The sequence below is a fragment of the Homarus americanus genome, unplaced genomic scaffold (assembly GCF_018991925.1).
Source record: "Homarus americanus isolate GMGI-L3 unplaced genomic scaffold, GMGI_Hamer_2.0 scaffold7626, whole genome shotgun sequence".
Taxonomy (NCBI): domain Eukaryota; kingdom Metazoa; phylum Arthropoda; class Malacostraca; order Decapoda; family Nephropidae; genus Homarus; species Homarus americanus.
Genome location: NW_024718273.1, coordinates 6140904 through 6212992, shown reverse-complemented (window position 1 = coordinate 6212992; position 72089 = coordinate 6140904). Strand labels below are relative to the sequence as shown.

The 72089-nt window shown below is 40.5% G+C and overlaps 1 protein-coding gene across 3 annotated transcripts; it reads right to left on the bottom strand.

The window, feature by feature from the left end:
• Nucleotides 1–20947: 20947 nt before the first annotated feature.
• Nucleotides 20948–44568, bottom strand: LOC121859399 (myosin heavy chain, muscle-like). Of its 3 annotated transcripts, none has more exons than XM_042356179.1 (22): nt 44476–44568; nt 40061–40629; nt 39278–39305; nt 37399–37501; nt 37122–37211; nt 36812–36974; nt 36503–36606; nt 35788–35925; nt 35364–35633; nt 35050–35220; nt 32010–32340; nt 31147–31199; nt 30577–30664; nt 30205–30322; nt 29676–29793; nt 26876–27349; nt 25278–26164; nt 25005–25083; nt 23733–23978; nt 22798–23585; nt 21998–22451; nt 20948–21866 (listed from the first exon to the last, which is right to left on the bottom strand). In XM_042356179.1, exons 2-22 carry the CDS (start codon nt 40566–40568, stop codon nt 21348–21350), a joined length of 5730 nt encoding a protein of 1909 aa, XP_042212113.1. In that variant the 5' UTR covers nt 40569–40629; nt 44476–44568; the 3' UTR covers nt 20948–21347. The 3 variants fall into 3 exon arrangements, with proteins under 3 accessions (XP_042212113.1, XP_042212114.1, XP_042212115.1); XM_042356180.1 differs by lacking the exon at nt 29676–29793 and adding an exon at nt 29114–29231; XM_042356181.1 differs by having other exon boundaries at nt 44472–44522.
• Nucleotides 44569–72089: the final 27521 nt, after the last annotated feature.

The following is a 72089-nucleotide window of genomic DNA, read 5'->3' as shown; positions in this document are numbered from 1 at the left end:
GAAATGGGCCCTCTTCATCTAAAACCACCTCCAATATCTTACTACCCACAGAAGATCTGTACAATAAGACCATTAGTAAGGATGAGCTCATTACAGCCCAACAATCTGATCCATCTTTGTTCAAACAGGTGATGAAAGACCCCAGTGTGGACCATTGTACATCTTCGGCTTACCACCCACCGTCCCAAGGTTGCTTGGAACAGTTCCATCAAAACTTTCAAGTCGATGCTAATAAACTATCTCCTCTCAACTATATAGTCCATACTCCTGATCGCAGAAAAGATTCACAACTTGTTCACATTAATCTCATGAAACTTTACCATTCCAGGCAGTCAGAGGAAGACATCCCAGAGGCTATAAGCCTACCTGTATTGCATACGGTTTTGTCAGGGCCGGAGCCGGAGACAGATGACATGGACCTATTGGAGAATTTAGACTTCCCTCTACCTAAAGAGAACCCTGCTAACAGTCACATACTCAACAACTTGGATGAGTATTTTTCTGTTCTGAATCCATCTCAAGCAAAAGATCTCACTAAGTTATTATTAACATTTCCTAAAGTCACGTCAGACCTCCCAGGGTTTTGCAATATACTTAAACATGATATTAAGCTAATCTCAGATGATGTACAACCCATTAGGCAATCAGCATATCGACTAAATCCACAAAAAAAGAGATTATGAAAAAGGAGGTAGATTTTTTGTTAAAACATAACTTAGCTGAGCCTAGTACCTCCCCTAGGCTTCACCTTGCCTTCTCATTCCAAAACCCGATGGCACTTTTCGTTTCTGTACCGATTATCGTAAAGTGAACCAGGTCACTGTCTCAGACTCCTACCCTTTACCTTTGATTGAAGATATAATAGACAGCATAGGCTGTGCCAATTTATCAGTACGGTGGACTTATTGAAGGATATTATCAAGTGGGACTCACGGATAGGGCAAAAATAATCTCGGCATTTATAACTCCATTTGGTCTTTTTCAATATTTGGTTATGGCGTTTGGCTTTTCTAATGCTCCGGCCACATTCCAGAGGGCCATCAACTACCTAATTCAAGACCTAGGTGGGACGTTCGCCTACCTGGATGACCTGGTGGTGGTGTCGGACAGCTGGGACGAACATCTGGTGCGTTTGGAGATACTGTTTGCACGACTGCAAGAGACTGGATTCACCATAAACCTGGCTAAATCTGCTTTTGGCCGGGCCTCAGTGACTTACCTGGGACATATCGTTGGGCATGGTATGGTGAGACCCAAGGACGCAAACGTTAGAGCCATCTTGTCCTTCCCTACTCCAAGGACGAGGAAGGAACTCATGCGCTTCCTGGGGATGTGCGGCTACTACCGTCGGTTCTGCAGTAACTTCTCCAGCGTGGCCAGACCCCTCACAGACCTTACCAGTTCTGCGATCCCTTACATCTGGAACCAGAAGTGCGACCAGTCTTTCCACCGCCTCAAAGCCTTCCTTGCCTCCAAGCCTGTAGTCCACCCCCCTGACTACACCTTGCCCTTCCATCTGCAAATCGACGCTAGCGGTGTCGGAGTGGGGGCTGTGCTCCTACAACCCGACCCAACCACTGATGTCCTTCACCCTGTGGCATACTACTCCGCCAAGTTGAAAAAACATCAGACCAACTACTCGACCATAGAGAAGGAGGCCCTGGCTCTGGTGTTGGCAATAAAAAAGTTTGAATGTTACCTCCAGTCTTGCCCACAAACAACCCTAGTCTTCACCGACCATAACCCACTCACGTTCATCCAAACCAACAAGACCTCCAACCAGCAATCCTCCGCTGGGCTCTCCTCACCCAGCCCTATAATCTACAAGTCCGGCACATAAAGGGGGTGGACACCTGATTGCAGACTCCTTGTCCCGAGCTCCAGTGGAAATGCAGCAGCTACTCTCCAGACGCACCAGGTGATCACCTCCTTCGCGCCCGCGCTACGGAGGTCTTTGGAGGGGGGGTGTGTTACGAACCCCTCCACCCAGCACTACGAACGACGCCATCTATTGTCTTGATCTACCTACCCAGCACCACGAGCAACGCCATCTAGGGACGAGACACGAGTATGACTCGTCTTAGTTACCACTCCGGGGTTTCTCTTCTCCATATCCTGGTTGTTGCGTCACCTCCTCAAAGTCTTCTTTGTCAGCTCCAATTCGAGGAGAGAGCACTTGGCTCTGGGAAGTGACCACAGGATCATCTATCCTCTAAACCTGCGGCGCAGTGACTACCTACCGTCTTCTACAATACTCAGCCTTACTCGTCAGCCATCTCAGCTCCTCACTTAAGTATTTGTAATCTTGTATTGCCTCCCCCACGTCCACTTGCTTCAAAATTGTTTATGTTGTATTAATATGTATATACTGTTAATGTTTAGGTTAAGTTTGGTTAAGGGTAATTTATAAGCTGAATATTTTGTTAAGGGATTTATGGTACTTTATTATACACAACGAAAACTCGCATCCTTTGTCTACCCTTTTATAGTCCGATTGTCTTTGTTTTTTTATTGTTGTTACCTGTTGGGATCTGGGTAGACGTATAACTATATTCTAAATCCCCAACTCGTAACACTGATGATGTTTGGTAACTTGTTTCACTCATCCACTACTCTATTTCCAAACCAATGTTTACCTATCTCGCGCCTAAATCTAAATTTTTCTAATTTAAAACCATTGCTCTAAGTTCCCTCCTGGTTGGATAGCTTAAGTACCTTTGTTATATTACCTTTGTTTAACCCTGACTGAGTTTTCTGTATGGTACATTCTACCTTTGCTCATTAATTAACTTATTATTTAAATTGCTATGGAAGTTGTCAACCTCATATCTCGTGGTCAGGTCAACCTCAACGGTCATATTTTGTGAGGTTATCGTTGCCAGGTCACCCGGTAAAGTGAGGTCACCCTCTGTGGGTACATTATGTGAGGTTACGTTATCTACCACCTCACGTGAGGTCATGTAGTTCACCCCCAAACGTAATACCCCGTCTCTCAGCTGCCTTTTCAACCTGTCAAAGTTTGTCCGTCTGAAACCTGGGACTTTAATGGAATTTTCCTTGCGATTGATATTAAGTTCTACTTTGAATCTCATTTCTTTCTGATCGCTGTTAACCAGTTCGCTCCCTATATCGACATTACCAATAAGGTTTTCTCTGTTTGATAGAACTAAATTTAGTGTATTATTTCCCTGGGTGGGTTCGGCTATATGTTGATTTAGCAACTCTGCTTCAGTGATCACCTGAGCTATATACTTCTTACCTAGCTAGAGGAAATGTCGCTTCCGATTTAGCTCCCGTGAATTAAATGTCAGGAATGGCTTGTTCAATTCTGGTCACCGTATTATAGAATTGATATAGAATCCCTGGAAAGAATTCAGAGGAGAATAACAAGACTAATCAGAGCAAGGTTAGGAAGGTCAATACTGACTGAGCTTAGCATCAGCCTTACCGGCGTCCAACTCTTTCACACAGAGGTGGGAGATGACAAGACTGTCACTAAGAGTGCAATGTCCATTACGCCACCTTGGACATGTGCTCACAACTACAGCTATGTCCATGGATTTTTATGTATCATAATATAGCTACAAGAAATAAATTAAAAACACAAAGCTCTATTTAAGACGATCCCTTCTACTTGCAACAACTAATAACAATTATATACATATCTATCCTCACAACCAAATGGATATTTAACTAAAAACATTAAAATTAAGAAAAATAATGAATAGAGACCATAGAGACGTCTGATCCACGATGTTCATTTGTTAATATGGTGTTTGTCCGGATGTTAAGTTATCTAGATCCCAACAAATTTCCCATATATTTTATTGTATTAACATGTTTAGTCTCTTTGTGGACTTATGCATTACGTGAAGGTTAATAACGAGCACAGCATTGACTGTAGTATGTTTGTTGGATTATATCTCGCTTACGGTGTATTGTATCACTCATTACCTACTTGAATGGAAGAGATGTTTAATATAATTCTTTGTGATATGTTACATATTGAACTGATTCAATGATCGTAATGTTATATATTCCACCGTGTTTTGCCCATTCTGATTAAAACGTTTGATATTTTTGCAAACTTGGAATGACTGGAGACAGGGTGAGTTGAATTATCTACCTTCTACACAGAAGATATTCTTAAGACCTTTAGATCGGGTTACTTCATGTTTACTAATATCTTAGGTTAGAGTTTTCGTCACCCTCTACATTTCTTCTGATCCGTCTAAATTCCTACTGCTTCCTATAAGAACAAAATAACGTATGAATGGAGGAAGCTGCAGCGGGTCTATTAGCCCATACTGGACAGTCCCATTTACACCCAACCCCTATCGCTCATATATCCATCCAGCCTATGTTCGAAGCTCTCCAGCGTATTCGAGTTAATGATGATGTTTGGTAACTTGTTCCACTCATCCACTATACTATTTCTAAACCAATGTTTACCTATTTCGCGCCTAAAACTAAATTTGTTTAATTTAAAACCATTGTTACGAGTTCGCTCCTGTTTGGGTGCAAATTAAGATGCTTTAACCTGTCTCAGTACTCGAGGTTCCTAATGTCCGGGATTAATCTTTTTATTCTCCTATGAATTCTTTCTTGGGATTCTATATCCATTATGTAGTACGTTGACCAGAATTGACCTGCGTAATCCAAGTGAGGTCTCCCAAGTACAAGATATAGTTTTAGGATGAACTCGCCAGTCTTGTAACTATAACACTCGTTTGTATGAACCCAAGTACTTTGTAAGCTCGGACCTTCTGCCTAGAAAACGCAAATGTTCGATATAATGGCAGAGTTTTAGGTTTTATGTTTTGAAGTGTAAGTAATAAGAGTGCGGAGGTCATATTGCAATTATACCTTGCTCTAGTCAGGCCGCACCTCGATTATGCTGTTCAGTTCTGGTGCTCTTATTATAGAATTGATATCAACTCACTGGAGTCAGTGCAGCGAAGAATGACGAAATTGATTCCGGGACTTAGAAACCTTCCCTATCAAGATAGATTAAAGAAACTAAACTTGCATTCCTTAGAAAGACGAAGAGTGCGGGGAGATATGATAGAAGTATTTCAGTGGGTGAAAGGAACAAATAAAGAAGATATAGATAAAGTTCTTATAATATCCGAACAGGATAGGACTCGTAGCAACGGATTTAAGTTGTATAAGTTTAGGAGGGAGATAGGAAGAAACTAGTTCACAAATAGGGTGGTAGATGAGTGGAACAAGCTTAGCAACTTTGTAGTAAGTGCTGGGACACTGGAAAGTTATAAAAGGAGGCTAGATAGATTCATGGACGATACCAAGTCCCAGCATAGACATAAACGCTCTGGACGATCTTTCCACACTGATCAAACCAATCACCGCAGAGGATATTCAGAAAACAATAATCAGTTTCAAGAACAAGGCCCCGGGCATCAGTAAAATAAACAAACCCATACTCCAGCATCTACCAATCAACATGATACTCCAACTCAGAAACATTTTTAATGCAGCACTTGCCTCTGGCTACTTCCCAAGGAAATTTAAAACAGCAAGCATCAGACTTATACCAAAACCAGGTAAATCCCCAATCCAAGTATCAAATTACAGACCAATCTCTCTTCTAGAAACACCGGGAAAAGTCCTAGAAAAAATAATTAACCACCGACTGAGAACACACCTCGAATTTGAAGAGAAGTACAACCCCAGACAGCACGGATTTAGAAAACATAGAGGAACCCATACAGCCTTAGTCCTAATTTACGAAAACATAGCAAACGCGATGCACAACAAGGAGCAATGTAACGTAGTATTAAGGGACGTAGCAAAAGCATTCGACAAGGTCTGGCACCTAGGGCTCAAATACAAAATTACCACCCAAGAACTTCCCAACAACTTTACTTCCTTTCTTTGCAACTTCCTCGACAATAGAGAGGCCAAAATTATCATAGGTAACCACATAGGCCCAAGCTTCAAATTATACAGCGGAGTACCACAGGGAAGTAACCTCTCGCCCACACTCTACACAATATATACGGCGGACATGCCACCTCCTATACACGGAGAATACGTAGCTTATGCTGATGACGTCACCCAAATCATCCGACATCCAGGCAAGGGCAAACAGATGATGGCACGGAAAACAGCCCACGCCATCGAGCAAATCAACGAATATGAAAAAAAAGTGGAAAATTCAAACCAATACACAGAAACTAATGATAATACACATTGCCAAAATAAACCCTGCACCAATCACAGTCAACAACGTACCTATACAATACTCCAACGAAGGCAAAATTCTGGGACTCATAATAACAAGAACAGGCATAGCAAAACACGTAAAACAACGCAAACAGACTGCCCAATCACAACTCACGAAACTACGACGATTCAGCAAAATGGACACCAAAATTCAACTACATCTATACAAAGCACTTGTCCGCCCTCACCTAGAATATCCACCAATACCACTCAACACGATCAGCAAATCCAGCCAACTTAAACTTCAAGCAGTACAAAACAAAGCTATCCGTAGAGCATCAAAGCAACTCCCGCCATACACCACCAAAATACAAGAACTTCACGAATTATACAATATCGAACCACTGAACATACGTACACACAGCCAAGCACAGAGAATATGGATCAAACTTGAAGAGATGGAGGACCCATTATTCTCCAAGTTAAAAGAAGAAGGAACTACTAAAACACACAGCTGGTGGCCCAAGAGCCTCCATGCTGACATAGCAGAACAAGACCCACTTTACACATATATGTGAACAAATAACACCACCATCGGACAAACAAAAATTAACACCCATTACAATAATGAATACCTAGCTAGCTTAGCTTCCCTCCCCCCTCCCCCCTCATCCTCCCTCCCAGAGCGGGCGGGCGTGTGCTGCGTGCGGCCACAACCCCATCATTTCAACTCGTCTCCGCTAGGTGGACAGCCCACCTGCTATCTACCCCTCCCACTTTTCTTCCCGTTTCCATGCTTTACTTCTCTCTCTCTCTCCTCTCCTTTCCCAGTGCAAAGTCATTTGCCACTTTACTTCATTATCATCATCATCATGAACGATAGAGTGTGGTTGTAACTCCCGACACGAGCTGCCATGCATAGGCCAACCAGCCTATTCCAGACTCGTTATTTTCTTATGTTCTTATGTTAGTCTTGTTTCGAGCAAATGCACATTATTTACTTGGTTTAAGATTCATACTTATCATTACTCCTAAATCTCCTATATTCACAATGACCCTTAGATCAATACACTCAGTTCCTTATACAGTTTCAATGATTTCCAACTTTTACATTTTCTCCCTCTTCTCAGTGCTACAGTTTTACGGCAACCTCTTACATTTTTTTTGTGCCACCCAACAAGTATAGAGTCTCCGTAGATTTTCAGTAGCTCCCCCTTCATTTTCAATAGTCCTCCCTCTATTTTCAGTGACCACCTAAGTTTCACCTGTCCCTTACGCTTACATTTACCCATCATTTTCAGTGTCCTTCGTACAATTTCAGCGGTTTCCTAGATATTCATTTTCCTTCCCATGTTTTCAGCCCCCCCCCCCCCACTACATATTCAATAACCGTAAAATTATTAATACTTCCTTATATTTACAGTCTCTCTACATTTTCACTGATCTCTACAGATTCATTATTCTCTCTACATTTTCATCTCCCTTGATTGCTTTTTACCTGTTCCCGGGAATTCTAATTTATGCTCACCGACAGAACGCAGAGGGTCAGCGTAGATGGTGTTAAATCTGAGTGGGGCCGTGTAACCAGTGGGGTTCCCCAGGGGTTAGTACTAGGCCCACTCTTGTTCATAATCTACATAAACGATCTAGATACTGGGATCAGCAGTGACAAAAGCAAGTTTGCGGATGACACCAAAATAGGGCGGCAAATTAATTCAGGGCAGGATGCAAATGCATTACAGGAGGATCTAAATAAACTGCAGGGGTGGTCTGAAAAATGGCAAATGAAATTCAACACCAGCAAGTGCAGCGTACTTAATATTGGAAGAACAAATACTTATAATGTATAAAGCCTTAACAACATCAACCTAGAGAAGTCGACTTGTGAGGGGGTACTTGTAAGTCCGGACCTACGGCCTAGAAAACAGTGCGTTAATGTTCGAAATAAGGCAAACAGAGTATTGGGTTTTATATCTAGAAGTGTAAGTAACAAGAGTGCAGAGGTCTTATTGCAACTATATCTTGCGCTAGTCAGGCCACACCTCGATTATGCGGTTCAGTTCTGGTGCCCCTATTATAGAATGGATATAAATTCACTAGAGTCGGTGCAGCGAAGAATGACAAAAATGATTCCGGGACTTAGAAACCTTCCATATCAGGATAGGTAAAGAAACTTAACTTGCATTCCCTAGAAAGACGAAGAGTGCGGGGAGATATGATAGAAGTATTTAAGTGGGTGAAAGGAATCAATAAAGGGGATATAGATAAAGTTCTTATAATATCCGAGCAGGATAGGACTCGGAGCAACGGATTCAAGTTGGATAAGTTTAGGTTTAGGAGGGAGATAGGAAGAAACTGGTTCACAAATAGGGTGGTGGACGAGTGGAACAAGCTTAGCAACTTTGTAGTAAGTGCGGGAACTCTGGAAAGTTTCAAAAGGAGGCTAGATAGATTCATGGATGATAGAGAGTGGTAGTAACTCTCGACAGGAGCTGCCATGCACAGGCCAACCGGCCTATTGCGGACTCCTTATTTTCTTATGTTCTTATGTTCAATTTCTACGTCCTTAGTTTTCAGCTCCCTTCCAAAACCCATTAGATCAATGTGGATTTTGTTTACTCTCCAATAAATATTCTTATGGACAGCTGGCATATCACAACCCAGTTATCAACATCAGGCACAAGAACCTTATATTACACTCCAGTAATCAGCACAGGGAGCATCTTTAGAATGTTTCCCGAAATCATTCTAATGGAAGAGTAAAAGTCATTAAGTCTGAAAAATATTGGATATTCGAATCTCTTTATCACCTTTTCTTAATAGGATTAAAAATTGATGGCGCCAAGGGTAAAGGAGACTATTATTTCTTGGTGAGTTAGACACAATGTAATGGAAATTACTACTGACCGACGAGATAGAGGTTTCCTGCTCTCGTCTTTTAGCTTCACGATACAGTGAGAGATGGCTAATTGCCATATCTCACAACCATATCAAGCGGCTAATTCAACTTTAAAACATTAATGTTATTTTTCTTTGCCGCATAAGGATTCTGTAAATTTTATTTCTATTAATTGATGGAAAGCAATCCTCGTATGGTAAAATTGCCTTTGTTTAATTCAAGATGTCGTTTACTATCATAACATGACCAAACGGTACCTATATTCGGCTAAGTAAGATTAAGTTAAGTAAGTATATTTAGGGTTTGGTTACGTTACATGAACTATATTCCCATCACTTTGTACCAAGAATAAAAAGTACCATTATTTGGCAAAAACGTCAGGAATGCAATGGACTAAACTCCACCACCGGGAACAAGGTCTATGTCACTGAACCAACCTGTACCGAATCCTTCTATCTTAATGGATTATGTATCCATTAAAAATTCATCCTATTTGGCATCGTAAGAATCTCTCGGGGCCAGGTCTCACGCCAAGTAACCCAACCCTATAGCTACTCTTTACTAACCCCACTGCTGCCACTGGTAAGCACGGAGTACAGTGCATACCTTTCAGGAACTATGCGGATGAACAATTGCGAATCTGTATATCCTTAGTGCAGCACTTTTTAAACCGACGATCAAGATCTGCCATGAACCTTTCGTGGCACTTACGTAAAGTTTAACAATGCTGCCATAAAGTTTGGTGGCTGTGGTAGAAAGCCTGATGGCACTATCAAAACGATTGGTGGCAGTACCATAAAGCTTGGGGGCATAAACATAAACCTTGCTGGCATTAGCATAAAGCTGGGTGACACTAACAAAGCTTGGTAGTGCTAATTTTTAAAGCTTGGTTGTACAAGCACAAATCTTTGTAGTACTAGCACACGCTTGGTAGTGATAGCATAAAGCTTGGCAGTGATAGCATAAAGCTTGGTAATACTAGCATAGAGCTTGGTAGTACTAGCATAAAGCTTGGTAGTACTAATATAAAGCTTGGTAGTCTTAATTTAAAGCTTGGTTGTGTTAGCATATAGCTTGGTAGCACTAGCACACACTTGGCAATACTAGCCTGATAGTAATAGCGTACAACTTGGAAGTGCTAACTCAAATTTTGGTAGTACTAGCATAAAGCTTGGTAATACTAACATAAAGTTGGACAACATTACTGTAGCATCCAAGAGACTTTTGGCTATATGACAATAATCTGAGACAGATTCCGACGAAACAGAGGAATCTTGCAGAATGTCTCTTGAGAGCCTCACCTTAATAAACATATCACAAAAAAGCAATATAGAGGCAGAGTATTAGTTCTACCTGTGATAAAGGCCATAGGCGATCTACCACCCGGAACCCTAATATATCTATAACAATAAGTCGAAAGGTGTTCACTGAAGTCAATGTAAAATTTATATATATATATATATATATATATATATATATATATATATATATATATATATATATATATATATATACATAAAATGGAAGAAAAAAATAAATTCAGTCTCTAAGGAAAATGCTTAAATCATACTTTTGATTGTGTGGTGGAAAGGCTCAATTACCCCCCTAACTTTGAGGGTGAAAAGCCGTCGAAAGACACCGATAGACTCCCCAAATTGTCACTACTTTGCCCGAATAACCCACAAGTCAAATCTCACCCCTGATCCGACTGCACAATTGCAGGCAGACCAACATGTGTGAAAAATTTTGTCAGGGTCCTAACAACACTCTTCGTGGTAATATTACGGAGGGGCATGGCCTCGGGATACCTGGTGGCAACATCAATGATGGTTAGCAGGAATTGTTGACCTCATCTAGTCTTGGGTAGCGATCCATCACAATCTATGACAACTGCACTGAAAGGTTCTTTTCCGACGGGGATCGGATGAAGAGGAGCGGGTTCGGTGCCAGCCCTAGATTTACGTTTAACCTGGAAAATGTAACAGGTCCTACAGTATCAACTAACATCTTGTTTAAACTTTGGGCAGAAGAAATTAAAAGAAATCTTAGTGTATGTCTTACGTACATCAAGGTGACCGCCTACACCGTCATGGGCGATAATGAAGATCTCTTTTCATAGGGCTTCAGAATGACTAGCTGATGGACGGTCTCCAAGGGATGATCTGCCTGGGCCGTTAAGGGTCTAATTTTATGCATGAGCACTAGTAGGGTGTGTCAATTTTGTCAACATGTTAAAAATCAAATTTGGTAGTCAAAATATTGTGCCTCTTTATGTCTAAACTTGAGATTAGCAAACAAAAATGAATTGAAATAACCCTCACCTACATCAATTATACCTTCAAGTTTCAAATATCAGTATTTCAACAAATTAATGAGACTTGATTAGAATTATTCACTTGATATTAACTAATCTCATGTAAGCATATGGATTATGGAGTATTTTATGGTTCTATAGCTTGTGTACAATATGCATGTCAGAACATGAACATGAACAGGCTCTCCGTGTGGGACAGTTTAATTCTTGTTTTGACTTACGGAGATGCCCTCCTCCTTCTAGATAGACGGTGGTTTGTCTCATGCACTTCCTCTCTACCAGACGTTCTATTTATTATTGTTGGGCATATTGATTGTCGTTCTATATCATTACAATGTTCTAATATTATGTTTGTTAGCTTTTGATAAACATTGATATTTTGACAACAATTGAATTGAAACATTGAAATTTGTCTATTTGTCAGATAGTGTGAAGATTCAATGAAGACAAGTCGTTGTCCCCGGCTGCTAGTTGGTAGGGAAGCTTCCTGTATCAGAACTTAACTGAGAACATGCTAGATTAGTTACTCGAAAAAAATGGGGTGTGTTGTTTTTTGGTTGTTTTGTGTTTGTGTGTTTGGTTTGGTTGTTGTGTTGGGGTTTTTTTGTTTGTTTGTTTTGTTTTTTTTTGGTGTTTTGTTGTGGTTGTTTGGTTGTTTGTTTTGGGGGGTTTGGGTTTGTTTTGGTTGTTGGGTGGGGGTGGGTGGGGGTGTGTTTTTTTTTTTGTGTTTTGTGGTGTGTGTTGTGTGTTTTTGGTGTTTTTGGTTGGTTGTGGTGGTTGTTTTTTTTGTGGGTGTGGTTTGTGTGGGGGTTTGTTTGTTTGTTTTTGGTTGGTGTTTTGTTTTTGGTGGGGTGGGTTTGTTTTTTTGTGTGGGTTGGGTTGGTGTTGTGGTTTGGTGGGTCAGGGGTGTGCTTTAGAAAAACGGAAAATTGATGATTCTGGGAGCTCCTTGTATCTCATCCGAACTTGATGGCTACAAAAACAACAACAGTGGTCAGGTCCTTGGCATCATGCTGATGGCACACCTAGAAATAAATAACCTTTCAAAGGTCGAAGTTGGCCCTCCTTGGCGTTGTTGAAGGAGTCATCAAAGATCTCAGCACAGTCATTGCTTATCGTATTGCCCAAGCAATAAGATCAGAGAAGTGCCTCAGTCATTGGCTCTCTTGGAGATTGGACCTGTGTCGTTGGTTAACTAGCTCTTCGTTTTGCAGGTTGGTTTAAACACAATTGAAGGGCAAAGTGTGAAGATTTGAGGTTAATTGTTGAATTTATTATTGGGTTTATCTTAGTGGTTTAGTGTGAAACTTAATCTATGGGGTGGATGGGCCAATCACCTTTTGTTTCTTGCAGCTAGTAAGAACAAGAGGAAGGTAGTGAGGGACATTTACCTGTGGCAGGGTCCGCTGGTATGCTCGATCAGAAGTTTTGCAAGCAATGCTTTGCAGTCAATACCAATCTCACCGAGGCTGTGAAGTCATTCTAAAGATTAAGGAACGTAATAGATGACGACCAGTTGGGAGACTGTTCGTTCATTCAAGAAAAGTTCCCAATAAACGTCAATGCCACAAATTGTCAGAATTGGTTGACTTGAGCTTGGAGTCTTGAGCACCTTGACAAGTCTAACTAGCAGAATTGAGAAACCTTAAAGACTCAATGCGGTGCAGTGGCCTTCCCACACTCAAAGTGTGGAGATGTGAAAATGGTCACAGAGCAGGGCTATGTTTACAGCCCGAGAGGCGAAGGTTACATCAAAGCACAAATAGCAAGCAGACTACTGATGACAAAACCAAAGCAAAGAGGTATGAAGGCTGGTTACTTTCAAATGAACTAGGATAATAAAATATAATAATTGAAACTAAACAGTACATGTGTGCAAACGCTGGTTATGTTATAAATCAAAATATTCATATAAAATCCATTTGATGAGGTAGGACTTATTATAAAAAAATTTATGCTAGAATATTGTTTTGCATGCTTAAAGACTGCAATAAATTGCTACCAAATTACTCGATTTTCAATTTAGCCAGTTCACCCCCTAAATGACACACCTAATGAGCAGGCCAGACTTGAGGTAAAAACAATAAGGGAAATTATCCAAAAGATTCACCAATAAGGTGATCGTAGTGCCGTTTCAAAGCTGAAGGACGAGACTGCTCTTGGATGAATTTAGCTCCAGTTATGGGAGAATCCCCAAAGATGATGACTAGGACTGGAAGTATTGTCTAGACCTAGTAGCGTAGAAATGAACTCGTGAGGAATCTCATAAAAGAAATTACTGGGAGATAATCTTCCGAGGGGACAACTTGACTATCATAAGGCTCATCGACTCCAGTGCAGTGTTCTCACCTGTAGCTGACGAGGCAGATCTTGAAGAGAACCCTGAGGCTTCCGGCAATGCAGTCCTTGTAGCTTGCTCCTTATGTGAACTTGAACCATATGAGACATTGACAGACTTGGGTTCAGAGGACTGGAATAACGACACCGGCGCTCTGTGAAATACATCATTATTAGTAAGAGAGAAATGGTCTGCAACAGGACCAGCTGCTGCCAACGTGCATAACCCACACTCATATATATGAGCTCACACCCTAGCAGGAATACAATTTTTGACATCTTCGAGTATATACAATTCTAACAATTCTTCATTCCGACTTTCGACACAGAAGCTGCTTCTGTCGAAAGAACTCGACAACTGTTTGTTTGTCGGTTTTTCGGCAGTTGCGATACTGTTGCCGATTACTTTCGGGAACTACTGATATGCATTAAGCTTTGACCTTATCGTAGTCCTCAGGCTGAGCTGCGTCTAATGCAACAAATATCTCCTGCGCTCTCTCCACAAAAGAACTGTATGCCAACAATACCCATTTATCCACATGCCAATCATGAAGCTTGGCTGTTTTCTATAAACGAGGGGAAAACCCTTCAGGTTCCTCCTCGTTAAATTTTGGTACAAAGCGCGCTTCGTCCACTAACCTAAAATGCCGCAGTCCCTCACCCTGTGCTGGGTGTGAAGCATGGTCAAGGAGTAATCTCTCATTCTCAGCACGTAACTTCTGAACCTCAAGCTTACGGCTCTCCAGTGCCAACCGTCTAAGTGTAACTACATCACTAGGTCGACCACGAAGTTGTAACTCCTCACTGATAATGGCCTCTTTTGACAAATGTTTAGACACTACAGTACGTATCTCATCTTTCTTCTGTGTGGACTGGACCTTGGAGCCACAGTGAGTGCCTAACTGTCCCCGTTGGGCTTTAGTTAAATCAGCAAGAGCCTCCATTGAGGGGTTAGCCTAAAAGATCTCATGAACATTATTGCAGTGAGAAGGTTGAAATTCAGACCGAAAATAAGCTATGCTAGCTAGATTGCAATAAATATGTGGATATTAAGCAGTAAATACCATACACCCAAGTAACCAGAGTACTGTGGTCATGGTAATCTCGCCAATTCGTGGTATCTATAAAACAACTTAAAAGTTTTGAAAGAGAAATTACATGTGCAGAAAATATACAAAACTTTACAAACTGGGTGCAATGAGCCTGGGAGAACATATGTCTACATTAATAAATTAAAAATAAAATAGTACGTGTTGCATAAGGATTGAAAGAAACTGCACAAATAGCTTAGTTTTTATAAAAATAACATGTAAATATGATTCAATCCCAGATAGCCCTCAATTCATCATACCACCGGTCACGTCCCAAACTTACCCAAAAAGACACAGTGATGGATAATAGTTAATATTCCTATGCTTATCTTTTTAAATGTGGTAGATTTCAGTTAGAACTGCATTAGATTCTCTGTAAGTGTTCCCAGATACTCAGTCATGACTAAAGTATAGAATCCTGGAGGAAAGGACATTTAGTCCCTATAGTCCATATACAAGTAGACTTCCATATACAGACTTTGAGTGAAATAAAACAAAGCCTAGGATAGCATTTGTTGTCTTTGTGGTGGCGTGGTAGCGCACACTAGTTAACACGCAGAGGTCCAGGGTTCGATCTCCGACTATGGAAACTGTTGATATATATATATATATATATATATATATATATATATATATATATATATATATATATATATATCACGTTCCCGTGTCATTTATGATTATAACATTATGAAGAATGAACTCAAGGATAGTAGCAGTAACACATTCCCAACAGGTTTAGCTGGGGTTTACACCGGCTAAAAACCCCAGCACTTAAAAGAGAAGGGCACCCCGGTGCTTGGAAAGGGTTCTAGGATGCTTCTGGCTAGGTTAGGTTAGGTTCTTCAATAAGTATCTTAATGGCCCATTCCCGCCTCGTTGCTAACACCGTATACCCAACGCCACTAAAAAATTTTGGTAAAAGAAAAGTTTAAGTGCAACTTCAATCAGACCAAAGTAAGTCAGATCAAAGCCATCTGTCTGCCCTATTTATCAGCTAGCTTCAGTAAGGTTTCAATCCTGTTGTTTTGGTGAGCATGATATTATTTCAGAGTAAGGTGTTCAGCAAGGGAAAACCCTCGCTCTACTGCTAACCTAACCTAACAACAAAGACGCTAATGGAGAGGTATCCAGCGAACTCTATTTGCCTGGTAGGAACTAGTATCCGGAGAGCCTCACAAATTGCTTTATTGGCTTTCTTATATTCCTGCTTAGTGTCTAACACCTTGGGATGCTTACCAGAGTCAACAACCCAAGTTTTATAGAAGCAGCTTCCCACAGTGGAGGATCGTTACCTTCCAAGCGCTCAAACCAATGCCCATGAAGCTTATTAGTTTAATAGTAAATGTAAATAGAAATTATGAAAATAAATAGACAAGGGAGACGGAGAAATCAATGTTAATTTTTATCTTTTTTTTTTTTACGGGGATTAACCCACCTGGGTACAGGTTACTGGCCCATATTAGAGCCAGGGGAGCGAAATAATAATAATAATAATAATAGAAGAAGAAGAAGAAGAAGAAGAAGAAGAAGAAGAAGAAGAAGAAGTTATCAAGAGTGAGAAACGATATACTGTACAGTATGTATGTTGTGTTGTCAAAGTAAAAGACCCTGCAATTGTGTGTAAATGAGGCAGAATGTCAGATCAGCAACCTAGGACTTAGTCACAATTTTTATGATGCCATATGGCAGAAGGGTCTACCATTAGACACCACATTATGCTTCCAATATCTTCCCAGGTGGTAGTACCTCCCTGTTTGATAGCTGCCTACTAAATGGAGACAGTGTTTGAAGAGAGGTGGTACAGTTGTGTTAAGTATGTGGAACATTGATTGTCAATTAACTCAAATAGTAGTGGATGAAAATTTAATCAGCACATTAAGAAATTTGTAGAGGAAGAAAAAAATCACAAGAGGCAAAAATAGCACTTCATGTAAAAAAAGGAAGAAACAGTTAGAATTAATAGAAATGTCGTGCTTGAAATCAATGTGTGGACTGACTAGTATACACAGAATAAGAATGTGAATGTAACAAGAATTATGGGTAAAGACCGTTTCAGAGAGTGTGAATATTTTGAAAGAATGGGAAGCGAAGGAATGGTAAAGATGGTGTGTATGTAATTCAAAGGTGGAAAGCAGTGGAGAAAGGAGAAAAACAAAAAAAGTTGGAATGACAGAATGAAGGACACATTAAAAGTATGAAGGACAAACATACAGAAAGCAGATGGGCCTGTTTAGTTGTGTAAGGTGACACCTGTCAACCAGAGATAACGTGAATCCTTATTGTGAGAGTGGAACATGAAGGTGGTGTACTCATTAAAGCAACAAGCTTGATTGACTGACGGAAAGTAAGTGAAGAGAGAGAGAGAGAGATAACGTGAATAAAACTTCAGTCTATATTTAAGCTTACTTCATTATTTATGTATACAATGCATTATAGCATAGTTTGAGAAAAAGAATACAGGTGTGCTAAGGTTAACAGGACGTGAGCGTATGGATTTGAGGTGTGTCTCCTCTGGTACTTGGCAAAGAAAACGACTAGTACCCCACACAGCCTCGTGTTCTGCCAAGTTCTCATTTAGTGTTGTTTGTATTTTGTCAAATTTCTTAAGACAATGCAAGTATGATTCTTAATTAAATCACTTTTTTATTCAAATATGTTTGTTATATATTCCAAGAAACAAAATTAATATCCAAAATCACCTAAAACACCTATCTTATTATCTATAATTTAAAGTAAATTATTTACCTGCCCACTGAAGACTTCTCCTGACCCTCTCAATCCCATGTTTGGCGAAGCTCACATGACACCATGTGTGTTAGCTGAGCTAGGAGATGAAGATTTCTAATTTATGGGGATCTTGGGTCGTTTTTGTAAGCGGTAGAATCTTGAAACCACTAGAAGAAGGTATGGTCTTCCTTTGCTCAACACATCACCAGTTTTTAGAAATAAAACCTGTTTAGAACAGAGTATACAAAATCTCTTGGAAATAAAAGCCAACTCAAAAATAAAAATAAATAACAGCCACGTTCCTGACACACACTGAAAATACAAAATAAGGGATAAATTTGCGATAAAGGACATTACCTTAGGTTGGTACTGAATGATTCAAATTTACTACATATTCTGGATATGTTAACACTAACCGTTTCCACCGTTGAGTCTGAAGGAAACGGAAATTGTGTATTTCATAATATGTGGATACAAAATCAGAGAATGGCTCTTATTAAGCTATATTAAAATCCTTCACAAAACCAAGAGATCAGGTGATGCGAATGTCAACAACCAGATGAGTAATAAATAATGTCGGCTAAGAAAGAAGATATAAGTAAATGTATATTCAACAAATGTTATCACGAATACAGAAGAGTAATGATAATAATAATTATAATACTAAAAAAATTAATGTTATATAATTAAATTAAAAAACTGAAGGCCATGTTCTCGCCAGACAAACTAACATATATACAAGCACAGTCATGTATTCCAAGAATTTGGGGGCAAAAAATAACTCACTAATGGTAGGCAAGAAGTATGGTTTCTCGGCATTATTTCCGCATCCTGCACTAGACTTATTATCCAACTTAGAGTGATTTATGTTGTATTATTACTATACTGTACAGTTAGTCTCTATCCTAGGTTCATGTTTAAGGAGTCTCATTATAGTATGCGCCAAGCAAAACATGCACACAGCATCATGGATAAACAGTGAGTACTGTATTTCTAGTGAAATCTACAGATTACTAGAATGTGTATTCTATATTTCATGCATCAGGACAACCAATATTGAAAAATTATGCTGGGGAATAATTTTTCGTCACGAGATATATGCAGATGTTAGTATTTTAACTTTTTGTTGTGTTTTTTCTATTTCAGAATGTTCTTTGATGGCACAGTGAGGAGGTCTACTTACCAGCCGTCTCCAGTCTCTCCTGGAGAATATATGAGAAAAGGAAGAAATCCCCCAAGCTCTTATAGACGCCAACATCGCAAATATTTATAAGAACAAGGGAGACCGGTCAGACTGAGGCAACTACCGCGGGATCTCTCTGCTGTCCATAGCTGGCAAGATTACCGCCCGAGTCCTCCTAAACAGACTTCTTCCTGAGGCGGAAAACTTCCTCCCAGAATCTCAAAGAGGCTTTAGACCATCACGTGGCACCACTGACATGATCTTTGCTGCTCGCCAGATACAGGAAAAGTGCAGAGAACAGCGTCGTGACCTGTACATGGTTTTCATCGACCTAATTAACGCCTTTGATTCGGTCAACAGGGAAACCCTCTGGTTGACCCTCAGCCATTTTGACTGCCCACCAAAATTCATCACCATTGTGAGGCAACTCCACGATGGCATGAACGGCAGTGTCCTGCACAATGGCACCCAGTCTGAGTTTTTCCCCATCAAAAAGGGGGTTAAACAAGGACGTGTACTGGCACCAACTCTCTTTTCCATTATCTTGGCTGCCTTCCTCACGTGTGCCAGTGCCAATTTAGCCGGCGGGGTGGACATCGAGTGCTGGAAGAAGGGTCTTTTCAACATAAGACGACTCCAGGCAGGAACAAAGGTGTTGGTAGTTACTATTACTGAACTTCAGTATGCAGACGACCTTACCCTTGTCGCTCACACTGAACGTGACCTATGCAGAAGCGTATGCACACTCCGACCTTGAGGTGAATGTACATAAAACTCAGATTCTCTTTCAGCCTGCCCCTGGTTCGGCCACACCTCCACCATCCATCCAGCTTAACAGTACTACACTCTCTATTTTTTTTTTTGAAGGACACCCCCTGGCTTTCTAATGTAAGGTGAAGAGCAGAAGCGTTTACAGCGCCCAACAGGGAAGCATGCTAAGTTCATGCTTGCCTTTATGTCTCATGAGTTAAGGGCGTAGAAACCTGAAGAGTCACGGGCGTAGTAGCCTGAAGAGTCAATGGTTTATGTCATAAGTTATTGGAAGCTCCAACAACTTTCCCTGAATACGAATTCGCAACTTTCGATTTACAACAGGTACCTACATTACTGCTAGATGAACAGGGACCAATGAGGGCTAGGAAGTACGTCCAAACAACTTTTCCACCGGCCCGTGAATGGAACCCGTGACATGTAGCTTGCGAGACAAGAGCGGTACCGTTCTACCACCTGCGCCCCGAACCTCTATAATGTTACCCACTTCCGGTATCTCGGCTCCCACCTGTCCACCACCGCGGAAATCGATGGAGAGATTCAACATCGGATCAGATGTGCATCTCAAGCCTTTGGCAGACTCCAGAACCATGTCTTCAGCTGTAGGGAGCTGAAATTATCTACAAAGTTACACGTATATCGAGCAGTGGTCCGCCCCACCCTGCTATATGACAGCGAGACATGGTACACATACAGGAGGCACCTCAAGGCACTTGAAAACTTTCACCAACGTAGTCTATGTTCCATCCTCCAAGTTCGCTGGGAAGACAAGAAAACAAATGCCAGTATTCTTGCGGACACCAACTGTAGGATAATCGAGGCTACCATTATCCATGAATAACTTAGCTGGAATGGCCAAAGCAGCTACTTTACAGTCACCAAACAAATAGAAAACGTAACGCTGGCGGTCAACTGAAAAAATATAAGGATAGTCCTAAGACAAACCTGAAAAAGTGCCAAATCGACCCCCTCACCTGGGAGACGATTACTCCACAACTTAATGCTTGGAGGAGCACCACACAAGAAGGTGTCACTACTTTCGAGTTAGCGCGAATCCATACCGAGCGCCAACGCTGGAAAGACGCTGCCGCCATCCCTCCCGCACTAGATGTAGCCCTCCACATGTGCAACATCTGTGAACGACCCTGTCGGTCCCGTATCGCCTCTTAAGTCACCTAAGAGCTCACCAACGTAGGTGACATCCTCAATAACCCATATCATTGTGGAATTGTGGAACGCATTGGTAATAATTTGCCTTATATATATATATATATATATATATATATATATATATATATATATATATATATATATATATATATATATATATATATATAACATATATTTATATATATTTGAGTGTGTGTGTGTGTGTGTGCGTTTCAAAAGTGATAAAACATACATTTTTTAATGTTTATTTAAAGGGAAAGTACGAAGCTTCTTTATACTTTATTGAATTGTAAGTATACTGTAATACACCGGAAGTGCATCATAATGTTGTCTAAACTTATATGAATTTTAAAATCATCGAAAATTTGATGTTTTATATCCCAGTTGGCAGTACATAATGGTTGTATAATCATATACGTTTCAATAACAAAACAATGTTAAAGGAATATCTGACAAAGTTTGATGGTACATTGTGAGTTTGTACTTTTGTAATTTAATAATGGACTACCCTTTAATTATGAATCATACTGAATAAAAAATTGCGTGCTCCTTTTGTATTAACCCTCTAGTTAGCCGAATAAAATCATCTGGCGTTAACCAGAATAAAATACCTAAGGGATAATTTATCCTCTAACGGGTTAAAGATCATAAACATTGTTAACTGTATTATGCGCGCCCTTCTACTTCCTCCAGCTCCTGCTGGGCCTTACGGAACTTGGCCAAGTTCAAGGCGGCGATCTCTTCGGCCTCCTCGATCTGGCGCTTATAGGTCTTAATCTTCTGTTGCAGCTTGTCAACAAGATCCTGCATCCTCTCATGGTTCTTCTTGTCTTCATCAGCCTGGAAGGTAAGTTCCTTGATGCGTCTTTCGCATTTCCTAAGGTTCTTTTGAGCATCTGAGTGGCGGCGAGTTTCATCGTCCAGATGGCTCTCAAGTTCACGAACGCGACTTTCTAGTTTTCCAAGTGCTTTTTTGCCAGTTTTCAAAGTGTTGCTTTCGACTTCCTCAAGGCGAACTTGGAGTTCCTTAACAGACACTTCCAGACCCTTGCGCATCTTCTCCTGGGTCTGGGCGTGTTCCTGCTCAGCGCGAAGTTCATCAGCCAGGCGGGCGGCGTCAACCATTGCCTTCTTAGCCTTGTCCTCAGAGTTCTTGGCTTCGTTCAGCATCTCCTCCAAGTCAGCCTATGGAAAATGGAAAAGAAATGGTGCATAGTTATTAATTGAGCGTTTTCTCACTGACTAAACACAATGAACCTAACTAAAAATGTACAATTAATAGTCACTGCCAACACCGTTTAAAGTAAGAAACTTACATGAAGAGTTTGCATCTCGCCTTCAAGCTTCCTCTTGGCTACGGTAAGAGAACCATTTTGGGCTGTGAGGTCGTTGATCTGTTCATTTGCTTCAGCGAGCTCGGCTTCAGCTTGGCGGCGACCGCGATCAGACTGTTCAAGAAGAGTTCGCGACTCCTCCAGCTCTCCGTTGAGGGCATTCGCACGACGTTCAGAAATTCCATATTGTTCACGGTATTCTGAAGCAAGACGTTGTTCTTCTTCAGTGCGGGCTTGCATTTCCTTCATTTCCCCTTGCATTTTCTTGATATGCTTTTGGAGATCAGCATTGGCCTTATTAGTATGATCAAGAGCAATTTCGAGTTCATTGATGTCAGACTCAAGTTTTTTCTTCATACGAAGAGCCTCTGCCTTGCTCTTTGCCTCTGCCTCGAGTGAAGCTTGCATCGAGTCAATTGCACGCTGGTGGCATTTGCTGTAAATAAAAATAATATTTGATTCTAAGAGTAGAAACAGGATATACACCTGTATATATATATATATATATATATATATATATATATATATATATATATATATAAAGATTAGTTAGGAACCTAATAAGAAAAGACCACCCCAAAAGTATCAGCTTGATAGATGAGCCAATTTCACATATGTGTAATTGCTTACATAGTGACAGCATTATAAGCAACAAATTATTCCAACTCCCCACAATATAGTGCTATACAGTAAGTTTTAATTAGATGATTATCCTTAAAACAAATGTCATATTATAACGCTCAACGTTATAGCTACTATGTGTAGCCATTTAAACAACTTACCGAGTATTATCAAATTCTTCTTCCTTCTCCTGGATGCGTCTATCGATTTCCTGTCTAACTTGGCTGAGCTCCAGCTGGGCACGGAGCACCTTATTCTCTTCTTGTTCCAGAGCGGCCTCAGCCTCCTCCAGTGCAGCCTGCAGTTCTTCCTTCTCAATTTCAAGACGCTTAGCGGTCTTCTGGAACTCGTGGAGGGATCGTCCGCCTTCTCCAATCTGATCCATCAAGTCTTTTATCTCATCTGCTAGGTTCTTGTTCTCACGTCGTACGGTGTCAAGCTGGTCAAGATTCTCTTCATAGGCAGCCTTCACTCGGAAAAGCTCTGTTGAGTAGTTACGACATTCCTTTTGTGAAGCATCAAGTTCTGCAGCTAGGTCATCAACCTTCATCTTCCATTCTGATATAATCCTATCAAAGTTCTTCTGTTTCTTTTCTGCAGCATTTGCCAAAGTCTGTGCACGTTCGACCTGAATTTGCATGTCCTCTAGCTCGGTGGAGATGCGTTGCTTGGTCTTTTCTAAATGCATATTCTTAACATTCAGCTGTTCTATTTGCTGTTCAGCTTCTTCAAGGCGTGCAGAAAGTTTCAAGCGAGCAGCTTCAAGCTCCTCCGCACGAGCAACTCCCTCAGATTCGTATTTTGCACGCCACATTTGAGCTTCAGCATTAGCTTTGGAAAGCTGGCGCTGCACATCGGCCTTACCTTCACTCTCTTCATCAAGTTGCTCTCGAAGACCATCGATATCATGTTCCAAGTTTCGGAACTTTCCAAGAAGTGTAGCTCGCTCCTGTTGGTATTGTTATTGTTAGATATAAATGTACAACGTAAAGGTATATTTAATCCTATTAAGATCACATGAATTTTAGACTGCTAGTATATTAGCAAATAATAATTTTCACAACCAAAAACCTTCTAAACAAAGCTCATGACTCACCCTGCATTCATCATCTGCAAGTTTCCTGGTATCGTCCAGCTGATTTGTCAGAGAAAGCTTCAATTTTGAAAGTTGGCTAATATGGCTCTCTGCTTCTTCAACTTGGCGTAAAAGATCTGAATTCTCAACAGCCAGCTTCTTTTTGGCAGCATCAAAATCGTTAAGAGTGCGGTTGGCTTCATCCAATTTAGCCTGGAGTTCAGTCATCTGGTGCTGAATTTGCTTATTGGTTTTCTCAGCTACAGCCTGAAGTTCAAGAAAAAACGTTACGTTTGTCTGTCAAGAGTTGTTTGGCTATTAAGAGAGACTTCGGATCTGGGAGCAATATTACTATTTGGCCTTAAATTTCGTTTTATTTCGTCCCTATTAATCTTACTCTAAATATTTTCGGGGTTGTCTTAAAAAGGTTATAAAAAGGTATAAATATGGTTCACCTCAGTCTCCTTAATAACCTACTAAATTTAGTTTTGGATAAACAGGCACACACACACACACACACGCACACACACACACATACACACACACGCACACACACACACACACACACACACACACACACACACACACATATATATATATATATATATATATATATATATATATATATATATATATATATATATATATATATATATATATATTTATTTATTTATATATATATATATATATATATACATAATCCGCACACGGATTAGTGAATGTCATGTTAATGACCTGACCTCATGTTTAGTAAGGTCACCCTATGTACTTAAGCCTCTCTCGGTCCTTGTAATTCATTTGCCTCTGAAGATGTCTTGAATAAAGACGAAAGCTTAGGTGCTCCATTGTTTCCTTTTTTCCTGTGTGATTTTATCAATATATATATATATATATATATATATATATATATATATATATATATATATATATATATATATATATATATATATATATATATATATATATATATATATATATATATATATATATATATATATATATATATATATATATATATATATATATATATATATATATACAAAATTCACTAAGCATATAAAGTGAATATCAGGACTATACCATTAATTATTAGTAATTCAGGTGTTAATAAGACTCTTATTGCTACCCGTGTCTTTCAAGAATATCTGACAAGTAAGGTGATACACAATCATTCTAAGTGTATTACTGTGAATTAAAGTGTTTTGCACTTTTTCCCAACTACGTATTAGTATCTATTACTTTGATGAATATTAGTGTCCGTGTTCTGTTATAATGGAGTGAAGAGCAACACACCTTATCGCGAGTGAGACCGTCCATGGCCGACTTCGCATCATCTGCATCACGTTTAAGAGAATCCTTATCTTTTTCCATCCTGTAGAAAAATTTAATGTTAATTCAGTAAGTGTATAACTTTTATCTACGTTTTGACAAAGAAAACTATGTCAAATTAGAATGTAACATCAATTTTTAGTCCAGACATATAACAAGAAAATAGATTTATCTGAAAAATACATATAATTAATAAGTAAAAAATTTGGGATTTTATGATCCAATAAGACTGCTTACCTGGCCTTCATTTTGTTAAGGTGGTCAATCTGTTCAGACATTTCAGCGACGGCATCGTTGTGTTTCTTACGAAGGCTGGCCAATGCAGTTTCGTGCTGGATGTTAGACTCTTCGAGGTCGCGACGAAGTTTAACCAGCTCAGCCTCACGTTTCTTATTGAGTTCAATTTGTGCAGCAGTGGCACCACCCGCTTCATCTAAACGTTCCCCGAGCTCCTCGAGCTCACGACCAAGGTGAGTCTTGTTTTTCTCTGCTTTAGCACGAGCCTGGCGTTCGTGTTCAACCTCCTCTTCAAGTTCTTCAATTCTTGATTGCAATTCTTTCACCTGTCTCTGAACCTTCATAACACAGCCTTGTTCATCTTCTAATTTACTGGCAAGTGATGAAATTTCCTTATCTTTACGCTGTATTGTCTGTTCCAGCTCTTTGTGATTACGTTCCAAGTCTGCAACAGATTCTTGAGTTAGTTTAAGATCACCTTCGACCTTCCGTTTAGCCTTTTCAATTTCAGAACGAAGTTTCTTCTCGCGCTCAAGTGAGTCCTCGAGCTCGTCAAGTGTCTGCTCGAGCTTGGTCTTTACCTTGCTCAGGTGGTTACATTTATCTTCAATACCTTGAAGGTCTTCGGCGGTCTTTTGATTACATTCCTGAAGATGTTTTTTCTCCTTGTTAATTTTATTGATAAGTTCATCTTGGTGAGCAATCTCATCGTTTAAGTTACGTATTTGGTGATCCTTCGTAGCTTTATCCTGCTCACCTTTCTGTATGGTGAGCTCGAGGTCTTCAAGATCCTTTTTCAAGCCAGTAACTTCTTGCTCTACTTTTCTCTTACCCTGGAATAGTTGGTTTCTGGCTTCCTCTTCTTGGTGCAGACGTTCAGAAGTTTCCTGAAGGAGGGTTAATTTTGATAAATCACGGCATAAAATTGCAATAAAAAAACCTGCTGATTTTTATGTAGTTCGACTGACTTTCCTGCTCTTCCCCGGCTTTCCATTCCTCTGCTATTTGTACCTCCATAAATGTGAGGCTCTCACCTATCTGTTTTAAATAAAATTTAATTATTTATTTTCATGTTTCCAAACCCAGCGTGTACTAGTCACACTCAGCTCGAGTAAAGGTTAATCTGTCGGTGTTATCGCTCCTTCCTTTATCCATTACGGTAAAATTAGTAATGATAATAAACTTGAATTAAATATCTTCCCTATGCAATGGATTAATTTATCATCGATACCATTAAAAATAAAACTACACAAGATATCCATCATCAAAATAAGTAATGTCTTAAACATACAAGACAAGGATCCTCAACAAAAACATTTACGCATTATACTTGAGATCCCTGATTAATGTTACGTATGACATACCATTTTTACGCGAAACATTGATTTTGTTTCTTATAGTTTGCGTATGTCTTTTTTTGTACGTATTTTGTTTGTATTTATTTACGTGGTTACATTTGTGTGAAAAGATTATGGCGTGTGTAAATCTTATGTTAGTTTGTGTATATTATTATGTGCGTAAATGTGTTTTAGTGGAACTATTCGCCGTAAGTGGCGGTAGATTTAGTCTATAACTGATATTCCCTCCCAAATACTTACATTGAGTTGACCTTCAAGATCTGCTTTTTGGCTCTGCAGCTTGGATTGTTTGTCCAGAAATTCGGACACGTTACCCTTGGTCGATTCAAGAGCAACCAAGAGATTATTCTTTTCTTCGAGAAGAGCGACGTTGGCAGCCTCAAGCTCTTTACGGAGTTTGGACTCACGCTCAAAGTCTTCCTGGGCCTTGGCAGCCTTCTCCTCCAGGGCACGAATTTCATCCTCAACGCGGGAGACATTAAGAAGAGGCTTAACCTTTTGCCACATACGATACCAAGCCCAGTTACGGAGTTGCATGAATTTTCTAATGTTACGCTGAACAACGATGAGAGCGACGCGCTGCTCCTGAAGCTTTTTGAAGTTTCTGCGGCTGTTGAAGCCACGGATCCATGCCTGAAGCCAGGAAATAACCTTGGCCAACCTGTCATCACGGATCTCCTCCAACTGACCCAGGACTCCTGCACGGAAGAACACCTGTAGCCCAGAAATTAGAAACAAAAGATTATGAATTGGATTTAGTAATCTTCAGACCCTGACTCACTTCTCTGACATTTAATTATAATGCCGTATATATATATATATATATATATATATATATATATATATATATATATATATATATATATATATATATATATATATATATATATATATATACACGGCATGTGTAGGTGGGTCTGAAGATTTATGGATGTAGTCACATAAACTTATGAAGTTGAAAAATTATGTCAAAAGTTATTTCCTTTATTGCTGCATGTGTATAGATAATACAGTCAGTTGATGTTAAGTGGTACAACCATGGGTAAAGTTTGTTGACACTAAGGAGAAGCACTATAAAATAAGTCTGACGTTTATACAGTATTGGTAAATTTGCTCTCTCTTAATTTAAATTCAAACATACATACCTTCTGATCAACTGTAAGTAACATATGGATAAATTGCTTACGAATAACATGCTACAGGAACAGATGCAACATCAAACACAACATCACAAAAGAGAAAGAAGGTAGGAATCGTTGAAATAATTTGATAACGAAGGGACAAAGGCAACTTAGTGTTACAAATAAATGTTGCAGGCCGTGAAAAATAGGCTTGGGGTCTTGTATTAGACGCAGGGGTGGGCAATTATTTTTGATGGAGGGGTCACTTCATGAATGGTGGCACACTTCGCGGGCCACACACTTAATGTAGATGCAAATGTATTATATTAACACAAAGTAAAGCCTTGTATTTGTAAATACAAATGCAGTGGCGAGCCACAGAAATAATTTGGCGGGCCAAATGTGGCCCGCGGGCCATACTTTGCCCACCCCTGTGAGGATCAGTCAAATATACCTGGAAATAGATTATGTACTGTATTGTTACTGTAGAGGATAAACACCGCAAAACGAACAGAAAAAGAACCAAACGAAAAGACTGTAATGAAATGACTGATGAGAGGATTCAGAGGTAAAGGAAAATCCAATTGCGACGATTGGTAAAAGGGTCAAATTAGAAAGGTCAATTGTAAAGAAATAAAAACTTTGTGGGGATTTTGTTTTCATTCAATGGTAGTAGCAGTGAGTTGTGGCATTTCAATTTGGTAACCATTAATAATCGGAGAAATAATAATAATTGATAATGGGTTATCGTCGAGAAGCAAAAAATCCAGGAGAGTTGAGGGATAACGAAAAGTGACTCTAAAGACCTGTTCGTTCTACTATACAGTACAGCTGCCCATCCTTATTAGCGGCCAGAACGTTGTCGCACTGACATCTCATTGAAGACCAGATCTTGTAGCTACAGGAGGGGGAATTTTGATGAAAGAATAATGAATAGCTGCCACACAGAAGCCATGGCCAAAGTATAGCATTAAGACATCTAAATATCTTCACTAAAACAGAAGAAAATTAATACTATGGTACTGACAATCGGTGAAAGCGTAAATTATACAAAAATATAAGCAAGACTATGACAGCAAGGTGCTAAACAATGAGGCGACAGTAAAAAATTAAAACTTTGAAGTTTAAACCTAGAGAACAACTAATTGCATTAGAATTCGTCTCAGAAATGAATGATCTTTCAATTTACTCACACCCATTTGGAATCACCTCTCTTTCTTTCTTTCATTCGTGTTTCTAATTAATTACTATGTTGACGGGAAACATCGAGCTAAAAATGCTTAAAGCTACTAATAAGCCAATGCGTTTCTGAAGAATAGTGCCATTAGCTTAGAATGCAACGCACACCGTCACATGCCTTTGTGTGGCCCAGGCGATACTTGTCTTTTTCCATCTCGGCAACTTCCAGACAGATCCCACAGGCTTCCTTTCCGTTGCTAGCCTCACCCATAAGTTTAGAAGCCAGAATCATGTAACTGTAGAGAGCATGCAAGAATCAGTAGACTAAAGAAAATATCACTGTAATGGTCAATTGGGGCGTGATAATTATCTGTAATGGATAACCTTAGGAACTAATACATTGTTCTGTAAATGTTGGGAGGGAAATCTAATAAGGGGAAAATGTGCGGTAATACTGCAGTTGGGGGAGGGAGGGGATTTACAGGTTACAACGAGTCTTACAGGGAACCAGAGTTTTCAGAGGTAGTACCATGCTTGTTTTTGTCTACTTGTTTTACATTTACTTACGTAACTTCGGTCACATCATATCTTAACTTATAACTAACTACGTGTTCATTAATATCTAAAATTCCGTTACACTCTGGTGAACGGAATCTACTAAACTTCTCAGTACAATAATAAACTATTGGTCTACTTTTATTCAGAAGATACTACGTGCAACTCTGTTGGGTAAGACGTGCCTTGGTATGACCAACACGGTATGATTCCTTGTTCAGCTCAACTGACTCTAAACAAATTCTGGCTGCTTCCTTTTCACCTGAGGCCTCAGCCATAGCTCTAGAGGCTAAAATGCAGTATCTTTTTGGGGAAATAATACAAAATTTTTGTTAACATTCACATTTTGGTGGGGGAAGTAGAAATCCATAATATACTTTGTAGAGGCTGAAAAATAATTGTTTTCGTTAAGTTGGAGAATTACTCTCATCAATAAGAAACATATTTGAATAAAAATTATACAGATGTTACAGCACATTCATTATAAGTGAAGGCAAACCTCTAAACTTGGGCTTCAGTAATAAGATAAGAGATTATTTTTTTTACGGTTTTGAATATACTATTCTCATCTGGATAAAATGTAATCGTTTTTTTTTCAAGATATAATTGCAATGACTCTTTTGGATTATATACTCATATCTTAAGTTGCATTTCATATTATTAATGCAATCTGAATTCTGAATAAGGATACAGCAAGAATAATTGTCTCCTCACCGGTGCTTGAAGTCAGGGTACAGCATCCTGTTGGGGAAGCCCTTACGACAGATACGGATACCCTCAAGTACACCGTTACAAGTCAGCTGGTGCATGATCAAGGCAGCGTCAGTTACACCTGACAGGGAAAGATAATGTACCTTTACTCAGAACGTTATTATAGGTTTAAGAATCCTGGATGTCTAGCAACTACTTTACTTGCTAGGAAAGTACTAATGTGATTAAAATTCAGAATGTAAATTACTCTATATGACTTCAGTGCCTTTAACATTATACTCAGAGAGGAAAGTAAATACGAATTACCAAGAATTTTATGCTATGGATGTTCTCCGGTTTGCTTTTAAAATATATACTTTAAGCAGGTTTACTTACCAGGGGACTTGGTCTCGTTGGGGACGATGCAACGAATGAAGTGAGGCGAGGTGGCGTTCAGGGTCCTCATCAAGTTGCCCAACTGCTCCTGTCAGTGTAAGAACGTTGTGCGTGAGCTGGCATTCTATGAAGACATGAGCGTCCCCTTTAGGAACTTTAATTCTAACCGCCTAACATAATTCCTCTGCTTGTATCTAACACACACCTTAGCCCCGATTTTACCCATCTAACCAGCAATAACCAAGAAATGTTACAAGAGCCAATTCTAAAAGAAATCTGAGCAACAGATGAGCATTAACCTATAAATTTCTGAATGCCAAGTTGTCCCCGAGTTATAATGAAAGCAACCCTTGTTACATTAGAAGTGGCTAATGACATTGCTGCTAAAAATTTATTCGAAATTCTCACTGGCACCAAGAAAAACACAAAAAGGTGTTAAGAGATAACTTGACCCATCATAAAGCATATAATTAGCTTAAATTGGGTAAAATTCCCGAGTTAAATGAACATTCGAAAATAAGTATCCGCTTCTGCTGCTGACCAAATAATAACTACAGATACTGTACTTACCCTGTATGCAGAAGATACAGTAGAGAAACCACCAGACTTCTTACCACGGCCGCCTGAAAGGAACAAATAAGAACACAGTGAAATTGTAACACTGCAGGAACAAAAGAAACGAAGGCTGATATATTTTTGTGAATAAGAAGATAAAGATTCATCAAATGTGATGAACTATCAGGTAATTTTTACGCTGCTCTTCAAATATTGACAGTAATTAATATTCGTTTCACTAGATTATCGAAATAAAATTGTTGATGCAATATATGACACCTCACATTATCTTGTAAATAGCAATTTAATCATGAGTGAGCTATATATGACAAAACATGATGTTTTACGTGCGAAATTCACAATTCATTATGAATCATTCTTTCTTGAACATAAATGTAAATGGTAAATAAGTTATACTGTGTTTTACACAGATTACTAATATCACATGTAAATATTTAGGAATTTAGATTTGTAATGAATGATTACAAACACTTCTACATAACGCCTATGCAAGTAAGTATTACGATTACACGAACTTATCTAGTGACTCTAACAGATGACGTAATCGAGACGAAAGAAATATATGTTATTCTTTTAATTTAGATTTTATTTTCCAAGAAAAAAAAATCAGAATGGAAGAGTAAGAATCATTCTAGGTTCTCCTGATATGTCTGATTGGCAGGAGCCTCTGCTGGGGGACAGCATCAGCACGGACTCTGTGGAGGGAACAGGCACATATCAGTAGTGTAGCACAGGTTATCCATACACGGTGCCAAGAAAAATATTGCAAGTTGCACGTTACAGAGCTTAGTAAATATCAACATTGACTAGAAAAGCAATTTGTCAGACAACTGTACATCCGTGCACATACTTACCACCTTTGCCACCGTCAGGGCTACCAGACTGACCAGGGTGATCTGAGAAGACCTCGACAGCGAGAGCATTGGAAGACTTCTTGAGCTGGTCAACAACAGTGTCGTTGAGGGGATCCTTGTTCTTCTCGAGCCAGCCAGCCAGATTGTACGGTACAGTGCCGGCGTAGTGAACAATGGCGAAGTGAGCCTCAGCCTGGCCGGGCTTTGGAGGTTTAGGCTTGATGAAGTTGGGTGATTTGCCAAGGTGGTTGGCCTTCAACTTCTCCTCAAAGGACTTGTCGGTAGCCTTGGGGAACATGGACTCTTCTTCGAGGATTGAAAGAAGACCCAGTGGCTGTTTATCGGCAAAATATATCGGTCAGTTTAGAGGATAAAGACAAACACATTGTGGCATAAAGCTATTTTTCGTAGCAAATCACTAACATGTATTTAAACTATATTACTAAAACTGATCAAGTGAGGAACTTATTTTTATTTTTCAACCACTAAAGCAATTTTTTTTATTCATTCAGCGAATTCTGTTTAACAAACTTATTTGAAAAAGGGTCCTAATGAATAAACTTTTGAAAACAACAACTTAATAAATTTACTTGATTTTTCGTTTTATCTTGAGTAAAGTGAAATACATCAGTTACAAAGGGAGGTTCTGCACTGACCCTGACATCAGACGAAAGGAATCTACCAAACTTGACTTAATTGAACCTAATTAAAAAAATATATATTTCCAAATCATTCAGGTGGAAACAATGTTGTACTGTCTGCTCTCCTTATATGGTAACCGTAAACAGACTTGGTGTCCATCACCGCCCAGCCCATATTTAAATGTTCAAGTTCATCTAAGCTAATGAAAAACATTACTTTATACATCAGTAGTTATTTTTATCAAATAATTTAGTGAAACAGGATGCGTTACACTCAGCAGATACCAATAATTTTAATCTTACTAATTGATATTCAATATATTTAGCAAAATTACTTACCGAAAATGTTGAGGAAACATGCAGTGACGATGTCATTTATTTCCTAACATTATTTTAGAACATCAGGAAACGTGCAAATAGGTGTAAGTTATGAGAAGTCTAAAAGGTGCATGATTAGGTACAGAGGTTACTTGTCGCAGAAGTAAGACAAGAACAGTGTGCCAGATCTTGCTTCAATACCTTAAGTATGGCATATTTATTTCTTGAAGTTTTAAGGATAGCAAAGAGCTCCGAGGTTAGATATATATTATGCATAGGATCTTGACACGAGGCTGTAGATATCTCGGTGACATAGAGCAATAGCATACTGTGTTTTACCTTTTTAAATGGTTCAGTGAAGAACTGGGATTCAGGTCACAATCAAAGATAGTGCCTCGCTTATGTTCTTCCTCCAGGACTAATATGTAGGTGAAGAACTTCTCGCAATTTCTCTTTGGTGAAATAGGTGCAAGCTTGTCATTGCCAGTGTTACTGCCGGGGAACGATTAAGACAGATGAGCACTGAGTTAAAACACACATTTAACAACACAGATTAGATCTGCTCGTAGGGGTGGGGTGGGTAGCTGTTGGAGGCATACCGAGTTATTATGCTCTTTTGGTGAGTTTTATTAAAATGCATTTTGGTGACTTAAACAGTATTGTCATATAAGGAATGTTTATATAGGAGTACTTGAAATTTGTGGGTCAGGTATTACGTCAGTGAGGACATTCTTGGAAAAACGTGAAAACTTAAAAAAAAATGATCTCAGGAAATATGGAGATGGTGGAGGGAGAGACAAGGTGTAGAGAGCAACACACACCGCTGCTTCTTGTTGGCGAGTCACGCGCATCTGTCCACGAACAGTTAGGATCTACTAAGTAAGGGGTAAGAGTGTCTCTTTATGGACACTGAAAAACACATTTTGTTCCTACACAGAAGCCTGAAGGACAGATAATTTTTATGTAGTTACGAGAATAGCGGAAGTTTCTTGATAATAACTCTGAAGGTCAAATTTTACCGGACCACTGAGCCTGAGGGAAACATTTTCCAGATAAACTTCAGACCTTCAGACCTATTCTTCAAAATTTGTAAGCCATTTTAATTAGAAAATCCTTTTGGGGGGGGTAAGTGGGTAGGGGGATTTGTTATCATGAAAATCTTCTCTGCCTGATTTCATTTTCAAGAAAACTTATGTCCTACTTTTTTATTTGTTCAGTTATGAATAAATTGTCCTCCCAGACGATGTTAGTATAAAATACCTGGATTAAACATGCAATCTCCGTCGGGGAGATGGGAAGAGAACACTCACTTTGAAAGGAAGGATTGAAGCTATTTATTTGTAATATTTGTAAATATTTCTTGATAAACATCATAATTCTTTTTAGCAGTCATGCATAAAGGATGGGAATGGGGGAAAACACTACAGAATATACAAAGTTCATTTAAGTGAAATGTGCATCGTGTTTTAAGAGTTGGTAAGGTGGAAGAGGATTAGTTCCATGTTTAATATCATCTCGTATGAAATAACTGATGTCACATAACTATTACGGTCCTCTGATCAGCAAGTATTGTAGAAATTCCTTTTTCACATTACCAAATATATGTAGAAAAGCTTAAATCTGTTCAGCTGTTATTGATATATACTATGAGGCAGGGAAGAAGATAAATTCTCAGTTGTGTCTTGGCCAAATCGAAAACCAATAGGGGAAATAACTAGGGGTGGTGGGATACATGTGTGCATACAGGAAATTTAAAACACAAGGGAGACCCTCGGACCTGTAAGAGAAGGGCAGGTTTGGTGAACCAGGATTCTGACGCAGAACTTTGAGGTCATTGCCTGGGACAGTAAATCAAATCTTTTTACAAACTACAATATCAGAAAAAGATAATATAGTTGCAGCAACTGCAGTGATGGGGAGATCAACCCTGATAGTTACTGCAATATTGAAAGACAACAGGGATACATATAAAACATAAATTGCATTCCTGAAGAAGAGTTTTCAACTGTTGCAAAACTTCAGCATTGGAGGGTCGCATACAATCGTCAGTCATGATGAAAGACTCTCCGCTTACAATGATTTACCTTCTCGAATAGCTCGATGCAGGCCTGCAGATCCATACCGAAGTCCACAAAAGTCCAATCGATGCCTTCCCTCTTGTATTCCTCCTGCTCCAGCACAAACATGTGATGGTTGAAGAACTGCTGCAGCTTCTCGTTACAGAAGTTGATGCAGATCTGCTCAAAGCCGTTGAACTGTTGAAGTTGAAATTTAAATATTATGAGTAAGTGATTACAGCAGGATGCATATTAGAACACAAAATATGATGACATATTTAGTAAATTCATTAGTATACAATATATGAAAGGAATACAAAATTAAAGACTCCATAACTTACGTCAAAAATCTCGAAACCAGCGATATCGAGTACACCAATGAATGAATGACGTTTGAGTCCTGTTTCAAGAGTGATGTTACACTTTTTCACCAGCCATTTGAACACACGATCGAACAAGGCCTTGGAGAGCGCACCGACGGAATAAGACACTTGGTTCACATTCCTGCCCTGAGTTACGAATTCAGCACCTACTTTGATCTTGGGCTTACACAAGCCCTTGTACAGATCGAGACCGTCAACACCGAGCAGCTTTCCAACCCTTTCACCAACCTTAAGAGAAAGGAAATAAACATCTTGCATTACCTATCTAATGCCTTGCTAAATAACTTTGTAGTTTTGCAATAATTACGATAAGCAAATGCTCAGTTAAACATCTGATCAACACGGAAGAAAATATGTAGTTGAGACTGCTAAGAGAACGTACCTCAGTACCCTCGGGTTCAGCCTGCTCCTCGCGACCCCTCTGCTTAAACTTCATTTCGCCAAAGTGCATAACAGATGCGGTGATCTTGTAAACATTTTCTTTATCTTCCTTTGAGAAACCAAGAATATCAAAGGCTTCCTATATGGGATATACAGAAAAGAATACAGCTTGAAATTAATAATTTACGAAAAAACAAAAATATTTTTAGTTAAATCAGCAACTCTCTCAGTAGTTTCATCACTCATTCACTGACAGAAAAGTTTATTTGTTACTGATAAACAAAAATTTAAGCTTACGCTGGCTAAGTTTACTAGTAAACCCTACTTGATTGTATGTACTTAAGTTATAACATAATTAATCAAAATATATCAAATTTTATTAAGTACGGTTTATATGTTTTGTTACTATTATACAAACTGTAAATATTTAAACCGAATCTGAACGCTTAAGGGCTTCTGTGAGAAGCTAGATAAATTTTGTATTTATTGAACAGAAGATAAAGTGTCTCCCGAACAGCCTCATGATTTAACGTGAAAATTTTTTTTAAGATATTTAATCGTTTTAAAGAGAAAATATGAGTCTAATAAGTCTTATGAATATAAAATATTAAAAAATACCAGCTATCTTGTTTATATAAAGGCTAATGTTAATAAAATAAGTGTTATCATACGACCTTATATTAACAAAATCCCTGCGACACAAACACTGAACTTACATCCGTGAACTGCATCTCTTCCTTGTCGTCAATAGAAGCAACGGTGATCTTGCCCTGAGACACGTAGTGGTAGTCGTAGATGTCGTTGCTAAGGAGACAAACTTCTGGAAACAGGAAAACAGGTCTTATGAGTTTAGAAAAATGTTGTATACTTAACAATTGTTTAATTTCTTTATATGCACAGCTGAGTTCTGAAGCAATAATTATGGCGGGTGTCCAGCAGTAAGTAATCTATAGATAAACTGTACTGCTATTCTAAATGTATATAAAGTGGTTTGATGTCAAAACGTCAAAAAGAAAACAACTTACCTTTAATTGATGTAACCTGATTCGACATCATTTGATAGAAGATATGGTAGGAACGCTCGGCGGGCTGCTGGGAGATGACACGAGCCTTCTCCAGCAGGTAGACCTCAATATCACCACCGGACAGCTTGCCGGAAGGCATGAAGTGGATACGGATGAACTTACCCTGTGTGGGCATAAGCCATCAGGATAAGCACTAATAATATGGTTATTGAGATATGCTTAACTTTTGTTGTAATTGTTATTATTTCTTTTTTTACTAATTTAGGACTGGGAATATCAAAAGGAAAAGGCGACCGAGAATGAGACTCACGAAGCGGGAAGAGTTGTCGTTACGGGTGGTCTTGGCGTTACCGAAGGCCTCTAGGATGGGGTTGGTCTGGATGATCTGATCCTCGAGGTTCTGAGGGCCAACACCAGAGACGGATTAGTAGCGGTACTTGTTGGTTATATCTTCCAGGCAATATTAGACTTCTGCTTAAAACTTACTACAAATTATGTGAAAGGATATGTTGAAAATTTAATATATTAAAAAAATATATAGTTTTACATTGGAAAAATCCCTTCTGCCTCGGCCCATTGTGTCTTACCTGTTTCTTCTCATCGCTCTTCTTCTTGGTGGTGGCGCCGACGTTGGCGAAGTAGGAGAGTACCTTCTTGGTGTTCTCTGTCTTACCAGCACCAGACTCACCGCTGTGGTAGGAAATATGTAAATGAATAACTGGAGCATCCTCAAAGACAAGAGCAGGTGTACGTAGAATGAATTCTGCAACAAGGTAGTTCGTGTCTACAAATGATGAGTAAGCAACCCTAACTGATTAAGTGCAATAGAAAAAAGTCCAGGAATCTGACATTCATTACAGTTAGGTATACGAGACACTACCAATAAGGCGGTGAAGCTGAGAAAGTCAACAACAAGACAGTGAAGGTAAAGAAGTGAACAACAAGACAGTGAAGGTAAGGAAGTGAACAGCAAGTCAGTGAAATTGAGAAAGTGAATAAGACAGTGAAGGTAAGGAAGTGAACAAAAAGACAGTGAAAGTAAGGAAGTGAACAGCAAGTCAGTGAAATTGAGAAAGTGAACAAGACAGTGAAGGTAAGGAAGTGAACAAAAAGACAGTGAAGGTAAGGAAGTGGACAAAAAGACAGTGAAGGTAAGGAAGTGAATAGCAAGACAGTGAAGCTGAGAAAGTGAACAATAAGACAGTGAAGGTAAGGAAGTGAACAACAAGACAGTGAAAGTAAGGAAGTGAATAGCAAGACAGTGAAGCTGAGAAAGTGAACAACAAGACAGTGAAGGTAAGGAATTGAACAACAAGACAGCGAAGGTAAGGAATTGAACAACAAAACAGTGAAGGTAAGGAAGTGAACAACAAGACAGTGAAGCTGAAAAAGTGAACAATAAGACAGTGAAGGTAAGGAAGTGAACAACAAGACAGTGAAGGTAAGGAAGTGAACAACAAGACAGTGAAGGTAAGGAAGTGAAAAACAAGACAGTGAAGCTGAGAAAGTGAACAATAAGACAGTGAAGGTAAGGAAGTGAACAACAAGACAGTGAAAGTAAGGAAGTGAATAGCAAGACAGTGAAGCTGAGAAAGTGAACAACAAGACAGTGAAGGTAAGGAATTGAACAACAAGACAGCGAAGGTAAGGAATTGAACAACAAAACAGTGAAGGTAAGGAAGTGAACAACAAGACAGTGAAGGTAAGGAAGTGAACAACAAGACAGTGAAGGTAAGGAATGAACAACAAGACAGTGAAGGTAAGGAAGTGAACAACAAGACAGTGACGCTGAGAAAGTGAACAACAAGACAGTGAAGGTAAGAAAGTGAACAACAAGACAGTGAAGGTAAGGAAGTGAACAACAAGACAGTGAAGGTTAGGACGTGAACAACAAGACAGTGAAAGGAAGGAAGTGAACAGCAAGACATTGAACGTAAGACAGTGAACAACAAGACACGGCAAGTAAGGAGGTGAACAACAAGACAGTGAAACTGAGAAAGTGAACAACAAGACAGTGAAACTGAGAAAGTGAACAACAAGACAGTGAAAGTAAGGAAGTGAACAGCAAGACATTGAACGTAAGACAGTGAACAACAAGACAGTGAATGTAAGGAAGTGAACAACAAGACAGTGAAGGTTAGGACGTGAACAACAAGACAGTGAAGGTTAGGAAGTGAACAACAAGACAGTGAAGGTTAGGAAGTGAACAGGAGTACAAAGAAGAAAGTATCAAGAAATATGGTGAGAGAAAACTAGATAAACGAGACATAACTTGATTAACGAGACATAACTAGATTAACGAGACATAACTTGATTAGCGAGACATAACTTGATTAACGAGATATAACTAGATTAACGAGACATAACTTGATTAACGAGACATAACTTGATTAACGAGACATAACTTGATTAAAGAGACATAACTTGATTAACGAGACATAACTTGATTAAAGAGACATAACTTACGTGATGAGCATAGACTGGTTCTCACCAACTGTAAGGAAGAGAATGTTTTGTTTTATGAGTCTGGCCAGATTTACAAAGATTCGTATTAAGAATGTTTTTCGTAATTCAAGGTGTAAAAATGCATCAAACTAATACCCAAACACAAAATAACATTAAAAAATAGCAGTAAGGTTACACCTAAAGACTGGCTATATACGTTCATGTAGTACCATTTAAAGGATCAATATTACCTCTTATTCATTTTAATTTGTTGGTGCTTTTTTTATATTATTTTGTTATTCAGATTAGTGTGTTGCCATTTACTCAGGCGCGACAAAATTCGGATTTTGGCCTTTATACTGTGCATACTTCATACACACCACCAAAAGAATTATATGCATCAATTTCTGAATGTGATATCACTTAAGAATACCATCAACTCTAAGTGGTTAATGACAAAGCTAGAAAATATAAAAACAGAATCTATGACAAACACAAGTTGTTCAAGAGAAGAAGGTTTGCGTAATGTTTCATGACAGGTGGAGGATCACCTGGCAGAGGGTGGGGCTGTTGGCCCGAGTGATGGTGGTGACTCAGTCTATTTATAACTTAAGCCAGTCAGATGATGCTACATCACTATAACACTCTAACCATATAAGGAAAGGGAGGTAACTTTATTATTTCTCCAGCTCGATTTCTTTTCTGTGAACATATACTAAACTCTTTATTTTATTTTTTTTCTTTCAGGTAACACAAGATTTATTTTTAAAATGAATTACAGATTATTGAGGTTTTGATACTCACGCTGTAACATGGCCATGTAGGCACCGTCGGAGATAGCGAAAATATGAGGAGGCACTTCATTACGCCTCTTGCCCTGGTAGATCTTGACCACACGGTTGGTGTAGATGGGGTACCGCTTGTAGGGGTTGACGGCGATACAGAAGAGACCGGAGTAGGTGTAGATGAGCTTGGCGACGTAACGGGTTTTCAAGTTGTGCAGGACGGAGGCATCGTTAAGGTAAGTCAAGTTGGACATGTCCTCGCATTTCTCGTACTTTGGAGGATTGACCTGTGCCACGAGGTCTTTCTTGAAATTCTTCGTTTCACCCTTCGCCATAACGGTCACAAGATCGCCCTTAGTGCCTTGAATCTCACCCTCGATGAAGCCATCTTTCTCATCTGGGATCCAACAAGACTTCTTTGCATCGTAAGGTTTGGTCTGATCCATTCGCTTCTGTTCCATGGAAACGAACAGGTACTCGGTGGGGTCGGGGTCAGGACCAGTGCTCTTCACGATGTGGCCCGGCATGTTGGTGGTGGAGATTCACAAGCTGTTGAAGTCAGACTCACGGGTACGGCTCTGGACTTACCTGAAAAAGGAACATTCTATATTAAGTATGGTATTACCCTAACTAGACAAAAAACTCATCATAACTAAGTACGAATATATGATAATTTAACTTGATTAAAACAGTATGTACAGAAGGAAACTAAATTTGTTTCCCAAATAAGAGAAAGACATTGTTTTTTCCTATTATTTCAATCTTGCAAATAGTGAACAACAGCTGTAATTCTAGGCCAAATAACCTGAAAATTGACAGCTTTTACCTTGGTCTACAACGTCCAAAAGACTTTTTTATTAGTATTTCTCTGTTGGTCTTTCTAAAGATTTATTAAGTCTAATAAATTGTGAGCAGCTGTTGGGTCATATTTAGAACAATTAAAATGAAACTTGAGTCACATGTACCTTGTTATAGATCCCCACTAATGATACCATTTACAGGAGCCCAAAGTATGTGAGATGGAATAAGGGTAAAGTGTGGCCTTCACTTAGGAATGTTGTCCTTTGCAAGTGGGAATTGTGAGCATTCAATACATGAAATAAATATTTTTATGTGAAATATATGATACTTTTCCATCAAAGCTAATTTAGTAAAAGAAAAGGTATTATTTTACTTTCGGACATGTGCATTTTGAACCCCATATATACCAGGCGGAAATGGATAATGGCGACACAATTGAATTTAAATGATTTTACGTACTTTTCAGTCTTCGTTTCTGTGAGGTATCATTGGAGTGAAAGCGACTTAATTATGGCTCACGTATGCGCAATATTGACTGACGTCATCCAGTAATGACCAAATATTTATTGATGGTGTAATGGTCAGCATCTTCGCCTCGGAAGCGAGCGGACTCGAGTTCGATCCTCGGGCAGGGTGAAACTATGTGCAAGTTTCTTTACGCCATTTGCCTCTGTCTACCCAGCAGTAATTGGGAACCTGGATGTTAATCAATTTACGGATCGTATTCCGGGGTAATGGTTAGCCAGTGCAGTTGGCGAGCTGTCCAGTCTCCTCGGACTATTCCGTGACACTTGGTCATGCAGCTCGTTAACTTAGGGTGTGGTTGTTGTGTTGGCGACAGCTTCTACACCTTAACAAATTCACGCCTAGGAGGCCCTTGGGCCGGCCATCCTCGATTTCGAGGGGCTTCCTTTATTATTATTACCGATATCATCACGGGATTTTTTTTTCGACCAATCACATTGAAATTTTTTCAAAGGAAGCAGCCTGGGTACGATTTGAATTTCATTGACCAGTCTGACAATGGCCGTGGTGGAGGTTGTTTGTCATTCGTGCTCCTACGATTATTTTAAGTTCATTGCTGAGTTTTACGAGAAAGACGATCATTCTATCCACTTCTAACTAAGGTATTAGACTTTCGGACATGGTGCGCCCAAAGTTTTAAACTACTGAAACATTTAGGTTCGGTTAGGTTAGTTTAAGCTAGGCCTACCGGGGTCAGTGGGTGGAGCCCCCGGCTATGGGTTTGGTTAGGTTAGGTTACGTTAGGTGAGGTTAGATGACTCGTTTTCGTTTTATCCCCCACCCAAAAACCTCGATTTCCCAGGCTCTCCCCCATTATTGTTTGGGAGGGGGGGGAGCAAAAACGAGCAATTTCCACCAAAAATTAAGGTCAGATTCGTTTAAAACACACCAAAATAAACTGGAAAAACATATTGGTCAACCCCTAAGGATTCATGTCCGAAAGTAAAAATATAAACAATTGAAATTGAACTGAAGAAAAAATCAGAAAGAGGCATTTGTTTGAAGTTAAATGTATAATAAGAGTTTGAATAATTCACTTACGAAACATGAGCAGTATAGGCTTGGGGACACCAAACTAGCTCCCACACCTTGATGGCCCCCACACCTAGATGGCCCCCACACCTAGATGACTCCCACACCTCGATGACTACCACACCTAGATGACTCCCACACCTCGATGACTCCCACACCTCGATGACTACCACACCTAGATGACTCCCACACCTAGTTGACTCCCACACCTAATTGACTCCCACACCTCGATGACTCCCACACCTAGATGACTCCCACACCTACATGACTCTTGCACCTAGATGACTCCCACTCCTATAAGACTCCCACATCAAGATGACTCCCACACCTAAATAACTCCCACACATACATGACTCCCACACCTAAATAACTCCCACACATACATGACTCCCACACCTACATGACTCCCAAACCTCGATGACTCCCACACCTAGATGGCCCCACACCAAGATGACTCCCACACCTACATGACTCCCACACCTACATGACTCTCGCACCTAGATGAATCCCACACCTATAAGACTCCCACACCTAGATGGCCCCCACACCTAGATGGCGGGATGGGAAGAGAGAGAGGCCCAGAAATTATTGCTCGAGAGGCAATGATTTTGATATAATGGAATTCAAATAAAATCCGCTAAAAAAGCTCTTGCAGTTTTTGAAATCCTTGTTTCTCCCAACACACACACACACACTCTCTCTCTCTCTCTCTCTCTGTATGAACCAACTGAATCAACACTGAAGGAGCTCCACCAGTCACTTGCGATAGTAAACGAATTGTCACTCCTCCCTCGGCCTCCCACACCTCTTACACAACAAATTCAAAGAAGCATAGAAAAATAAAAGAAAGTCAAAAGTTATATCAATGAGTGTTGGGTCTTCGAAAATAGACTTATATCCGAGGAATATCAAAGTAAACTCAGGTATGTTGCCCCCCATCACTAATGCTGACACAAATAAGGCCACCCTCGCTCCTCTCGCAAATTCATTTGCTTCAAAAGCACTTCCTCCCAAAGTTATTATTCTTAGAAAATATGGAATAAGAGACACTTTAATGTGATGTGCGATGTGCTTCATGCTTTGGTTTAAATGTTTGTTTGTTTTCATATTGTTTCATGTTAGTTATCATAATCATTGTAATACTTGAGATTCTGGCTAATGGAAATTAAAAAAAATAAAGAAACAAAACTTAAATGATGCAAACAAGAATAATTTAATTATGAATGAACTGAGAGTAAACGATATAAATTATATTGAATGAAAATATGAAAAAAGAAACTTGGCAAGTTGTCTGTCTGTCTCTTGTTAACGAAACCAGACTTATAGCGTGGCTCTGTTGTGCATTCCCCTGTCACCAGTCCTCGTAATGAGTGCTTATTATTTATATGTTCACTGTCGTTGGTTTATCATAATAAGAACATAAATTTTCACAAAATGAATTTCCCCTTCGTATAGTGCAAAGTAATTATATTTCAGTAATAACAAAGGCTATTAAAATAATGTCGAATAAGTAATAGTTAAATAAGTACTTTCCGTACCTAACGAAACTGGAAAATTATAGAATAATCACGAATTCAAAGGTGTTTCTTCATAATTTAAACAATATCGCTGTGGTCTAGTATCTTATGCCTCTAAATAAAAGGTTAGACCCAAATAACAACATGTCGTAGGCAGGTAAACACTCGCGCCACGCTGAGGTAGACAACGTCTCTCAACCACAAGTGACGTCACGGAGGACCAAAGGGTTTTCCACGAAAGTACAAATATATCAATCGGTCAGTAATCAAGAGGGGGTCCCATATTATCTAGAGCAGAGTCAGCCAATATCTTAAGCATGGTTAGCTAAAACCGGTTCTTAAAATACACTTAATTTTATAACATTCACACCCGAGACGATATCCAAGACTTGGTGGTAATTATGGTCGACTAGTTCTACACCTGTGCGATGCCGTCTGCTTTTTGCATATTTTTTTTCGTGTTCGCAAAACCTCACACTTCCAACGTCCTTGTCAATTAGATATCCAGGTAAGGTGCACAGGGTGAACACATGAAGATGGTTGAACAGTTCTTACTTACAACAACCTTCCCAGTTCTGCCACGAGCACACCACCTTCACGATCACCGTTTGGAGGGCACCTGCGGGCAGGGAGTGGGAGGAAGGTCTTCATATACCCACCCACCATGGCAGTGGGAGGTAGGGGAGTAGGCAAGGAATGTATAATAATAGAGTTGAGTTTGACAGGATGGGAGCCGGCAGTTCATCTACGGGACCCTTGGCTCATGTTACACGCTGGGTATGAGCACCTGCCCAGTTATGATAAGTTGAAACACGGTAAGTGAACATAGAAAAGACGGTCCCATATGTGGACAATTATAAAAATATATATATTATCTACAGTAATGTAATGATTTCTAAAATACGTCCTCCATGTGCTTTTAGATTAAGATTTTCAACTGAGTAGTTATTACTGAGAGTCAATAATGGTCTAACTAAACAAAATACTTATGTTATGTTTCTTTTTTTTTAGAAAACAGAAAAGTTAGAGTATTATCTCTATTGATGATTAAATTTGATTACATCATGGTAGAAAACAAGTTCCTGATACATGCACGATGTTGTAATAAAAGTGATGCCATGGATAGAGAGAACGTGTATAATTCATAATATTGAACCATTTACAAGTATTTTGAAGTTACATAAAAGTTTTAAAGAATAGGACAAAATTTAATCATAAAAAGGGAATCTTCACTCCAATGAACACTGGCACGAAGCACGACATATGCATCAGTTAGTCTTCTCTTTACATTATGACGACGATTTAGGAAAAATACTTACAATGTGACGACGAATTAAGGAACATAAATCGATTTAAAATGCAATCATTTACTATATAGTTTAAATATAGTAAAAACGATAAATCAATAGAAAACAATACCCACGAAGTACCTATCACTCCGTCGCCTACCAGAGCATGTGTCAACATCAGCGCCATAAATCACACACTCGCCAGCCAGCCTTCGTTGTGAATGGACGTCTCTCTAGACCCCTCACTGCCAAGCCAGCCAGCCTATCTCTTACCCTTGACGAACTGAACTTAAACGACCACCTCACTAACCATCACCCCCGGCGAGGTAGGTTCTCCCGGCTCCACGCTCCTGTCTCCCGAGGTACCACGTGACCATGTTCACCTTTGACCAGGCGAAGGTCATTAGACTGGTTCCAGTCAATTGCCCTTCGCCCAAAGAACTAAACCTCCTTGTCCTGAGGAAGTTTTTTGACTCCTCGGGAATCACGGGGATGACAGGGGTAGTCCGCCACAGCGGTTACCTTAAAGTCACCTTCGTGGAGTGGGGAGGGCCCAAGCAATTAATATATACTAAAGAAATCAATGGAATCAAGATCAAACTTGGATGGTCCGATTTGGACAACGTGGTTATGGGAGTCATCTCCCACAAAGAAATCGAACATCTCAAACGAGAAGAAATTTTTGAGCTGATCGGATATCCGTTGTGCTATGCTAGGAAGCTGACCAGCACAACTGCCCTGGTTGGCTTCCCAAAGGAACTTCCCAGCTCCGTTTTACTGGGTTGGGAGAAAATCCCAGTAAAACCATACCAGGAAAAACCTACTCGTTGCTACAATTGCCAGAAGTACGGCCATCTGGCGCGGAAGTGTCGTGCTCGGGAGGTGTGTTCAAGCTGCGGGACACCCGGCCACATTGACGCTGACTGCCAGGCGGCCGCGAAGAAGTGCGCAACTTGTGGTGGCCCTCACTCCTCCTCCGACCGGGAGTGTCCCAAGTGGAGGGAGGAGTGCAGGGTGGCCAGGCTGCGGGCTAAAGAGAAACTGAGCTACAAGGAGGCCCTCCTTGTAGTGAAAAATCAAGAAAAGAAAAAGCAAGACAAGAACAACCAAGACAAGAACAACCAAGACAAGAACAACCAAGACAAGAACAACCAAGAACCCGATAACATTACACTATCTTTGACATCGATTATTGATGTGTACGAGAATATCCTAACAGAAGACCAGAAAGAAGAAGACCAAAAAGAAGAAGACGAAGAACAAGAAGAAGAATGGGAAGTGAAAAGTAAAAGAAGAAACAAGAAAAAAAAGATGTCCAACCAATCAGCTTCGGCCGAAATAGCCTAACGGCGAAGAGGCCAGTAATCCCCAACAACAAGAACAACCATCACTTTGACACGTGGGAAGCTTGTTCCAGACAACGCCCTTTCTGTTCCTCCCCACTGATCAGGGGTGACTCCTGATCAGAGGCGGCCCTGATTGGGTGCTCTGCAACGGCTTCTTGCAGCGGACTTGTACCGCGACCCCACCGATGCTACTTACACCAGTGGCTATTCTTCCTCTTTTCTTCCTTCTTTTTCGCTCTGGCCTGGGGACCTGCACCCTAAGGTGTATTCGTCCTTGAGTGCCCCCTGTAACTGTTCACCTCCCTCCCAGGAGTTTGTGAACAAGAAAGGGGGCAGGAGCATTACCCATCCCTCCGCCGAGCCTTCCTAGGTAACCGTGATCGTACGGGTCCACCGGGGAAGGGGGTCGCAATCCTGAATCCCTACCCCCCCCCCTAATTAGGTACACTAGCTCACGTCTATAAGTGAGCATTCAGTAACACTGGGGAAGTAGGATCCCCTGACGGGGCTTCCGGGACAGAGTTGCGGGAACCACTCTACGACCACTCGACCAACAAGAGGCGGTGGGGAGTGTTGTAATTCCTGTAACAAACTCCTGTCCTGGAATAGGTAGGTCTCCAATCTGAAATCACGCAAGGGTGGCATGTCCACCACATACTCACTAGAATGAGGGCACACCGGATACGGATACGCTCCCATGAAGGGGGCGTGACTGACGAGAGAAAAACCGAATTGGCAAGGCTCCTTACTGCAACACTACTCATCAAAATATCCAACCTCATCACGACCAAGGACTCCTTCGTCGCCCTGTGCCTGACTGAGAATGATGTCGACTTACTCTTATCGAACGACAGCACAAGGAAACTCAAGTCCGCGAAATTTGAAGTTGCAGTCCCTCCTCAACTCCGAGCGAGGAAATCAATTGTGGTCAAACGACTAGATAAAGCAATCACCGAAGAATCAAGTGAACAGCAGTTGGTATCTGATATAGAAGACAAAAACGAATGGGCCAAGGTGGAGGAAGTGGTCAAGCTGCCCAGACTGCCATCCATGCTCAAAATACGATTCACGGAAATAGCCATGGCCCAAAAAGCAATCCAGGAGGGACTTTGTCTCTCCTACTACCATGTCAGCAGCAGCCAGGTGGAGCAGGAGGAATTCTTCCCCATCATTCCATGCTGGAATTGTTACCAATATTCACACATGGCTACAGACTGCCCTAACAAGGACACCAAGCACTGCTCAGAATGCGGGAATAAGGGGCACACCTTCAGAGAGTGCAAAAACAAAGATAATCCCAAATGCCAAAACTGCGAAGGAGATCATAGAACACTGGCTACTCGCTGCCCCATACGAAAAGCAATAGTCAACCAAAAGAAGGAGAAGGAGAGGGAGAAGACACAGGAACAGCAAAACAAGACATATTCAGCTGTGACAAAACTAACCAGAGAAACGACAAAGATCCTCGAAAAAGTCGCCACACCACCCCCCGCAAACCAACCTATTTTGCTTCAGCTTGGAAATAATCTTTCCGTAAAAATAATGACCTCCATAATCCACGCCCACATCATGAATATAGCCAGACCTGGAACTTTTGCCAAGGCAGCAAGGGACATGTTCGCCGCCAACAACCTGCCAGACATGGAATTCCCAAACGATGTGCCTTCTACTGAAATTTTCAACTTAATTTACAAATCAGAGAACACTGCAACTCAAATACCAACAACTCACGAACCATCAACTCACGAACCATCAACTCACGAACCATCAACTCAAGAACAGACTACCTCAGGCATACAACCCGAGCCAGCAAGCGAGGAAGAATCGATGGAAGACGCAAGCGAAGATGAAACCACCACAATAACAGAACAAGCCGCCAGAGTCAACACCCAAAAAAGAATCAAGCAGGAACTATGGCACCACCTGCTACGGAGAACAAAGCCCTAGGGCATGAAACTGGTATTCGATTTAACTTCACTACAGCTCCCCCCATAGTCTCAACAGAAAGACTATTGGCAGAAATAAGGCAAGGCAAGATTAAATACACATACTCAGACAAAAACCTAGATGACACTATATTGAAACACTAATCAAGAAGGGAAGAATACTCACAAGACACAACAGAATAGAGAGAGTTGATCAGTCAACATATAAAAAGATCCGCCTGGGCCTGGACAGGAGGGTGTCAGGGGAGCACCGGTCAGCAAAAATGACGCAAACCAGCTCTAGGCACCAGCCTTCATAATAAATAAGCTTAAAATAATCCAACATAATGTCTTAGCATGGATCCCACAAAGAGCAAGCGAATTATATAACACATACCGTAAAATAGACCCAGATATTATTCTCATCAATTCGCATGGTAAGAAAAACTCAGAAAAAATAAAACTATTTAACTACACAGTCTACCAAAAAAACAATCAAGACACTCTACATGATGGAATTGCCATAGCCATCAAACGAAACATACAACACAAGATACACGACTCATTTCAAGAAAACTTTCTGGCGATCGAAATTAACTGCCCAACAGGACCTATTATAATCGGCACCTGTTACCTCCCTCCGAGAAGACCCATATTCCCACTAGCAGACATGCTCAAACTCCTGAGAAGAAACATACCAGCATATTTCTTGGGTGATTTAAATGCACGACATCGCGTCTTGGGGCACCAGGACAACAACGCCGTGGGCAAGATTTTAAACACATTACTGAGTCACGGCAACGCAATACACCTTGGCCCGGAATTCCCCACATACATCAGAGCAGGTCAAATCGGACATCCAGACATAGTACTAACAAACCAGCATCACCATCTTAACCTGCAAATGGAACCCGGCCCAATAACCACCAGTGACCATCTCCCTATCGTAGCCACACTCTCCACGTCGCCAATACAGATCCCTGCCAGGATGAGATACAGCTACAGCCGGTCCAACTGGGAGGAATTCCAAAAGGAGTTAAGCAACCACCAAATAACCCAACTAAACAACAAACACACCTCCCAAATAGACAGCACACTGGAGATATGGTACGGAAACGTGATCCAAGCAATGGAACACCACATACCCACGACCACTCACCGCACATTACCACACCCCCAATACTCACCTCAATCAAGAATTCTACAGACACAGTTCAGTAATTTATTCAAATTAATCCTAGAACAAGGATGGACGCCAGAATACAGAATACAATATTACACCATACACGAACAACTAAGAAACATGCCCAAAGAAGCATACGTGAATAACTGGGAGAAATTAATAGCAGACACAGAAGCAATTTACCACAACCCGAAAGAATTCTGGCGAAAAATTAAAAACCTAATGGGAATCTCCAGCAACGAATCAAACTACATTTTAAATAGCAACCAAATCAAATTATATGAACCCAAAGAACAAGAACCTGAATTCAGGAAATACTGGAGCAAAATTTTTCAAATAAGCCAGGAAGACAACCTGAACTTCTGTATGAATACCGAGCAACAAGTAACCAATCACATGACACACACAACCCACATCTGGCAACCAAGTCCCAGCATAGACATAAACGCTCTCGACGATCTTTCCACACTAACCATTCTACCATTAACTAACCACACCCTATCACTCCTCCCAAAACAAATACTTAACTTACCCATCCCATACTAACACAGATGACGTGTACGTCTCCCTTAGCCAATAAGGTCGGGGAGAGGTGCACAGTACCTGCACACAAGCCCTCTCCCTCCTGAAGTTACCAACACCGTTGACATGGGCACCTCCCTTAGCCAATAAGGTCGGAGAGGTGTACCTAACAAAGAATGGTACCAACATACAGATGACATGAACGCCTCCCTTAGCCAATAAGGTCGGGGAGGGGTGCATTGTACCTGTACACAAACCCTCTCCCTCAAGAATGGGACCAGGAACTCACAATACCTGCAAAAGCCCACCACGCAAATTGCAGAAGACCTTTACAAGCCAAAGGAAAGAAAGAAAGCAATAATAACCCAACTCTGCCAACAACTAATTAAACTACATTCCTCCCAAAAGAAAAACTTAACCCACCCAATCTTACTCACAATCCCTCCTTAAAAAAAAAAAAAAAAAAAATATACTAACTCAACTTATCCAACCACTAATCAACACCTACAATCCTCCCAAAACAAAAACTTAATATACCCGACCTTTCTAACAATCCCCTTCGACCCCCCTTATATGTAGATATCAAGTATAAGACTTCTGTAAAAGATGATTTAAAGGTTCAGGAGGAGTACATGGAGAGTGTTTTCATTGAATTACGTAACGACACACGAAATATCTTAGTAGGAGTAATCTACAGAAGACCCCACACTAATGTAAGGAATTTTCTTGATAAATTTTCGGAGCTTATCACTATCATAAGTTCAGAGAGGAAACATTGCTACATTACAGGAGATTTCAACCTTGATCTATTAAAATAAAAAACCGACACCTCAGTATTAGACCTTTGTACTACCTGTCATTCTAAACTCTTCTTCAACACTATAACCAAACCTACTAGAGTAACTGCCACCTCTGCCACTGTGATAGATCATATCTGGACTAACAACACTCCTAACACTCGTGCAAGTGGAGTCATTTAAAACAATATATCAGATCACTTCCCAGTTTTTGCCATGTATAAATCAGCCACAAGACCTGAAAGGTCTAGTTGAGTCTCAATGCAATACAGAGACTACTGCACCGACAGCATGCTCCTTTTTGAAAACAACCTAATGTATGCTAACTGGGATCTTGTCTATGCCTCCGACAACCCTAACGTGAACAGCTGCAACTTCTCTTGCATCTTCAATGCTTGCTTTGATAAATGCTTCCCGCTCAAGACTAATCCAGTGAAAACTGAATCTATTTCCAAACCCTATATCACAAGCGAAATTAAGATAATGATAAAAGAAAAACACAAACTCCAAAGGAAATTTGCAAAAAGACCAATAACTTTCGGTGATGCTTACCGAAGTATCAGAAATAGAGTAACTCAAGCAGTTAGAAATGCCAGACGTTAACAAGGGTAAAATGGAAGATGTTCTAAAGCTCAGTAATAACGAAATAACTAGAACAAATGGCTTTAAATTAGATAAATTCCGATTCAGAAAGGATATAGGCAAGCACTGGTTTGGTAATAGAGTTGTGGATATGTGGAATAGGCTACCGAGTGCTATAGTAGGATCGGGGACGCTAGGGAGCTTCAAGACGAAGTTGGATAGGCACATGGAAGTGCTGGGATGGGTGTGAAAGGGATCTGCCCTGCATGGGCCAGTCGGCCTCCTGCAGTATCCCTGATTCTTATGTTCTTATGTAAAAAAACCTGCAAAACGGACAGCAAAATGAGCTGTTCTTATCCCCTGTCACAGCAGATGAATTACTGGTCATCATGAAAATGTCCAAAGATGCAGCAACAGTCGAAGACAATATACCAATGAGCATCATTAAGAAAGTAGCCCACTTATTATTACCTGTTCTCCTACACATTTGTAACCCCTCTTTCACTAGTGGTGTCTTTCCGGATAAACTAAAAATTGCTAAAGTACACCAAGCATATAAAAAATCTGAGGACAAAGATCTCTTCAACAATTACCGCACCAAATCAGTCCTCCTAGCCTTGAGTAAGATACTGGAAAAGCTAGCATGTAGTAGACTAAATTCCTTCTGCAGTGCCAATGACATCTTTACAGACTCTCAGTTTGGATTTAAAGCTAGAAGGTCGGCTGAGAGTGCTCTGCTATCCTTTACTGATGACATCTTAAATTCCTTTGATGACAGTCAGTTCACAGTCGTTATATTCTTGGACCTCTCTAAAACCTTCGATACTGTCGACCATACCATACTCCTTTCAAAGCTTGAACATTACAGCATTAGGGGCCTGTCCCACAACTGGTTTACTTCATATCTGTCCAACAGGATGCAGTATGTTTGCTATAATAATCACCAATCTGACTCCTCACCAATCTTGTATGGCGCCCCCCAAGGTTTCATTCTCGGCCAGTACTGTTTTTGTTGTATATAAACGACATAGTCCACGCCAGCACACTCATAAAGTACAACGTATTTGCAGACGATAGTAATCTCTATGCCAGCAACTCAAACCTCCATTCCTTGATGAGAACTATGAACACTGAATTGACTAAAGTCAGGACCTGGGTAATACGTAATAAACTGACCTTAAACCTTGAGAAAACCCCACTACACGATCTTTCACAAAAGGAAAAACTTACCCCCAGACTTGGACCCCTGTACCTTGGTAATACAGTCCTCAAACGCTAACAAAATACTAAATTCCTTGGAGTTATTGTTGATGAGAAACTTAATTGGAGAAACCACATACAAGCCATTCACAGTAAAGTCAATAAACAGTGTGGTACCATGTATCACACTCAACATTCACTCACTCCCACAGCAATGAAAGAAATCAATCATGATCTTGTTTACCAACACCTGATACACTGTCACACACTATGGGGGGCCTCTGGCTCTTCAAAAATACAATCTTGTTTGACAATAATTATTTGCAGTTCCGGAATAGTTAGAGATACAACTTAAAGCACCCAGAGCTATTAAGACCACCCCCCATGCACTCCTCTCAGTCTCAGACCTCCATAAAATATCACAGTGTGAAGGTGTGGAACAACTTACCCCCACCCATCAGAGCAAAGACCAAGCTCTCTTAAAAGCTATATATTGTCTAGGTATTAATATTTCTTGTAACACCTACTATATTTACAGAATCTGCTTTTATTGTACCATCGAAACCGTTTTATCGGAAATTATTATGTAAATAGATAAGTAATTACCATTGCAATAAACATAAATGCCAACTAAACATAATCCTGACAGCTCTGTCCTCTTGGTCAACCTTATTACTGTACAACCCATGTTGTACTGCTCCCCCATTATACTTATGTTTTTCAATTCCATTGTAATTTATATATATATATATATATATATATATATATATATATATATATATATATATATATATATATATATATATATATGCTGATAACCACAAGGAAAGAAGAAAACACGAAGTTCCCAAGCGCTTTCGTGTAATTCACATCTTCAGGGGTGAGTACAGACTAAAGAGAAATACAAACCAAGGTGTATATATACAGAGGAGGGTGAGACCAGGTCCATAATGGTCAGGTATTAGGTAATGACCCTACTAATCTTTAAATAGCACACAACGGTTGGTGGTCAGGTCAGAGGGTAAGGTGACCCAACTTTCTCACCTGGTTACAAATCTTCTTAATTACAAAATTGTCCAGTTTGTACAGGCCATTACTCAAATTCATGTTGAATGCTTCGGTATGTTTAATGAGACTAGATTCTATGATGTTCCTACTATCAATTGAATTACAAGGTAATATTGAGGAGGCATTATCCCAGTCACTGCAATGCTTGTTATCCCTCAAATGAACACACAGAGCATTGGTCGGGATTGCTTAGATAGAACATCAACTCCCAGTTTGAGTTATTAGTTTGAAGGCTATTGTTCTTCAAACTTTTGTTTCAAAAACATATGTGGTATTAGTCATCAACCTGCTTGAGCTGTAGTTTGGGAACCATTGTTCTTCAAACCTTTGACACAAAACATGGTATTAAGTAGAGCTATCCTCTCAGATACGGAGGGCAGCCCGAGCTCTTTCCTCATGTTTACAATTCTGGTTGATTTTGGGCATCCTAGAATGATGCACTTGGCTTCATTTTGCACTACCTCAAAGCTGTTGAGTTGTTTAGGCAGAATAGTCACAAGATGGAGAGCATGATAGTCAACTACAGAACGAATGAAGTGAAGATAGAAAGTACGAGCATAGGTGATGTTAATTCCATAGCCCTTGCCAACAAGGGTTCTGAGGGGTTTAATGCGCTACATTAGTTTGTCACGAAGGTTGCTGACAAAGTTTGCATCATTCACACAAATTCCAAGATATTTATAGGAGCTACATAGTTCCAAGGGCATGCTGTTAATGTTATAGTCAAGAGGCAGAGGGTGAGCAGGACGAGGATTGAGGACCCTCGTCTTGTCAACAGATATTATGAGACCGCATTCAACAGGTCTCCGAGCAAATACATCCAGCAAGGCTTGGAGCCTGAGTTTGCTTTGTGTCATAATGCAGATATCATCAGCATAGCATATTACTGCTTCGTTTGGCTGAACTGGAATGTCAGCAATAAGCTTGTGCATCAGTATATTAAAGAGCATAGAACTTAACACTCCTCCCTGAGGCGTGCCCAGCTCAAATGATCTCATTCTGGTACTTTTAACTCCCCTAAACAGAACACTGGCATACCTGTTGGACAGATAACCCTTTATCCATGTCAGGAGGTTACCTTGTATGCCAAAATTAGCTAGTTCATCAAGTATAATGTCTCTATTAGCTACATCAAAGGCTGATTTAAGGTCTATGAAGGCTGTTTGTGTCTTATCTTTTGAGTGAACAAGATATTCTGCAAAGCATGTCTGTGTGCTAAGCCCGGGCATGAACCCGTACAGATTAGGGGCGAGTTTGTCTTTGACTTGAAACATGAGACGGTTTAGAACAACTCTTTCAAGGACTTTACACATACAGGATGTAAGTGAAATTGGCCTGAAGTTTGGAAAATTAGCTTTAAGGATTGGAACTATGTTTCCATGAGTCCATGTCTTAGGCAGAATACCCTGTGTGAGGCTCATTTGATACAGGTCAAGTAGTGGATGGTTAGGGATCTCATTCAACAATCTCAGGGCGTTATAGGTTATGCCATCCTCACCAGGGGAGGATGACTCACCTTTCATTAGTGCTGTTGTTAGTTCGTGGTGCGTTATAGGAAACTGGTCGGTAAAGTCTGGTGAGGAACAGGCTATTTCAATATTGAAACCCCTATTAATGTGTGAGGTGTTAAGATATTGTTGTATGTCAGGAGGCAGGGAAGTGATTTGTGACACACTAGACCATTGGTCTAATAGCATGTCAGCATATTCTGCAGGGTTGTGATGAAGCTTGACTGGGGTGGGTGACTTGGTAATGGCTCTAATTTTGTTCCACATTTCTGCTAGAGTGGTTGTTCTATTAATCCCCTGTAAGAATTGCTCCCAATAGGTGTTTCTCACCTAACCTTTGAGTTCACGAAATTCTCTGTTAGCTTTGAGGAATGCCAAAAGGTTATCACTAGTTTTATTTTGCTTATAAGTGTTGGCAAGCTGTTTAACATTCTCTCCTTCTTTGGTGAGGGTAGGGTCATGTGTCCACAGAGGTGGTTTAGTGCTGCCCCCCTTCCTCCTTGACTTAACCCAGGTGGTATAGTATGTGGTAATGACATTTACAAGATCACAGCAAAATTCACCCACTGACCCAGGTGTATATCCAGCATACCATCGGTGGATGCAGGCCTTGAAGTGCAGTTTAAGATGATCTGGGATATTAATTCTGAGCTTAGGATGGGGTTCACACTTGACATCAGCAACAGTGTACTCAGTAAGTATTGCATAATGATCACTGACTAGGTGGTCTGAGATGACCTTAGCCTTGACATTACTGACTACTAGGTTATACCCAATCACATAATCAAGTCTGCCCCCCATCAGATGTGTCACTTTGTCTGTGTCGTATACAGTGATATTATGATTATTGATGTAATTCACGAACACCCTCCCATTAGAGTTACACTGGACATCACCGAGGACAGTGTGACGAGAGTTAAAGTCACCCATACACAGCATAGCATTGTTACCTGATGGCTTTGGTAACACGTCCGCTCGCAGTTCATTACACCGAACATAGATGTTATACAGCGAAAATTGATTGTTTGCTGTCTTTACTGTAAATTGTTGATAGTGAATACTTTCATCATTGTGAGTTTTAATCCATTTACAGACCAGACCATTCTTTACATAAGTGAGCAGGCCACTTCCTGCTCCACTATTATATGCTGTAAACCCAGCTATCCTGGGTGCAACTTTCTTCTGGGTGCTGGACGTGTAAGGTTCTTGTAAACCAATTACATCAATGTCAAAAACTTTAACAAACCATTGTAGATCATTAATTCTGCGATTAACACTCCGGATGTTCCATGAAATGAACCTAAGCGTTCGTGTTACTTTTCCCACCTTGAATTTAGCGTAGAGAGTCGCATTCTGGCTTCATAGATCAGCCTGACCAATAAGCTGACCATTCCAATTACTGTACCTCTGGATTTCCTGATAATGTTCTTCACAGCCCTTATTCCAGTAGAATCTTTATACGCGGGTTCCTTCATCAGTCCCGCGAGTTCCTCCTCCGTAAACAATGGAAAACTTACAGGGTCATGAACAGTCTTCAGACCTGGGACTATTATAGAGACCACGCTGGCAGTCTGGGGCTCATTCTCCCCATCCATGCTTCCATCACTATCGGTCTCGCTCTGGCTACTCACCCTCAAGTTGGCATCATTATGAGAGGAGGCACGAGCTCCTTCAGAAGCTCCACTAACACTATCACTGTCATTGTTCACTGGTACACTTACTTGGCAGGCTTTAACCTGACCTGCATTGGCTAACGAAGGAGAGTCACTGTGCCTGCTGACTTCAGGTGGTGGAGGCGATCCGGCCGCATTGGCATCACTGAGTGGGACTGCTATTGTGGATGGAGGCGACCTCCCAGGACAACTGGGGTGCAAGGCCGTCACACCCTCCTCCCTGGACCTGGGACACTGCCCCCTGGGTGGGGAGGTGTTGCTGTTGATTTCAGGTGCTGGAGGCGACCCCGCAGTGTTGCTGTTGGCATCACTGAGTGGGACCGCTTTTGTGGGTGGCGGCGGGCTCCCAAGGCAACCTGGATGCCAGGCCGTCACACCCTTCTTCCTGCATCTGGCACACTGCCACTCAAGTGGGGAGTCCTGCTCTCTCCCCTCCTGAGAGGCACCTTCCTTGATGGGGCAGCTGCTTGTGCTATGCATTCCTGCGCAGAAGCCGCAGGTGGCTGGCTTGTGACAGTATTTCGACACATGATTGACCCCAAAGCAGTTGTAGCACACCACAGGGTGAGGAGTCCACCGACTGATGTTACTAGGGGTACCGTACGTGCTGCCAAAGAAGCGGTACTCCTCAGGAGGTGGTTCCTTCCTTTTCCAAACAATGATGATCCTACTAAGTTGTGCACCATCTTTATAAAGTCTTCTTGCACTGTGGACGCCCTGAAGTGACAGAGCTCTCTTGGGGGAATACCCTTGGGGAGTTGGGTGACAAGGTATTCCTTCATTTTTTGGGGTCGAACAGGTTCATCTCGCTTAATAAGCTGTATTGAGCCGACCTTTCCATCAATGAAGCGTTGGATAGCTTCCGTCTCCTTTAGGCCTACATAGACAAAACTAGGGGTGTTACCTGGCACAACAACATTCAGCTTAGCCTTGCTGTAATAGGCCCCTGTCTCATCAACAGAACGTATTATATAAATGGGTCAATACATCTGATATTATATTCAGATTCACCACCCGGTAACTTTCCACTGTCTATGAGTAAGACATGATATGGACACGTGAGCGGGCAACTTACCCAAGAGGGCGAGACCCATAGCTCAGCATTTCTGTAAGCACGCACTGCGATGCCCTTAAGCTTCAGTAGCTCACCTCAACTCATATCGTAAGGACGTGACCTAACGTTTATTATACATAAACGCAGTCCCCTTCTCATTCACTCCTAGACAGTGAGACTTACGGTAGATATACACTCAGGAATTATATATACAACCTTTTATAATAAAACAAAGGAACTACCGTTTGGGTTTCGTTACTTAAAACCCAAATATAAATATATGTGAACGGACTGGTTAATTGGACAACCAGCCGATTCATATAGGTGGCAAGCGGTGTGTACGGATTCTTCAACCCGGTAGTCGTATCATCTGTCTGTGTTTTGTGAAAAACAAGAAAACACACAGCAGTGACGCGTTACATAATCTGAGTGTTTAAAACTATATCCGGTATTGAGACGATATTTAGTGAGGGCTCCTTATCTCTGTTACATACAAATACGTGCAGAATTCGAAATATACATATATTACAGCCTGTTGGTACATATCCAGATTGAGCCCGTTGAAGTAGACCCCACTCAGCATTTTCTAGTTACAGTGTTGCATTGTTGAAGAAAAGTTTCATAACCTGGACTAACAATTGGTATTTCACTAGCAGCTGAACAGTATTGTTGTGTCGTCAGCGTGAATTACGAAGTTCCGGTGTCATCATACAGATCTCCATATATACTTGGACTGTGAAGACTTGGCACACTGCAGTTTCGCTAGCGACCCAGCAACGACCAGAGTGATAACCAATCATCAGCAGTTTCTGATCGCCGGAGGAGGAAATCCCCTAGTTCAAGTGGACTCGTCTCTCACCAAAGCAGAAGCGTCTTCTCGTTGCCAAGGAAACCAGCAGCAGTGCATTCATCCTAGGAAGAGGCCCCGCCCACACTCCACCCACCACTGGACTCAGAACTCTTGAAGGATCACATTTTCTATACAGACGTACTACTCTGTATAAATAGGTATTTAAATTACATAATTCAACACACATGAACACGTTCGAGAGATATCTTCACACCGATAGGTTCGTCGGATAGGATTATTTCAATGATAAAGTGTCGAATGTGAGATTAATGTATTGAAATCCTATAATTTACAGTGGTTTGTAAGTGTCTGTCTTCTTATTGATAGTTTAATATTTTACTACAATTCATATTCATTTGTCTTGTAAATGAGAGGCAAGTGATCTGCTTACTGTTAAGTATTCATTGACCCAAGGGGGCTAATAGATAATTTCTAAGTTTCCCATGTCTAATGTAGATGAAATAGAACGCTTAGCTCAACTGTTTGCTCATAACCAACTCGTCGATGATCAAGCCCAGACTGACATAGATTTTGAGTATGGAACACAGTTAAATGAGTCAGTAGGAAGTAGTGAGAAAGTTATAGACGAATCATTTGACGACTTAAACTGTCGTACCCTACGGTCTGGTAATCACTATAGTACCTCACCTAAGTATACTAAAGCAGTTACCCCTGTTACAGGTGATAGTGTGCCTGTTGCTAAATCAGTAACAACCTTATTAACCCAGCCTTCTGTTGAGAGTAAGAATACTAAATTGCTTAATACTAACACTACAATGGCATCCTCTAACCCTCACACCAGTACTACTACCACCACACCTAAAGCTGATAATGTTATTAATACCATGCAGTGCGGCGACTATGTTCGAAATTTCACGGGACAAGATGATTATAGGGTCGCACATTTTATTCGTGCATGTGAAGATAGCATGCGCAATAGTCACATAACGACTGACGAAGAAAAGAAAGCATATGTACGTTCCCATATAACGCAGGGTTCCTATGCAGGCAGTCGTTTAAATGCGTTTGGTTTGCAAAGCCCTGACTATGAAAAGTTTAAGGGAACGTTAATTGGGATTTTTGGGGGTAGGTCACAGCTGGGCCAACTGCAATGGATATTCAGATGGTTGGATCGCTGTATTCCAGGTATACGAAATGAAACGCCTGTCGACGCTGTTGACATTGCAGGCGAGGTTCGCCAGGACATGCAAGCGACCTTCCGGTCCTCAGGCTGGTACAACTCACGGGGTGATATGCCACAGGACAATGTGGAAACATTGATAGAACTAATAAGTTTTCTTCTTTCCGTCCGTGGTCCCTTATATAGCCGGGCACAGGAAGTACAGTATGAACCACCCTTGGATATGGTGGAATACGCAAACAAGCTCTGTCCCCAGGATACGGGCCCCTTACTGGCGCAGCCCTCAGTGACGTCACCACAACCCCAGCCATCTCAGATGCCACAGATGCCTCACTCCCAGACTCCTTATGCGACACACTTAGCTACGATTGCTCCTCCCCGCCTAACATATAAACAGAAAACATCGTTACGATGCGCACATTGTAATAAACGTGGCCACATAATGGAAGATTGTTTTCAGCTCCGAGGTAATAGTGCAAATAAAGCCACGCCCGGTGCAAAGCCATTCTCAAGGTCAAACAGTGAGGGAGCCAAAGCAGCACCTCCTCCTACCCAGAAAGCGGGCAAATGGTGCCCTCTTCACAAATCGACATCTCATAGTTCACATGAGTGCGATGTGCTAATAAGGGCTAGGGGTGTGGACCTAAGTGAAACGGAGGTGTTCGTATAGGCGCAAGCAGAAACGTCCCCAGGACAAGTCATCGGGGGAAGACCAGCGCACACCACAACAAGGAGAGGGATAGATAGGGTAGTCCCCACCCCTCCTCACAGCACTTCTGTAGCGGCCTCGTTAGTAGCGGCGCTTAGCAAAGTGGAAGTATTGTCAGTGCCGGTGAGAGTGGATAATACCAGATTGGCTCTTGATATAGACACAGGTGCTTGCGCTAATGTATTGGCCTTGACATCATATCACGAGTTACAACGTAAATTCCCTCACCGCAAATTCAAATGGAGGCCTAGTAACGCTGAGCTCGAAGGAGTTTCAGGTACTCAGCTGAGCATCAAAGGAATGGTGACGTTACCACTCAGATTCTCAAGACGTGGTTCTCCCTTCTACGTGGACTTCTATATAGTCCAGCAGTTTAATTTGCCAGCCGACGGGTTACTTGGTCTACCAACTCTTCAAAAGAACATGATAGATGTTCATCCACGTAATAATAGTGTTACGTTTAAAGGTGTTTCCTACACAGCAATGAGTCATTCGGAACCTATGCTCACCGCTAGGACGAAAGTGTTGTCTACCAATCCTATTAAGAGGAAGGCGGATCATGCGTCAGAGATACCTCTCGACCTCAACCACACACCTTCCCAGCGTGATTACAGCAGCAAGAGTTGGACGATCGTACCAGCAGTGTTGAAGAGTACTCTCCATTACCAAAATGAGGAAATCACCAAAGCAACTGTCGAACTACCCAACGTGTACACGGGCACAGATGTTGTGTGTCTCCCGGAAACATGCAAGGTAAAAGGGCTGTCATGTGAATCTACCCTGAGCACTATACGCCCTGGTGGTTTGACCGACGTACTGATTCTAAATCGAACAGGCGTTCAACGAATCTTAAAGAAAGGATGTTATTTGTGTGATTTTCTAGTATATCACAACAATGTCGAAGTGCAACCAAATAAATTCCCAATTCGAGGTATTGTTACAAATTGCCAACAGACTCGACTGGCCAGGATAGATCAAATAGCACCACATGTTAAGGTGATCGATCATCCACAGGGCAAGACACGCCTTTTAGAGCTGCTTGCCGACTACAGAAATATAGTAGCCTTGCCAGGGGAAACGCTAGGTCAGACAGATTTAACATCCCATCATATAGCGTTAAAGGAAGGAACCAACCCTATTTACGTACCAGCTTATAGACTACCTCATAGCCAGCGCGCTGTAGTGCAAGATATGGTACAGGGTATGTTAGATGAGAATGTCATTAGACACTCAAAATCCCCCTTTAATAGCCCATTATTCCTCGTCCCGAAAAAGGATGGTGGATGGCGCCCTGTCATAGATTTCAGGCGCGTAAATGATCAAACAATCCCTGATAGGTACCCTATGCCTATCTTGAGTGACATATTGCAATCCTTAGGCAAGGATATGCGGTATTTAGCAACTTAGATTTGCTTAGTGGGTATTGGCAAATACCACTCGATGAAAAATCACGAGAAATCACGGCATTTAGCACGCCTCTAGGCCACTTTGAGTTTCTACGAATGCCATTTGGTCTCAGAAATGCCCCACTAACATTTCAAAGAATGATCAACACCCTGTTTGCCGGACTAATTGGTAACACAGTCTGCGCTTATTTGGATGATCTAATAGTAGTCAGTAAGGACGTCGATTCCCATCTGATTAAACTGCGTGAAGTTTTGGCCAAACTTTCCACAGCAGGACTCAAAATAAAACTCTCAAAGTGCGAGTTTTTAAAATCCAGAATCCATTTCCTTGGTCATGTAGTCGACGGTGAGGGCATACACACAGTTAATGATAAAGTCAAAGCTGTATCTCAGTTCCCGCGTCCTACCTCAAATGATCATGTGCGTAGCTTTCTCGGATTATCTGGTTATTATCGTTCCTTTATCAAGGACTATGCAACATTAGCATCGCCCCTAACGAGGTTGCTCAAAAAAGATGCAGTGTTTATATGGGATACTGAACACGAGGAAAGTTTTACTGCATTGAAGACAGCGCATTCCCAGACTACACTCAACCTTTCACTCTCTGTACTGACGCTTCCGGAATTGGAGTCGGAGCAGTGCTCATGCAAGAGGACACGCGTGGGAAGTTTAGAGTGATAGCATTTGCAAGTCGCAAACTAATCGATGCTGAAACACGTTATTCGGTGACGCATTTAGAAAGGTTAGCCGTTGTGTAGGCACTTAAGAAGTTCAAAGACATTATCTTTGGCTACAAGATAACTGTTTTTACTGTTCATGCGGCAGTCACAGAACTGTTCCATGGCAGAAACATATCAGGCAGAGTAGCACGCTGGTATCTGACAATTCAAGAGTTTGACCCCGAATTTAGGTATTTACCTGGGAGGGCGAATGTTGTCGCCGACGCTCTGTCAAGAAATATAGCACCAGTAATGCCTGTATCAGCATTCACTCTTTCGCAGCTGGAAGATGAGCAACGACGCGACCCATATTGGTCAGCTGTTATTTTTGCTCTCGAATCGGGTGAGGATGTTAAACTCCCTAAGTTATTTCTTCCCTTAAGTCAGTTTGAATTACGACATAACATACTCAATAGGACGAGAAAATCTCCTGAGGGTAATGTGTCTCAAATAGTCGCACCTGACACGTTGCGCAAAGCAGTAATGACATTGTTCCACGATGTCCCACAGGCAGATCACCAAGGTCGTGATAAATGCTTAGCGGATTTACGAAAGAAGTATTTCTGGAACACTATGAAGAAAGACATAGAATTACACATAGCTAATTGTTTGGCGTGTGCTCAACATAAAGGTTCAACAGGATCACCTGCCCCGATTCTACAATATCCTACACCAGACCGTCCGTTTGACACAGTCGCTATTGACTTGTTACAACTCCCAATGAGTCATCAGGGATCAGGATACGTCTTAGTGTGTGTGGATCATTTTTCCAGGTTCGTGGTCTTGGTCCCACTAAAAAGCAAAATGGCCGAAGCAGTAGCCTATGCATTAGTGATGAATCTCATATGTCCATATACTACGCCTAAAGTTCTACTCTCTGACAATGGAACAGAGTTCAAGAATGAGCTAATAGAGCATATATGTGCACAATATGGAATTAAACAAACTTTTGTGACAGCTTATCATCCACAGGCTAATGGCCTTGTTGAAAGAACCAATCGTAAAATCCTAGAAATACTGCGTCCAATTGTTAGTGGTTTTCAATACGCATGGGAGGATTGGTTACCGCAGGTTGCAGCGTCTATTAATGGGTCAGTTAATAGCTCTACGGGCAAAACACCCTACTACATTGTCTATGGTACAGATAAACGTCTGCCTTACGACATCCTTACAGATGCGCCATACCCGGTATATAATACTGATGATTTTGCGGCAAAACAAATTCATGTCTTTACAGAAATTCATAACCAAGTACGATCACAGCTAGCGGCGTCACGCACCGAAATGATCATCAAACAACATAAACATGCTAAACCTATCTCACTGAACGTTGGGGACGCTGTTATGTTACGAGAACCTGAAAGGAACTCCAAACTTTCGGCAAAATTTTCTGGTCCATTCCGCATAATCTCAAAAGAAGCAGGCAACAAATTCAAAATATGGAAGCCTAATGCACAGATCGCAGATGTCGTGCACGCGGATCGTCTGAAGAAGACCCAGATAAATGTACCTCCAGTTGATGATGACGTGATTGATACATCCTTACAGACTGTTCAGAAGCAAAATGTTCCAAATGACTATTGTATGAAACTACGTTCTGCGAGTAGAAGTTAACTCGTACTTTCGCGTCAGATGGAAAACGTCGACGGCCAACTACAATCAACATTGGACAACCTTCATAGTCTCAGCACAGCTTCGATGAATTCGACAATAGTTTCACGAACGTTGTCGTTCAAGCTGTATCTCAACAGAATCGTGCTATTTCTCAAACCTTTCACGCGATTACTGCTCTAGAATCAAAGGTTAATGCAATCATAATGGAGTCTAACCAAGTTTCGAGGATTGTTACTAGGTTACAGAAAGCAATCCCGACGTTAGAATGGCTCCTTTACTTCACAGAATATTTGCATGCTGCTGAAATTTCAGTTCATAAAATTGTAACCTCTAAAAATGAACTAATAGACAGCATTGTAGATGCCGGGATAGGACGTGTGGACGCGAAGCTTGTGCCTGTGCAGACGCTTCTTGAAGCTTTAAAAATAGCCAAGTTGCAGTATCATTTAACTCCGATTTTCAATGACAATGAGGTTCAATATTATTACCCACTGTTGGAGTCAACCCTCACTCACAATGCAATTCTGATCCACATTCCTATGCGAGGGCAACATGAGTTTAATGCATGGCATTTAGAACCCTTCCCCTGGTTTGTGAACGACACACTGTATACCCTAGATAGGCCTAAAGAATTTTTCTTAGTAGATGAAGAATATTCGTTGCTATCAATAGAGGATTCTGAGGTACTGTCACGGTGTAAGTCGTCTTATCTACACCTACACGTATGTCCAGCCTACATGTTTGCATTTATTCCTGCTGCAGAGGGAATATGTGAATTGGCAGTCATACAACCAAATGTACACACAGCGTTAGCGCAATGCAGTTATAGGCCAGTTAGTTTAAAGACTGTGTTCCACGCTCACCTTCACAATGTGCAGTATTTGTTCTTTCCAAATCTCACTACTGTAATTTTAAAAATGCCAAAATGGTGTTAAGCAGCTAGTTGTGAAAGGGCATTACAAGGCTCCGGATTACTGTGAAATCACTTGTAGTACATTACGGACCTTGCCTACTCATCAGCATTTTGCGTTAAATCGAAAACTCAAGTCTGCGTTAATTCACCTTAAGGGGAGAGGGGAGCCTGACATCAACGTGTGAGGGTAGGAGGGCCTCCTGGGAGCGGAGGGAGTGTGGTGTCGGGGGCGGACTAAGGTAACAGGAGTATTCTCAGTTTATAAGCACTTTTATTATACTACACTTGTTCTTAATAGTATCTTTGTTTTTCTGGTTAGATACAGTATAAAAGTCAATTTTAGTTTCAAAAGAACTATCCAGTGTGGCACCATATAAGGGGGGGTTTGTTTATACAGACCTTCACCACATGGCAGGGGGTGACCGCGCGAGTAGGCCTGCCTGGCTGGGGTCTTACACACCCACTCCCCAGTACTCAACCCACGACGCGTTAGTTCACTTGTTATACAGGCAACATATTTGCAGTTGTTGACCTATCGGTTAAGGTAATCCTCCAAGTCATTGTATTAGGAAGAACACCTAATATTCAGTAACACCCTGTGAGAATACTGTACCTCTAATCCCAGTGAGTACCACTTTAATCTTAAAAAGATCACAGGTGGTCCACCACACCCCCACCCTACACACTCGCTTAGGGGAGACCGGAAACGTGGACATTAGGGAAGAGATAACCCGCAAGTGGGGTGACATACCCGAAGTATTACACGATAAGGCTCGAGTGAAAGAAGTAATGGAACAGTTTGTGAATGAGAGAATGAGGATAGTTTCTGTTGTTAATAGGGAAAATGAAGGACACTAGTTTAAGTTTACTTTCATGGAATGTAAATATCTTACGTTCTAGGACCACAGATGTGTATGCTTATTCACTGTTGTATAAGGCGGATGTTATAGCCTTACAAGAGACTGGCACGGAGGATGGTAATTTGATTAATTTTCGTGATTATCAATGTTTCTGTTTACCAGCTAATAATAGAAATAATACAAAAGGTCTGTTGAATTGGTAATGGCTGACTAGCAGAATAGGGTTGAAAGTTTTTATTAAAATTTACGTCCAAGGAGGTCTATATGTATTGTTAACATCTACCTGTATGTACAGTCGGGGTCAAAAGTCTTGAACACATGACAGTATTTGGCATTTAAGTACCCGAAGATATTAGATATTAAGGGGAGAGCTATTCCATTTTGTGGTTCAGACATAATATGTGATGACAAGTAGTGTTGTTGTATATCCCAATCATATATGTATAACTCAGAAATAGATGCAAGTAATTGCTAAGTGTTTAAGACTTTTGACCCCGACTGTACATCCTCAAAGTTTGGATATTAATGACATACTCGTGTTTTGGTTGGTGATATCTAATATACTATAGGACTAGCTGTCTCTCCGTCTGTCTGTCTGTCTGTCTGTCAGTTCTGGGCAGCCGAAACAGCACAATCGTTTTTCATCAAACTTGGTGGAAAAATCGCAAAAATTTCGTAGAGTGGAACAAACCTGGTCCCATGTCGATAGTTTCTTTGAGAAGGCATTAATTAACCATTTTATTTACGCTGGCGAAAGATGTCCCTGAACGCTGTCTGCTGGCCAGACGATTGCAGTTATCGTACGGCTCCCTCCTTCTCCCTCCACTTTTTCTCTTAGCCTACTTTTTTTTAATGTTGTTTGGATTAGTAAAGGAAGGAAGATGAGTAAATAGAAGAAAAAATGGGGGGAAACAGAAAATAGTTAGAGATAACGGGTGTGGGGGAGAGCTGAGGATCATCATGCGTCTGGATGTGCAGTTTCAACGTTACCAGAGCATTTTTCGGACCTCACGAGGCAACAGTGTATACTTGTTCCTGTGACTGACGGTACATGGAAAAGGAGAAGAGATAAAAAGATAATAACAGGAATGCATGGAGAAGATAGAAAGGGAGAAGAGAAGGAGAAGAAACATTATTATCCTTAAGAGGCGAGCGAGAAAAGGAGATGGGAGAGAGGGATAGTCAGAGGTGGAGGTATGAATAGAGGGATGTGTTTTTAAAGTTCCCAGAATACCATATTAAAATCACCTATTTAATAAGGAAGAAAAAGTGCTAAATATGATGAGTAGTGTAATGGAGAGACATAGAGATATATAAATAAAGATAGAGATAGTACGGATAAAAATGGAGAGAGAGAAAAGCGGACAAACAAAAGACATAATATAGACAGATTCAAGGACACACAGATAGACAGACAGATAGACAGACAGATAGACAGACTTATGAAAGACAAAGACAACAGACACATACATACAGACAAACAGACATGACTACACAGGGTGAAACTAGACAGTAATACAGACAGGAAGTTGACAAAAATGGATAGATTCATACATGCACAAATAGACAATATGGCAACTAACATGACAGACAGACACACAGACAGCTGACTGACTGGTTCACATTAGACAAACAGGTAGACACACGCCAGCAACGGATAAGACAGACAGATTTGACGACACAAAGAGTACAGACGGGCTTACAGTCAAACACCACGCAGACGAACAGACAGTTGGAATGGCAATAGACAGGACGGATAGACTTGTGACAGATAAGTATAAAGAATTCAGAGGAGAATGACAAGACTAATCCCAGGCATTAGGAACCTTGAGTATAGAGACAGGTTAAAGCATCATAATTTGCACTCCCTAGACGCACTGGTTCCCAAACTGGGGGCCATGGCCCCCCCAGCAAAATTTAGGGGTCATAAGCTGAGGCTATGTACACATAAAAATCCCAAGCCCCACCACACTAGAACAGCCAGTCAGGAGCTGAGCCAGCCAGAGATATGGATTAGGAGAGGGGGGCCATGGATAAGGATCATATATGAAAAGTGGGTAATGATCAGAAAAAGTTTGGGAACCACTGCGTGCCTAGAGAGACGTAGAGCGAGGGGCGACCTGATAAAGGTGTATTAAGTGGAAGTCAGGGCTAAACAAAGGGGACATTACAAAGGTACTCAAACTATCCAACCAGGAGCGAACTCGTAACAATGGTTTTAAATTAGACAAATTTAGATTTAGGCGTGAAATAGGTAAACACTGGTTTGGAAACAGAGTAGTGGATGAATGGAACAAGTTACCAAATATCATCATTAACTCGAATACGCTGAATAGCTTCAAACATAGGTTGGATGCTTATATGAGCAATAGGGGTTGGGTGTAAACAGGACTGCCCAGTATGGGCCAATAGGCCCGCTGCAGTTTCCTCCATTCTTATGTTCTTATGTTCTTAAGGCATTTATAAACAAGAATAACACCAAATTGACCATAGCTGCATCAGTGAGGGTTGCTGGTCTTACATCCACCAGCGTAAATAATAAGACGCAATGGAAACTAACACCCTCGCGCTGAAAGAACATCGATGGTCGGTCAGTCGAGTGAGATGGGCCTAAAACTGACTAAAGTAGATGATGACTATGATGACTTAACACAGGTGATGACTTAAGCAGATGGTGACTAATCTAACTAGAATCAAGGTCACTTCTCTCCATATTATAATTTATCTCGGAATGATCATCGGTGATTCATAATAAAAAAAATTTTGATTTTAACCTCTCCTTATGGCGAATATTTTTTTTAACTAATTATTCTAACCTTTATTCTAGTCCTTCCTATAGTATACTAGATACTTACAGTATCCGTAAGACATTAGCTATTGGAAATGTTTTGTTATTAATCCAGTGGGAAATGTATCTGTATTCGTGGTACAATCTTAATGGTCTCTAATCCTGTTGATTAGGTGAGGTTAATCTGGGTTTATTGAAATTAAAGATTAGGTATGGGGTTTATTCTACCTGTGTTAGTCTCAGTTACGACCCTTATTGTAACAATCACGACCATGATTTTAACAACCAGGACCATGATTACAACAATCACGACCATGATTATAACAACCACGACCATAATTATAACAACCACGGCCATGATTATAACAACCACGACCATGATTATTAACAACCACCGACTCATGAAACAATCACGACCATGATAACAACCACATGACGACCATGATTATAACAACCACGACCATGATTATAACAACCACGGCCATGATTATAACAACCACGACCATGATTATAACAACCACATGGACGACTATGATTATAACAACCATGATATATGATTATAACAACCACGACCATGATTATGATTATAACAACCACGACCATGATTATGATTATAACAAGACTATGATTATAACAACCACGACTATGATTATAACAACCACGACCATGATTATAACAACCACGACCATGAATAGAATAACCACGACCATGTTATTATAACAACCACGACCATGATTATAACAACAACCACGACCATGATTATAACAACCACGCCCATGATTATAACAACCACGACCATGATTATAACAACCACGACTATGATCATAACCACGACAATGATTATAACAACCACCACTATGATTATAACAACCACGACGATGATTATAACACGCACGACCATGATTATAACAACAACGACCATGATCATAACCACGACCATGATTATATCAACCACGACTATGATTGTAACAACCACGACTATGATTATATCACCCACGACCATGATTATAACAACCACGACTATGATTATATCAACCTCGACCATGATTATAACAACTACGACCATGATTATAAATAAATCACGACCATGATTATAACAACCACGACCATGATTATAACAACCACGACTATGATTATATCACCCACGACCATGATTATAACAACCACGATCATGATTATAACAACCACGACCATGATTATAACAAACACGACCATGATTATAACAAACACGACCATGATTATAATAACCACATCCATGATTATAACAACCACGACTATGATTATAACAACCACGACCATGCTTATAATAACCACGGCCATGATTATAACAACCACGACCATGATTATGACAACCACAACCATGATTATAATAACCACGACCATGATCATAACAACCACGACTATGATCATAACAACCACGACCATGATTATAACAACCACAACCATGATTATAACAACCACGACTATGAACATAACAACCACGACTATGATCATAACAACCACGGCCATGATTATAACAACCACGACCATGATTATAACAACCACGACCATGATTATAACAACCTCGACCATGATTATAACAACCACGACTATCATTATATCACCCACGACCATGATTATAACAACCATGACTATGATTAAAACAACCACGACTATGATTATAACAACCACGACTATGATTATAACAACCACGACTATCATTATATCACTCACGACCATGATTATAACAACCATGACTATGATTATAACAACCACTATCATGGTTATAAAACCACGACCGTGAATATAACAACCACGACCATGATTATAACAACCACGACCATGATTATAACATCCACGAGTATGATTATACCATGATTATAACAACCACGACTATGATTATAACAACCACGACTGATTATATCACCCACGACCATGATTATAACAACCACGACCATGATTACAACAACCACGACCACGATTATAACCACGACCATGATTATACGACCATGATTATAACAAACATGACCACGATTATAATACCCACATCCATGATTATAACAACCACGACCATGATTATAACAACCACGACCATGCTTATAATAACCACGGCCATGATTATAACAACCACGACCATGATTATAACAACCACGACCATGATTATATCACCCACGACCATGATTATAACAACCACGACCATGATTATAACAACCAGGAACATGATTATAACAACCACAACCATGATTATAACATGCACGACCATGATTATAACAACCACGACTATGATTATCTCACCCACGACCATGATTATAACAACCACGACCATGATTATAACAACCACGACCATGATTTAACAACCACGACCATGATTATAACAACCACGACCATGATTATATCACCCACGACCATGATTATAACAACCACGACCATGATTATTACAACGATGACTGTGATCATAACAACCACGACTATGATCATAACAACCACGACCATGATTATAACAACCACAACCATGATTATAACAACCACGACTATGATCATAGCAACCACGGCCATGATTATAACAACCACGACCATGATTATAACAACCACGACCATGATTATAACAACCTCGACCATGATTATAACAACCTCGACCATGATTATAACAACCTCGACCATGATTATAACAACCACGACTATGATCATAGCAACCACGGCCATGATTATAACAACCACGACCATGATTATAACAACCTCGACCATGATTATAACAACCTCGACCATTTGGAAAACAATGTCGCTGTATGCTGTCAGCCAGACAACGGTTGTGCGCTAGCCAAGCACGAGCGTTCGAACTTTGACGCCTCGGTAAATTTACCACAGGACTCGCCACCGGGCACTATTGGCCCACGATAATTTGTCAATACTATACTTTCAGTTATTGACTATGCATCTGCCATCCTTTCAATGTTATTCAAAAGATACATATATTTTTGTTGATAGTAGAAGTGCATTGGAAGTCTTGCAAAGTACAAATCCGTGTAACTTTCTTATTGTTAATATTC

What these genes read in the sequence shown, in the direction of transcription:
- LOC121859399 (XM_042356179.1), bottom strand. Translation starts at nt 40,568, where the DNA reads ATGCCGGGCCACATCGTGAAGAGCACTGGTCCTGACCCCGACCCCACC. An exon ending in CTGAACCCGAGGGTACTGAG is followed by an intron (nt 35,634 to 35,787) that starts GTACGTTCTCTT and finishes CTTTCTCTTAAG; the next exon opens with GTTGGTGAAAGGGTTGGAAA. An exon ending in CTGGTTTCGAGATTTTTGAC is followed by an intron (nt 35,221 to 35,363) that starts GTAAGTTATGGA and finishes CAACTTCAACAG; the next exon opens with TTCAACGGCTTTGAGCAGAT.